Source organism: Somniosus microcephalus, chromosome 12 (genome assembly GCF_052327205.1).
Source record: "Somniosus microcephalus isolate GS21.2 chromosome 12, FLI_Smic_1.0, whole genome shotgun sequence".
In the NCBI taxonomy this organism is placed as follows: domain Eukaryota; kingdom Metazoa; phylum Chordata; class Chondrichthyes; order Squaliformes; family Somniosidae; genus Somniosus; species Somniosus microcephalus.
Genome location: NC_140998.1, coordinates 160,599,414 through 160,671,502, shown reverse-complemented (window position 1 = coordinate 160,671,502; position 72,089 = coordinate 160,599,414). Strand labels below are relative to the sequence as shown.

Below are 72,089 nucleotides of genomic sequence, written 5' to 3'. Positions count from 1 at the left end.
TTTCTGCGTTTACCATTTGGTCTTATCTCAGCTCAGGATGAATTCCAGCGGAAGATCGAGCATTTACTTTAAATCTACGTCCCTGGTTTTTGACCCCTCTGCCAAGGGAAACAGTTACTTCCTATCCACACTACCTAGGCCCCGCATAATTATATACACCTCAATTAGGTCTCCCCTCAGCCTCCTCTTTTCCAAAGATAACCACCCCAGCCTATCCAATCTTTACTCATAGCTAAAATTCCCCAGGCCAGGCAACATCCTAGTAAATCTCCTCTGTATCCTCTCGAGCGCAATCACATCCTTCCTGTTATGCGGTGACCAGATCTGCATGCAGTACTCTAGCTGCGGCCTAAGTAGTGTTTTATACCGTTCAAGCATAATCTCCCTGCTCTTCTATTCTATGCCTCAGCTAATAAAGGCAAGTATCCCGACTGCTTTCTTAACTGCCTTATCTACCTGTCCTGCTACCTTCAGGGTTCTGTGGGCATGCACGTCAAGGTCCTCTGTTCCCCTGTACTTCTCAGTGTCCTACCATTTATTGTGTATTCCCTTGCCTTGTTAGCCTGTAAGGGAATAGGCCATATTTCAGAAAGATACATCATAATATGTATGGTGGCATAGTGGTTAGCACTGTTGCCTCACAGCGCCAGGGACCCGGGTTCGAATCCGGCCTCGGGTGACTGTCTGTGTGGAGTTTGCACATTCTCCCCGTGTTTGCGTGGGTTTTCTCCGGGTGCTCCGGTTTCCTCCCACAGTCCAAAGATGTGCGGGTTAGGTTGATTGGCTATGATAAATTGACCCTTAGTGTTAGGGGGATTAAATACGTGGGGTTACGGGGATCGGGTGGGATATGTGTTGATGTAGGGGTTACGGGGATCGGGTGGGATATGTGTCGGTGCAGGCTTGATGGGCCGAAATGGCCTTTATCTGCACTGTGTGATTTCTGTGATTCTGTGAATATGAAGAGACTACTGATATTATTAATACATGATATACTGGGTTTAAAAATCTAAAGCCTCAGAGACACAGGCCTAGAAATTAAGTTGGTTGCGCCAGCCGTTAGCGCCTTAGGAGGAGTAGATGTCGGGCGCTAGGCGGCTAGCGGCCGGGCGCAGCGTGATCTGTGCCTCGCCCCAACTTCACTAGAGATTTAGCGGCGGCGCAAAGTCTTTGCGCGCGCTCAGCTGCGCGCGCAGATCATGACGTCATTTCCTCGTGCAACGCCCTTTGTGCGCCCCCAACCGGAAATTCAGTTGCGACGCCCCATTGTGCGCCTGGCGCCCCTAGCGACTGTTAGAGTGGAGCGGTGCTCAGTTGATGTGGGGCACGGGGGGCGCAAATTAAAGGGCACTCCTCCTGCACTATAAAAGGCTGCCATTTTGCAGCACTCCTTCTTGAGAAACGGATCTTTGGAGAGAGACCAAGGTAGAGAGCTTTCTGCTTTGGCCCAACACTCGGACAGGTACTTGTGGCTTCAGGCCACAGCTTTCCACTTGTCTTTGCCTTCATTGACATCTCATTGTTTGCCAGCATATTATGGGGGTTGCAATGGGTGTAAACGCTGGCTTTCTCAATTACATCCAAAGGGCTCTCAGACGCCGTGAGAGAGTGGCAGCCTGGCTAGACGGAGAGGGGGCAACAGGCGTCGGGAAAGGAGGCCTTACCCACCCAGGGTATACCGCCAGCAGTTCTCCTATCTCAACATGTCTGACGAGCAGTGTGTTCGGAGGCTGCGATTCAGAAGGGAGGTGGCCACAGAGATCTGCCATCTGCTTGGCGGTGATCTGATGCCACAGCTGAGGAGCAGGACGTCTCTGTCAGTGGCAGTGAAGGTGACAGTGGCTCTCAACTTCTATGCCACCGGCTCCTTCCAATCCACTACTGGGGACATTGCCAACATCTCCGAATTCGCCGTGCATTGCTGCATCCGCCAGGTGACCAATGCCCTTTTCAAAAGGAGACATCAGTTCATCTCCTTCTCCATGGCCCTTGCCAAGCAGCAACAGTGTGCAATGGGCTTTGCAGCATTCGCGGGCTTCCCCATGGTGCAGGGCGCCATTGACTGCACGCATGTGGCTTTGCGGGCACCTCTGGAGAATGCCGAGGATTGCCGCAACCGGAAGGGCTACCATTCGCTCAACGTCCAGCTGGTGTGTGACCACAGGCAGCTCACCCTAGCTGTCAATGCCCGCTTTCCAGGCAGCAGCCACGATGCCTTCATCCTGCGACAGACTGTGGCAGGCATGTTCCAGGCCCAGCCTCACCCACGAGGATGGCTTATCGGGGACAGAGGCTATCCTTTGTGTACCTGGCTGATGACCCCGCTCCGTGCGCCCAGCACCCCTGCTGAGGAGGGATACAACGATAGCCAGCAAGCGACCAGGAACATCATCGAACAAACAATCGGCATCCTGAAGCACCGGTTCCGCTCTCTGGATCGTTCCGGTGGAGCCCTACAATATTCGCCGGAGCGAGTCTCCCATTTCGTGGTCGTTTGCTGCATGCTGCACAACCTGGCTATCCGCAGGACTCAGCCACTGCCACCAGGCATTGGAGGACCACCTGAGGAGGAGGAGGAGGAGGAGGAGGAGGAGGACCAGCACAGGAGGGAGGCAGAAAGTGCAAGGGCCGCCCGTCGCCGGCTTATTGAACGTCGGTTCTTGGACCCTCTCAGGGAATGGCTTGTGCCAATGTCAGCAGATGAATGTAGCCGCTCCACAAGCCCTCAGCCGAGCAGGGCAACCCGGACTTTACAAAAAAACCATGCACAGTGCAATTTAAGAACAATAATTTATTGCAAACCTCTGCCCTTCCCACATTACATCCTCATGTGCAGAAGTCCCCTCCAAAAACACAAAACTACCAGTCTCGGCCTTACAAAAAGAAAGAAAGACACCAGTCTCGGCTTTACAAAAACACACCTACACCAATCTCGGCCATACAAAAAGCACCAGGCATTTGTGCATACCTTCTACTTTTTGCCCTGCGAGGGCGATGCCTTTCACATCCTTGCCTGGCCCCTGCCCGCCCTGCAGCTCCTCCTCAATGGGAGCCCAGTGGCTGCAGCAAGGCTGGGGGAAGGCTGCTGAGGGGCAGATGGCGAGACGGCAGATGCCCTTGGGGGTCGGCCTGCACCAGCTCTGGCCTTGGAGTGGCCGGCTGCTGACTGCTCCAACTCTGGCTGGGCGGCAGCAGTCTGTCCAGCAGCTCGTGGCAGCTGCAATGGCAGAGTGGCAGTGTCGGCTGCAGGAATGGTGCCAACCTGGCAGATCGCAGGTGCTCGCTGGTCGCCTGAGACATTGGCACTCGCACGGGCCAGCACTGCAGCATGCGCAGCAAACAGCTGAAGAACAGACTGCTGGGCTGCTGCTGCGCGGCGGGTGCCCTGGCAATGCCTGGCTGATCCAGCGAGGGTGGCAGCAGTTAGTGCCCGTGTGGCCCTGGTCTGTGTCCGCATGACAACAGCCAGTGAATGGACGGCACGACTGGGCACTTGACTCGAAGCCGCCTGTGCTGCCGCGAAGTCCTGTAGACTCCTGGCCTGTGCTGCACTGAATTGATCCAGACTCCTGGCCTGTGCTGCTCCAAATTGCTGCACACTCCTTGACAAAGACTCAATGGAGTCAGGCATCCTTGCCACTGCAGCCATGACCTCATTGTGCCTGCGCTCAGCCTGGACGGCCATTTCCTCCAGGAGCCGCACCTCCTCTGCGCTGACCGTCGCAGGACTGGAGGCCGCACTCACCCTCTGGGGAGAAGTCCGCCGAGCTTCCCCACCCCTCCTGCGTTGCTGCAGGCCGCTGGGCCCCAGAGCTTCACTCTCTTCCGACCCTTCCCCCCGGCTCCCCTCCAGGGAAGACGTGTCCCCTACATCGCCATGGGCTGGTGCGGCTGAGGGTGGCACTGATGGGCCGGCTTCCTCTTCCTCCTCCTCGTATTCTGAAGCGCTGACAGTGGCAGCTTGAGGTCCCGCCTCCTCACTTGGCGATTCACCATCTGAAAGCAGGAAGGCACAAGAGTAGCTTTAGAGTGAGGACAGGGCGGCAGCGAGGGAGGCATGAGTGGTGCCATTCACTGCATTGGTCGGACAGTGGCAAAGGATGCTGATCTGAGGCGCAAGTGGAACGAGCGAGGTCAAAAAGGTGATGCCCTTACCATTGGTGCCCAGAACAGGGTCGGCATCTCCACTGGCGACGGGGCCAATCAGCCGGCCTGCCATAATGTGCTCCACACGCTGGTCGAGGTCGGAGAGCTCTTTTACGTCAGGACGGCCTCCCCCGGTGTCAGTTCGTTTCCGCCGGTTGTGCGCCACCTTGGCCTGCAAGAGAAAGGACGGCCTGTAAGTACAGTGTGAAGCCTGATCTTGTCTGCACTGCCTCCCATGGTCGAATAGCTTGTACAGTGCGAAGCCCTGATCTTGTCTGCACTGCCTCCCATGGTCGAATAGCTTGTACAGTGCGAAGCCCTGATCTTGTCTGCACTGCCTCCCATGGTCAAATAGCTTGTACAGTGTGTAAAGTGCTGAATGTGCAAGTGATTTTCATGCCAGTCCCATAGCTGCTGGATGAGGGCTGGCCATTAGGGCTTTCAGGTCCCTTTGCCCATAAAGTGAGGTGCACATGCAGGGATGAGGAGGACACTGGAAAGTGTACTCACCCTGACAACCCGAGTGAGGTCGTTGAACTTCTTCCGGCATTGCACAGGAGTCCTGGCAACCACGCTGTTGGAAGACACCCTGTTTGAGACCTCCCTCCAGGCTTTCCGGTAGGCGCTGGGCAGCGGCCTCTTGCCACCTTCTGGGAACAGAACATGGTGCCTGCGCTCCACTCCGCCAACCAGCAGCCTCAGGTCACCGTCGCTGAAGCGCTGCGCTCTCTCCCTGGCCTTCTTCATAGCCCTTGGCGTTGTGCAGATGAAGCTGAAGTGGTCAGGCCTAGGTTGAGGGCTGCAGTGTGCAGGGCGTGGCAGGCAAACAAATCCACCCTCCCCCTTTAAGAGCTGACCGGCGCCAGAGTGTCTGCCGTCAATCAACAACTCGCCGCACCGGCGCTGCGCCCGGCCTCGGGGGTATCGCTCAGCACCGCCGGCTTAGCACCTAAAGTTAGTCGTGCATCACCTGTTTTAGCGCAGCAGCAACCTCTTGGGGCGATGTGACTGAATATCGCCGAAGGGGGCGCGACTTTGCGCCGGGCGCAAACTTTAGCGGCCGCCCGACTTTACCGCCCCAAAAGTGGCTATACTGAATTTCTAGGCCACAAGCTGTAAAACCTCAGAGACACAGGCTGTAAACAGAGAACAGGCTTCTGAGATAAAGATCAGTTGATAACAAAGTTGTAAACAAGCTTTGAAATGGGAATTAGTTAAATATACTAAAACAATGAAAGATTGAAGCAAACCATTGATGCTTCCAAAAGGTCTACGGTTTGCAACAAACACAATGAGAATGCTCAGTTTAAAGTGTTAAGAACTAACATGTAAAACAGAAACACAAACATTAAAAGAACCATGTGCCTTTGAAAAGATGACATCAAGTAAAGAAACACCTGCTGGTCAAATAGTTTTATGTTAAACTTGGATGACAGGAACCATAAGATAGCTAGAAAACAAGTAAACACACAGTTAAAGTGGTTTTGATTTACATATTGTAAATATAATACCAATGAGAAGGCTTTGAAAATATGACTTCAATAGAGACACAAAGCAATTACATTGTGTTTGTATTAAACTTGGAGCAGTAAGGAGAGTCACAATGTCTGCTAAAAACCAGTAAAGCCAATATTAAGAATTGAATGAAAGCATTTTGTAGGAATGGCATCAAACAGAAACCATAGCTGTCATTGTTGTTATGATGGTTTTTGGAACACCTAAATGTAGAGAAATAATTATGCATGCAATAGTTGAATTGACAGTAAGATAGAAAGCATTCAAAAGTGAGAATCAATAAAGACAATTAGCTAACATCAGCAGAGAACTTCAATGAAGAAACCACTGCCAAAAGAGTATAAAACATAGAGCCTTTTCAACAGAAAGGCAGAAATCGCTGAACGGGCAAAGCGTTTCTCAACTCTTCATAGGCATCTCTGTAAGTCTTTAACTATGAGCCTCAGGAAGTCAAAGTAATTGATATTGGTGGATGTTCTGGATTTAGAATTAAGTAAGAAATAAGAAATGTAACGAAGTAAAGATTTGAGAATAAGGATCTCTGAGAAATAAGAAATGTAAGCTATTTGTATTTTGAATTGTTAATGTTGCGACTGATTCAACAGCTGTTTACTGATTGTCGGCTCTTAAATAAAACTATATATTTTTACAATTGTCTCAAAGAGTAATTCTGCATGAACTCGCGAACCCAAATTCTGTACACTCTTTTGTAAGGAGTTGCAGAATTCTGGGGGAGTATTCCGGACCCTCATAATATCCGGAAGGTTACAGTCTAGTTCAACTTATTAAAAGTACTATCTGGAGGATGGTAACCTCTTCAGTCATTCCTTTCCTTCAGGGAGAGATAGCCTGAACCTTTAGACCCATTTAAGCATCTTATGGAATTCGGCTATCTCTAACTTAAGTTGAGGGTGAACGTCTGGGGAATACGCCAGATCTGGGATAGCCCAAAAGGGCTAGGACTTGTAATTATCCCTTCAAGCCCTCCCCAAATGCATTACCTCGCACTTGTCCGGATTGAATTGCATTTGGCCCTGATCCGCCCACCTGACCAGTCCATTAATATCTTCCTGCAGTCTGCAGCTTTCTTCTTCATTATCCACCACACGGCCAATTTTTGTATTGTCTGCAAACTTCTTAACCATACCCCCTACATTCAGGTCTAATTCATTGATATATACCACAAAAAGCAAGAGTCCTGGAACTGAACCCTGCGGAACCCCACTGGAAACATCCTTCCAGTCACAAAGACATCCATCGACCATAACCTTTTGCTTCCTCCTTCTGAGCCAATTATGGATCCAACTTGCCACTTTGCCTTGGATCCGATGATCTTTTACTTTCGTGTCCAGTGTGCCATGTCTTGCTAAAATCCATATATACTACATCAAACAAACAATCTCCATCGACCTGCCTTGTTACCACCTCAAAAAATTCAATCAAGTCAGTCAGACACAATTTCCTCTTAACAAATCCATGCTGACTGACCTTGATTAATCCAGAGGAGCGGTACGTTGTGACATCAGAACAGCCCGTTGTGACATCAGAGTGGTCCATTGTGACATCAGAGCGACTCGTTGTGACATTTGTTCCACTCTTCTCTCCTTTAAAATCCTTGCCTACCACCCCAGGTTTCTCACCCACATATCCTCCCTGCTTTCCTCCTTCAGCCTTTGCACTCAGTGCCTCCTCATTCTTGGTCATTTCAATCTGCACCTCAACTCCCCTCATCCTTTCTCCTCCGATTTTACTGTCAGCAAGCAGAGGGGTTCTGGGTGAATGGGACTTGGTGCGAGTTTGGACACTGGCAGCTGAGTTTTGGATGACCTCAAGCTTACGTTGGGTAGAAGGTGGGAGGTAAGCCATGAGTGTGATTGAATAGTCAATTCTAGAGGCAACAAAGGCATGGATGAGGGTTTCAACAACAGATGAGCTGAGGCAGGGGTGGAGTTGGGCAATGTCACGGAGGTGGAAATAGGCTGTCTTAGTTATGGCATAGATATATGGCTGAAAGCTCATTTCCAGGTCAAATATGACACCAAGGTTGCGACGAGTCTGGTTCAGCCTCAGACAGATGCTATAGAGAGGGATGGAGTCAATGGCTAAAGAATGGAGTTCATGGTGTGGACCGAAGACAATGGCTTCAGTCTGCCCAATATTTAGTTGGTGGAAATTTCTGCTCATCGAGTACTCGACGTCAGACAAGCCATCTGACAATTTAGAGCCAGTTGAGGGTGGAGAGAAGTGGTGGTGAGGTAGAGCTGGGTGTCATCAGCGTACATGTGGAAACTGAAGCTGTGGTTTCAGATGATGTTGCTGAGCGGCAGCATGTAGATGACATAGATCCTTGGGTGACATCAGAGGTAATGATCCGAGACTGGGAAGAGAAGCCATTGCAGGTGAATCTCTGGCTACGATTAGATAGATAAGAATAGAACCAGGTGGGTGCAGTCCCACCCAGCTGGACGATGGTGGAGAGGCGTTGGAGGAGGATGGAGTGGTCAATTGTCTCAAAGGCTGCAGACAGGTCGAAAAGAACGAGGAGGGATCGTTTACCTTTGTCACAGTAACATATGATGTCATTTGTGGCTTTGATAAGATGTGTTTCAGTACTGTGGCAGGGGTGGAAACCTGATTGGAGCGATTGAAACATGGAGTTCTGGTAAAGATGGGCACAGATTTGGGATATGACAACACGTTTAAGGACTTTGGCGAGGAAAGGGAGCTTGGAGATGGCATGGCACTATGCAAGGACGGGGGGGTCAAGGGTTGTTTTTTGAGGAAAGGGGTGATGATGGCAGATTTGAAGGAGAGAGAACCATTAACAATATCAGCTAACATGGGAGCCAGAAGAGTAAAGTTGTGCAGTCTGCAGTTTAGTGGGAATAGGGTTGAGGGAGTAGGAAGTGGGACACATGGACACGATGAGCTCAGAGAGGGCATGAGGGGAGATCAGAGATAAACTGGAGGAAGATGTGAGTTCAGGGCTAGGGCTGTGGCGAACCTTAGAGGAAGTTTGGCCTGGTGAGCTAGGAGAAGGAAGGGAAGTCGCAGAGGCAGATGATCGGATGGTCTCAATCTTAGAGATAAATAAGTCCATGAGCTCCTCGCACTTGTTGTTGGGGGTGAGGGTGGAGGCGACAGGGGAGAGGAGTTTAAGAAGATGGTTAGCAATAGAGGAAAGAATCTGGAGGTTATCTTTGCATTCCAGAATGATCCTGGAATAGTGAGTAGTTTTGTCAGTGGAGAGCAGGACCCGATACTGCTTTATGTGGTCCAGCCAGATCTGGCAGTGATTGGGTAAGCCAATTGTCCACCATATGGGTTCAAGAATGTGGCCCTTTGACTTAAGGGAGTGGCGATGAAGGCCGCACCAGGGGTCACTGCTGGGGTGAGAGAGAGTAATGGTTTTAATAGGGACTAGGGCATCATAGGTGGTGGTGAGGTTGTTGTGGAGCAGATCGGTAGCTGCAGAACTGCCGCCCATGCTGAGGTGGTGCAATCTACAGCCAGGCCTTCCAGGCCCAGAGCTGGTCATGGGCATCCTGCAAGGCCATCTGAAGTCTCCCGCACGGACACTCAGCAGCCTTCCACCCACCGTGCTGCAGCCACTGGGCCAACACTTCGTAGGAGCACTAGATTAGGCAAAGGCACAGTAATGGGAGGCCCTAAGGGATTGCACAAGGGTGAATAGGTAATAATATTGCTGTAAATATGTGTTCACTGATTATTGATAAATGTATTAATTCAGTTTGGATTATTTTGTGGTGTCTCTCTTTTCAGCTTTGCGCTGTGATATGGCCTGCGGCAGGGATGGAATGATGGGGATGTGGTGAGCAACAGGGATCTGAGGTTTAATTTTTTGGAACCACAATCTGATGAGGTGGTCATGAACCGCCCTTCTGGAAGGCCGCTTGAGTGGCTGCCTCCTCCCTCACTCCTGTCCCTGCTCCTACTCCTCCTCCTCCTCATCTTCATCTTCCTCCTCCTCCTCCTCCTCCTACTCTTCTCCCTCTTCCTCATCCTCATCCTGAGGTGGTCCCGCAATCCCAGGTGTCAAGGGCTGGGCCCTCATGATGACCAAGTTGTGGTGCATGCAGCAGGCAACCACAAAATGGGATGCCTCCTCAGCTGGTTACCGGAGGGCTCCTCCTGAGTGGTCAAGGCAGTGGAACCGTTGCTTGAGCACCCCGATGGCCTGCTCAATGATGTTCCTTGTGGCAACATGGCTTTCATTATATGAGCGCTGGGCAGGAGTGTTGGGTTGCGGAGGGGAGTCATGAGCCAGGTGGAGAGTAGCTAGTCCTTTTCCCTGACCAGCAATCCGCGAGCTTGACGTGGTGGCTGGAAGAGTGCTCGCACACCGGTCCGGCACAGGATGAAGGCATCGTGGCTGCTGCCCATTGAGGAGTCTCTGTCTCTGGTCACACACCAACTGCACATTAAGTGAGTGGTAGCCTTTGCGGTTACGGAAGGTCTTAGCATTGTTATGTGGTGCCTGCAAAGCTACGTGGGCGCAGTCAATGGGGAAGCCCGCTACCCTGGCAAAGCCACATGCATGTTCGTCTTGCTTCTCTCTGGTGATGGGGAAAGAAATGTAATCCCTTCTCCTACTGTAGAGAGCCTCTGTGACCTCCCGGACATAGCGATGGACAGCGAACTGTGAGATGTTAGCTATGTCTCCTGTTGGAGACTGGAAGGATCCACTTGCGAAGAAATTGGGGGTGACGGTGACCTTTACTGCCACTGAGAGAGCCGTGGTCACCCTAACCTGAGGCTCGAGGTCTGGTTGCAGGAGGTGGCAAAGTTCTGTGACCACCTCCTTGCTGAGGCAGAGCCTTCTAATACACTGCTCCTCACTTAATTGGAGATAGGAGAAGTGCTCTCGGAATACCCTTGGAGAGCAAGGCCTGCTGTTGAGAGCCCTCATGGCCCTTCTCCTCCCTCTGGCCACATGTTCCAATCCTTCTCACTGCCTCTGCTCCCTCCGCCGTAGATCCTGGAGGGTGAGGTCGACTGCCAGTACAGTCCCCATTAATGCAACTAAATGTAGCACTTTGATATGTTGTTAGAATAACAGTAACTAATTATTAGTAGCCACAACAGTCCTGATACTAAACAGCCTTTAAATTTCTGAATTAAACTGTAGCACAATGTCAAATTGACAAGGAAGCAGTGAAACAGCACTAACATGACAGCTGCGATTCATTCCTCATGATCCCTTTAAGTAGCGCCCCTGGAGCCGGCATCCACCTGCTTGACATCTCCTCTCACTGTCAGTGTTGGGGCGAGGTGCTAAGTAAGGGGGCGACAATGAATTGTGCAGATTGGGCACCCAGTGAGCATTGCACACTCACTGACATCACGACCTGCCTGGTGCTGAGGTCCACAGAGGTAACGCGTAGTGGCGGCGCTACGGGGAAAGGTGCATTTGGTGTCCATCGCTGGAGCCGTCTCGCCCCGGTGCGATGGCATCAGTGCCCAATAACGCCCCCACCAGGCTCTAACTGAAGGCGCTAACCAACTGAATTTTTCTCCCTTGGGAATTTGTAAGTGCAGATGTAAGTGAGTTGGGAGGGAGCTTTTTCCAGGTGCAGTCACAAAAGAAAGTAGGGTTGGGGCAGTGAGTGGGATGTGGGTGGAGAGGACAAGCAAAGGTCAGAGATGGCTTTATCTGTGATTGACACAATGGGTGTAGCGAGGCCACGAGAGATGGGAAGGTCAAGGGGATGGGTGTGAATATGTGTTGGAGTGTTTACATGGAGGGAGAGGTTAACGGAGGATAGGAGCGCAGTGAACTCAGTGAAGAGAGAACATGATGAATTGAGACAGCGGCAGGAGAGAAGGAATGTTGAGAAGTGTTGGGGTAGGGATTTGGGAGGGCAGATTACCCGAGAGAGGAGAAATGAAAGGAGGCATGATGACAGGAGAGAGCAGTCAAGGAGGGGTAGGGAGAAAAGAAAAGGGTGAGGAAAAAAGTGGAAAAAGAAGTGATCTGCTCGGGTCCGGAGCGGCAGCCAAAAGGTGCACAGTCCGAGACCTGCTATTGTGACTCACTCCTACCCCACCCCCAAAGGTTTCAACAAGTAAGAAGTGATTTGGAATAAAAAAGGATTAACCTCTGTGGAAGGTAAGATTTTGCCTTTGGCAGGGCTGATCCAGTGGGTTCTGGCAGAGGCTGAGAGGAGGCAACAGCCCTTGAGGTGTTTAAAGTCCAAACCCATTCTAAAATCATCCCCAGGGCCAGTGAGAATGGCAAGGCAAATCAGCTAGCCAAGAAGTTTGAGATTGCCCTCGAAGTGTGAGGGTCAAATGAGTAATGCTCAAAATGAAACAGCCCTTTCCATCTTGCAGGGATGCTGGGTGAGGACCCTTGGATTAGATCAGTCCAGGCGGCCATCAAAGGGGAGGACTCATGGCCCAAAATAAAGGACAATATTTCAGTACAGGATAACTTGTTATTTGATCAGGGTAAATAGGTGGTGCATTGAGCCCACACCTAGTGGGCACCAGAAGGGTGAGAGCTGGGCCCAAAGGGGAGTGCAGCAGATCTGGAGACATTCTCTTCCCTGGATCAGACCATGGATGCCATTATTAATGACTGCCTCACATGTGCCCAGTATGATCCTGGGCCCAGAGTTAAAACGCCCTCTGGCCATGTCCCAGTATCCAGGGACTGTGGAAAGATTTTCAGATTGGTTACATTGCGCATTTCACAGGGCTCAGAAAGGTAACCAATGCGTCTCGGTTATCATTGATTGTTATTTCAAATAAGGTTAAGTCGCAAACATCAGAAAATGAAAAACTGGTTGGAGAGAAAAAGGATAAATGAGTCTGTGATATAATAAAGGAGAAAGAAAAAGATTCTGTCCCTTTTCTGCTGTTAAAGGCTGCGAGATTTCAGTCAGGTGTCTCTTTGAAAAGCCTATGTGACTGTTTTGGTGCTGCTGGCTGTGGCACAGCCCTCTCTTCCATTTTGTGTAAGAATGTTACAAAGGATTTCTTTCACTGTGAAAGCTAACTTTCTCTTCAATTATATTACAGTCATTTGGAACATAAGTACATAAGAAATAGGAGCAGGAGCAGGCCATTCGGCCCCTTGAGCCTGCTCTGCCATTAATGAGATCATGGCTGATCCGATTTTGGCCTCAACTCCACTTTCCTGCCCGTTCCCCATAACCCTTGACTCCCCTGTTGCTCAAAAATCTGTCTCTCTCAGCCTTGAATATATTCAATGACTCAGCTTCCACAGCTCTCTGGGGTAAAGAATTCCAAAGATTCACGACCCTCTGAGAGAAGAAATTCCTCCTCATCTCCATCTTAAATGGACAACCCTTTATTCTGAGACTATGCCCCCTCATTCTAGAGGGGAAACATCCTCTCAGCATCTACCCTGTCCAACTCCCTCAGAATCTTATATGTTCCAATAAGATCACCTCTAATTCTTCTAAACTCCAATGGTTATAGGCCCAACCTGCTCAACCTTTCCTCTTAAGACAACCCTTCCATCCCAGGAATCAACCTCGTGAACCTTCTCTCAAATGCCTCCAATGTAAGCATATCCCTCCTTAAATAAGGGGACCAAAACTGTATGCAGTACTCTAGGTGTGGTCTCACCAGCGCCCTATACAGTTGTAGCAAGACTTCCCTTCTTTTACACTCTTTCCCCCTTGAATTAAAGGCCAACATTCCATTTACCTTCCTAATTACTTGCTGCAACTTTTTGTGTTTCATGTACAAGGTCACCCAAATCCCTCTGTACCATTGCATTCTGTAGTCTTTCTCCAGTTAAATAATATTTTTCTTTTCTATTCTTCCTACCAAACTGGATAACTTCACATTTTCCCACATTATACTCCATCTGCCAAATTCTTGCCCAAAATGTTTGTTCAATGCCTCTGCCATTTCCTTGTTTCCCATTATTATTTACCCAGTCTCGCTCTCCAAGGGACCAATGTTTATTTTAGCTACTCTCTTCCTCTTTATATACTTGTAGAAGCTCTTACTGTCAGTTTTTATATTTCTTGCTAGTTTCCTCTCATAAGCTATTTTCTCCCTCTTTATTAATTTTTCAGTCATCCTTTGCAGGTTTCTAAAATTTTCCCAATCTTCTGGCCTACCACTAATCTTTGCGACATCGTATGCCTTTTCTTTCAATTTGATACCATGCTTAACTTCCTTGGTTAGCCATGATTGGTTCATACTTCTCTTCCAGTCTTTCTTTCTCACTGAAATATATATTTGTGAGTCATGAATGATCTCTTTAAATGCCTGGAACTGCTTTTCTATCGTCATACCTTCTAATCTATTTTCCCAGTCCACTTTAGCCAACTCTCTCCTCATACCTTTGTAATTGACTTTATTTAAGTTTAATACTACATCTGGAACTTCCAAGACAAGCTCATTTCTCACTATTGTACTGATCTCATCCTTTATTAACAGAGCTACCCCACCTCCTTTTCCTTTCTGTCTATCCTTCTGAAATGTCAAATACCCCTGAAGATTCAGTTCCCAGCCCTGGTCATGTTGCAACAACGTCTCTGTGATGGCTATTTGATCATATCCATTTAGTTCTATTTGTGTTGTCAATTCATCTATCTTGTTACGAATGTTGCGTGCATTCAGATAAAGAGCCTTTAATTTTGTCTTTTTATCATTTTTCCCTACTCTGACCTTATTTGCTGGTGCACTCCTATGTTTGTACGCTCTGTCCCTTCCTGTCACACTCTGGTTTTCATTGCCCATATCGCTACCCTGTACTATTGCCCTGTCCTTTCTCTTTAACTTTCTAAATTTCCCCTTGTTTGAACCCTCCCCCCCACTATTTAGTTTAAAGTCCTTTCTACAGCCCTAGTTATTCGATTCGCTAGGACACTGGTCCCAGCATGGTTCAACTGAAGGCCGTCCCAATGGAACAGCTCCCTCACCCCAGTACTGGTGCCAGTGCCCCATGGATCAAAACCCATTTCTCCCACACCAATCTTTGAGCCACGCAATCAACTCTCTGAAAGACACCTGAAGAAAGAAAAGATGATGTCATTGTTTGTAAGCAGGTGCTATTTGGATTATTTTATCTGTTCTGTAGTGTTTAGTTAACAAAATATTGGCTTGAATTAAATTGGAACCATTGAGGTCAATGGACCTATTAAATTGTGAAAAGCCGACTTTCATTGTGGCCACAGTGAAATTCTGGTTATTATTTTAAATTGTCTGAAAGTTTCTAATTCCGGACGGGAGACTTTCTCATTTCAAAATTGGCAGTTTTTAGTTTCATAAATGTTTAATGATTTGAATTGAAATTTTGGGACATTGGAGGTGATTCTGCTTGTTTAATCATCTTGGTTTTACAGGAAACTCATGGAGTTGGAAAACTCTTTTAAACAATCTGGTATCAATATACATTCTAGTGAAAGTCAGGAAAGTGCCAGTGAGATTAGTAAATTGAGAGCTTTCCCTTGGAGATGTTTGTGTCCTTGCCTATGAACAATAAGAAAACTGCATTTGATATTCTGACCACTACCCAAGACATCGGGACCATACAGGGGGAGTTGAGCAAAGATCTCCAGACAGCCAACGATGTGTAGCACAGAGTGGGCTGGTGAACACCTAGGAGGGAAGTGAACATGGAGGAGAGCTGAGAGAGCACAATTATCACCAGAAGAGGATCTGGTGGAACAGTCCTGTGACTGCTCCTTCGAACAGAGGAGGATCTGGTGAAACTGACCTATGACAAACTTCTGGAAATGAAGAGGAGCTGGTGGAACGTTCCAGTGATCGCTGGAACAGAAGAGGAGTTAGTGGAATGGTGCTGTGAATGCTCACTCGATCAGAAGAGGGGCTGGTGGAACGGCCCTTTGACCACTCACTCAAACAATACAGGAGTTGGCGGAACTGTCCTGTCAACGTTCACTCGATCAGAAGCAGAGCTGGTGGAACAGTCCTGTGATCACTCGCTCGATCAGAAGCAGAGCTGGTGGAACAGTCCTGTGATCACTCGCTCGATCAGAAGCAGAGCTGGTGGAACAGTCCTGTGAATACTCACTTGATCAGAAGCAGAGCTGGTGGAACAGTCCTGTGATCACTCACTCGATCAGAAGAGCAGCTGGTGGAACAGTCCTGTGAACGCTCACTCGATCAGAAGCAGAGCTGGTGGAACAGTCCTGTGATCACTCACTCGATCAGAAGAGCAGCTGGTGGAACAGTCCTGTGAATGCTCACTCGATCAGAAGCAGAGCTAGTGGAACGGTCCTGTGAATGCTCACTCGATCAGAAGCAGAGCTGGTGGAACGGTCCTGTGAATGCTCACTCGATCAGAAGAGCAGCTGGTGGAACAGTCCTGTGAATGCTCACTCGATCAGAAGAGGGGCTGGTGGAACTGTCCTGCCATTGCTCGATCAGAAGAGGAGCTGGTGGAACGGCCCTGTGACCGCTCGCTCAAACATTACAGGAGTTGGCGGAACTGTACTGTCAACGTTCACTCGATCAGAAGAGGAGTTGGTGGGACTGTCCTATCATTTCTCGAACAGAAGACAAGCAATGGCTAGTGTCATGAATCTTACCATTCATGTAGAAATGACTCATGAGATAACACCGGGCAGCCAGCTGGTGGCGCAATCCAAGGAAAGTATAAATACTCGGGCGTGGGCCCAGCTTGCTCAGGACATTTTTGTAACCAGGAGCTAGTGATCTAACTAGAAACTCATGGTTGTGAAACAGTTGATTAAAGCCTTGTTTTATACTCAAACCAAGTGCTTAGTAGTTTTCATCAGCCCATGTGTTTTACCTGCTTGTATTGTGTGTACCGCCCCCTTTTGTTCCTATTGTGTGTATTGGCTACGCCCCTGTCTTTTGCCATATAAAGGTCTCAAAAGCTGTATGAGTCATTCCTACCAGACGAACCCGATGTGGGAAGACCTGTAATGCTGCAATGTTCTTAGTGATTAAAAGCCTTCAGTTGAATCCTTGTCTTTGAGTCATTGATGGCATATCAATTTTAATCACTAAAACACCAAGATGGATTGACTCCTGAAACCAGAGCGCTTGGATCTGGACCCCCATGCCTCAGACGCAGCCACACAGTTCAGACACTGGTTCCAATGCTTCGAATTTTTCATTGCAAACTCATCCACCACCATAGCAGCCGCAACCGCTACCGGAGACATGAAACTGGGAATCCTGCGAAACTGGGTGAGCCATCGGGTCTCCCCTCTCATCCAAGATGCCACCAGCTACGGGGATGCCTGCACCATTCTGAAGGCCCACTACGTGCGGCCAGTAAATGAGGTGTACGCCAGGCATCTTCTGACTACTCGCACGCAGCGGCATGGTGAGTCACTAGAGGACTTTATACTAAGCCTAAAAGTACTGGGCAGAGACTGTAACTGTAAGGCCGTGTCTGCCATCGTGTACACGGAGGAGCTGATTCGAGACTCCCTTATTGCGGGCCTCAGTTCAAATTACATTCGGCAGAAACTGTTTGAAAAGGAGGGACTGGACTTAAAACAGGCTATAGATATAGCGCGATTGCTGGATATGGCCCAGAAGAACTCTGAATCCTGTTCCCCAGGCCACGCAGCCCACTCCGCCTCGTGCGCGCCGTGGGGGCCGCCATCTTGGAAGCCATCTTCACCTCCCAGGTCTCAGGCCAGCCCAGCACCATCGGAGCCCCAGCCTCCACCCAGGAGCCCCACTACTGCCGCGATGCATCGGGGCCCAAAATGCTACTTCTGCGGCCAGGACAAACACTCCAGGCATCTGTGCCCAGCGAAGGGCACCACCTGTTCTAAATGCGGGAAGAAAGGACATTTCAGCAAAGTCTGCAGAGGGAACCCCGCCTCCAACTCCACCACCGCCGCGTGCGCGCCGTGGGAGCGGCCATCTTGGAAGCCATCTTGTCCACCCTCATGGAGTCCACCATCTTGCCCCGACTACACAGACCTCCAGGACCCACTGGTGGCCTCGATCACAGTGGATCAATCCAGGCCGCATCCGTTGTCTAAATCAATGATGGACATAGAGGTAAACGGGAACAAGGTTAAATGCTTGATTGACTGCGGGAGCACCGAGAGCTTTATTCATCCTAGCCTGGTAAAACGACTTTCACTAACGATAGTCCCCACACAGGGCAAAATCGCCATGGCCGATAAGACTCATACCTCAAAAATTACAGGTTTCTGCGCGGTTATGTTGTCGGTAAAAGGCAATGATTACAGAGTTTTTAAACTATTGATAATGCCAGATCTCTGTGTGAGCGTGATCTTGGGTCTGGACTTCCAGTGCCACCACCAAAGTATCACGCTTACCTATGGTGGGTCCCAGCCGCCCCTCACAGTGTGCGGTCTGGCTACCCTGAAGGTCAAGCCGCCCTCTCTGTTCGCCAACCTCGCACCCAACTGTCGACCCATAGCGACCAAGAGTAGGTGGTACAGCTGGGAGGACAGACGGTTCATTGCGTCGGAAGTAGAAAGACTCAAGCGGGAGGGTATCATCGAATGCAGTACCAGCCCATGGCGCGCCCAGGTAGTAGTAGTTAAGTGTAGCGAAAAGAAGCGGATGGTGATAGATTATAGCCAGACGGTTAATCTATACACCCAGCTAGACGCCTACCCTCTGCCCCGCATAGCGGATATGGTTAACCAAATCGCGCAATACCGGGTGTTTTCCACCATCGACCTAAAATCGGCATACCACCAGCTCCCCATTAGGCCGGAGGACTGTCCATACACCGCCTTCGAGGCAAACGGACGTCTCTACCACTTCCTCAGAGTCCCCTTTGGGGTAACGAATGGGGTCTCGGTCTTCCAGCGGGAGATGGACCGCATGGTCGATGAGAACCAGTTAACAGCCACCTACCCATACCTAGACAACGTCACCATCTGCGGCCACGACCAGCAAGACCACGACTCGAACCTCGCGAGATTTCTGAAAACCGCCCTCAGACTCAATCTCACCTACAACGAGGATAAGTGTGTCTTTAGCACCACGCGCCTCTGTATCCTGGGCTGCATGGTGGAAAACGGGTAAATTGGTCCGGACCCTGACCGATTGCGCCCCCTACGGGAGCTACCCCTACCAAACACTCCCAAGGCCCTGAAAAGGTGCCTGGGGTTCTTCTCCTATTACGCCCAATGGGTCCCCAATTATTCCAACAAGGCCCGTCCCCTCCTGAAATCAACGTCCTTCCCGCTCACGGCCGAGGCCCACGCCACCTTCAACAGCATTAAACACGACATTGAGAAGGCCGCGCTGCGGGCAGTGGATGAAAACATCCCTTTCCAGGTCGAAAGCGATGCGTCCGACTTCGCTTTAGCAGCCACCCTCAACCAGGATGGGCGGCCCGTAGCCTTTTTCTCAAGAACACTCCAAGGGCCCGAGATCAGGCACACCTCGGTAGAGAAGGAGGCCCAGGCCATAGTGGAGGCAGTGCGGCACTGGAGGCACTACCTAGCCGGCAAACGCTTCACCCTGCTTACCGACCAGCGGTCGGTAGCCTTCATGTTTAACAACAAATAGAGGGGGAAGATCAAGAACGACAAAATTCTCAGGTGGCGGATCGAACTCTCCACGTTTGAGTACGACATAATATATAGGCCGGGGGCCCTCAACGAATCCCCCGACGCCCTATCACGAGGGATGTGTGCCAGCATCCAGGGGGACAGGCTACAGGGCCTCCACAATGGCCTCTGCCACCCGGGGGTCACCCGGCTATTCCACTTTATAAAATCCCGTAACCTGCCCTATTCCATCGAGGAGGTCCGGTCTATGACCAGGGACTGCTGCACTTGTGCGGAATGCAAGCCCTGTTTTTTCAGGCCCGACCGAGCCCACCTGATCAAAGCTACACGGCCATTCGAGCGCCTGAGCTTAGATTTCAAGGGACCACTCCCCTCCACCGACCGCAGTGTACTTTCTCAACATTGTGGATGAGTACTCCTGCTTCCCATTCGCCTACCCCTGCCCAGATATGACCAGTGCCACGGTCATCAAGTGCCTCGGCAACCTGTTTTGCACGTTCGGCATGCCTAACTACATCCACACTGACAGGGGGGCGTCGTTCATGAGCGATGAACTGCGCCAATACCTGCTGTCAAAGGGGATAGCCATGAGTCGGACCACTAGTTATAACCCCCGGGGTAATGGGCAAGTGGAGAGGGAGAACGCGACAGTGTGGAAGGCGGTCACCTTAGCACTAAGGTCTAAAGGCCTCCCCACCTCCCGCTGGCAGGAGGTCCTCCCAGACGTACTCCACTCGATAAGGTCGCTACTGTGTACTGCTACTAACGCAACTCCCCATGAGAAGATGTTTGTTTTTCCCCGCAAATCAACCTCGGGAGTATCCCTACCCTCGTGGCTCTCCACCCCAGGGACAGTCCTGTTACGGAAGCATGTGAGGGGCCACAAAACGGATCCCCTCGTGGAAGCAGTACACCTACTCCACGCAAACCCACAGTACACGTACGTCAAGCACACCGACGGGCGTGAAGACACCATGTCCATAAAGGATCTCGCCTCGGCAGGAAGCGACGACGACGACCCATCACCACCACCCCCAGAAGAACCTCCACCATCCCCAGAGGTATCCTCACCGCCCCCAGAAGTACCTGCAAAACCGCCAGCACATGGGTATGCCCAGGAGGGCACCACGGACTCCCGGTCGGAACCCGAGGTACTGTTGCGACGTTCAGGAAGGACTATCACACCCCCGGACAGACTAAATCTGTAGAAGGGGTGAATGTGATGAAATATATGCCTTCATCAGCCCATGTGTTTTACCTGCTTGTATTGTGTGAACCGCCCCCTTTTGTTCCTATTGTGTGTATTGGCTGCGCCCCTGTCTTTTGCCATATAAAGGTCTCAAAAGCTGTATGAGTCATTCCTACCAGATGAGCCCGATGTGGGAAGACCTGTAATGCTGCAATGTTCTTAGTGATTAAAAGCTTTCAGTTGAATCCTTGTCTTTGAGTCATTGATGGCATATCATGTCCTATCATTTCTCGAACAGAAGACAAGCAATGGCTAGTGTCATGAATCTTACCATTCATGTAGAAATGACTCATGAGATAACACCGGGCAGCCAGCTGGTGGCGCAATCCAAGGAAAGTATAAATACTCGGGCGTGGGCCCAGCTTGTTCAGGACATTTTTGTAACCAGGAGCTAGTGATCTAACTAGAAACTCATGGTTGTGAAACAGTTGATTAAAGCCTTGTTTTATACTCAAACCAAGTGCTTAGTAATTTTCTTACATCAATTTAATCAACTGTGTATCGGCTCCACGCTCTGAGTGATTTCGGGAACAGCCAGCTACGACTTCAACTGTAGAAGGGAACTCCGACGTAGTAATCAATCCATCATGGACAAACTACAGAGACCCGCCCGTCTTGACCTGGACACGAATTCACCTACAACTGCTAAAGTATGGAAACACTGGTATCGTACCTTCAGCAACTTCCTCAGGGTGTGTGGTGAAAATGTTCCTGATAAATTAGAGATACTTGCCAGTTATGTATCTCCTCATGTGTTTGACTATATGGAAGACTGTGTAGACTATGACTCCGCTATCCTAATATTACAGCGACTATTTGTTAAGGCCCCAAATGAAATTTTTGCTCAGCATCTACTTGACAACAACCCGGGGAATCACTTGACGAATTCCTTCAAAAGCTTCGCAGGCTCAGCAAGGATTGTAATCTTAAAGCTGTCACAGCTGAGCAGTACCAGGAGGAGGTAATTTGTGGTTCCTTTATTAAAGCGATTGCATCTCCCTTCATACACCAGCGTCTGTTGGAGAATAAAACCCTCGAGTTACAGGTTGCCTCTGATCAGGCATGTTCTCTGGACTTAGACAAGAGGAATGCAGATACCTATCTTTTACCACATGCATGGGCTGCTGCTATCACTTTTAGTGACTCCTTTGATAGGCCTCGGACGGAAGCCCTCACTGATGATGACTCTAACCTAGCTGATGACAACCTTACCCTAGAAGCCTTCACTGATGATGACCCTGCCCTAGCGGCATCTTGGCAATCTGGAAGGAAGTGTTTTTTCTGTGGAGGTGCATTCCACTATAGGAAATTTTGTCCTGCTCGTAACACAACCTGCAATCATTGCAGTAAGAAAGGTCATTTTTTTAAGGTATGCCAGTCAAGAGCCTCTGTTTGTAAGAAAGGCCACTTTTCTAAGGTATACCGGTCGAGAGCCCCTGTTAGTTTTGCAGCTACTATTTTTAAAACTGCTCCTCCCCCAAGAGCCACCACTAAGGTTACAGTTGCTATCTATAAAAGTGCTCCTCCCCCAAGAACCACTACTAAGGTTACAGTTGTCAAGGATAAAACTGCTCCTCCTCTCATCACAGCTGTTTTTCCTTAAAGTCTGTCCCATGCAGCCACGAAGGTTTTGGTAAATGGACACATTTTGAGTGCACTAATCGACTCATGCAGCTCTGACAGCTTCATTAGTGAGCGGGCTGTCAGTAAGTTAAAACTGTGTATTTACCCCTTGGACAGGGAAATTGCAATGGCTCTGACATCACTGACCACCAACTCTTCCGGCTTTTGTCTTGTCGACCTTATTCTCAATGGCCGCACTTATTTCTCCACCTGGTTCGGGGTGCTCAAAAACCTATGCAGTGATGTGCTCCTGGGACAGGATTTCCAGAAACAACACAAAAGACTCACTTTCGAGTTTGGAGGATCAAAGACGGAGCTTACTATTTCCAAAGTACCATTTTGTGCGCTTTTGGTGGCTTCGCTCGATGAGCCCTCCTTGTTTGCCAATCTTTCCCCCCGATGTAAGCCCATAGTCACTAAATCACGACGTTTCAGCCAAGATGACCTATCCTTTATCGAGGCAGTGATCTCTCGACTTCCAGCTGACGGTATCATTGAGCCATGTTCATCTCCCTGGCGGGCTCAAGTCGTCGTTGTTAAAAATCCTCTAAAGCAACACAAGAAACATCTTTGCATTGATTACTCGTAAATTATTAACCAGTATACCGACCTGGATGCCTACCCACTAGCATGCATCGATGACATGGTCAATAACCTTGCCAACTACAAGGTATTTTCAACTTTTGGCTTAAGGAGCGCGTACCATCAAGTACCTTTAAAGGACTCTGACAAAAAGTATACGGCCTTTGAGGCCAATGGTCGGATTTACCAGTTTTGTCACCTTCCATTTGGGGTCACCAATGGGGTGGCCATCTTTCAACGGGCAGTGCGTAAATGGAGTCATTTTCTCGCTCGTCGCCATTTCACGCTTACAACCGATCAGCGCTCTGTAGCCTTTATGCTGGATAACCGGAAACGCACTAAGATCAAGAATAACAAAATACAGCTCTGGAGGATGGATTTGGCCGCCTTTGGCTACACCATACATTATCGACCCGGCAAAGAGAATGTGGCCCCAGATACCCTCCTGCATGCATTCTGCTCTTCTATGTCAACTTCGACTCTTGCGGATCTTCATACTGACTTATGCCATCCTGGCGTTACCCGTATGTTGCACTTTGTGTGATCTAAAAATCTCCCGTTTTCTATGGAAGATGTGAAAAGAACGTGCTCCTCTTGTAGAATTTGTGCGGAATTAAAACTGCAATTCTTCCGTCCGTCGGATGGCTCACTCATACACGCTATACAGCCTATGCAGCGACTCAGCATTGACTTTAAAGGTCCATTGCCTTCCTCAACGTGAAACACCTACTTGCTTACTATGGCGGATGAATATTCACGCTTTCCCTTTGCTTTCCCCTGTCCCAATCTGCTTACTTCCACAGTGATCAAATGCCTTGATCAGGTCTTTTCCCTTTCTGGTATGGCCAATTTCATCCACACTGATCGGGGTGCCTCCTTCATGTCAAGCGAAATCAAAAGTGTAGTGTCCGTGTGTAGATAAAGACACTGAAGACAGGAGTTGGTTCATAGGTATTTACTAAGCAAGTCTGGGGGTGGGGTTCTAAAGGATATACACAATACACAGGCTTATATAGCCCAAGTGGCAATTACCGGCATTACGCACACCTGGGGCTCTTAAAGGCACATACACCACAATTGCTCTTAAAGGCACATACACCACAATTCCTCCCCTTCTAGCTAACTAGTACATCATATTTTAAGTAATTATTAATTACATGTTATATACAAAATAATATACATTGCTGTATTAATTAATTATAAATTAGTCTCTCAGGAGGCTTCCTGACTCGGTCTGGATAACGCTTCGGGGGTGTAGTAGTTTCTGGTGGTGTAGTAGGTTCTTCTAGCAAGGCTGATTCGGCTTGAAGGCCAGTGTCGGGTTCATCGGGTTCCAGTATCACCGGATCGGAGGTAGATATGGGTATCTCTACTTCATTGTTAGATGTATAGCGTGGTGGTGTAGGTTGTCCCTTTTTGGATGACTTGATGATTTGGTCAGCATGGCGCCTTATTATGCTGTCTCCGATGTCCACGGTATACATCAGTGGTCCTAGACGTGTGCAGATAGTTCCAGGCTGCCATTTCTCGGTACGGTAGTCCCGGGCCAAAACCGGTTGGCTTATCTGGAAGGCCCTAGTTGGCCTTTCATTCATGCCCTGAAACTGCCGGTTCTCCACGTCCCTTCGGATGTTGGGCTTGACCAAATCCAGCCGGCATCTTAGGTTTCTATTGTAGAACATCATGGCGGGAGTTTGGTTTGTAACCATATGTGTTGCATTCCTATATGCAAATAAGAAGTTATCCACCTTGTGCTGAAGTTTTATGTCTTCATTACCCATGGCCTTTATGGCCTTCTTAAAGGTCTGGACAAACCTTTCAGCCAATCCATTGGTGGCGGGATGGTATGGGGCGGACGTGTAGTGCTTTACCCCAATGTTCTTTAAGAACTTTCTGAATTCTTCGGACACAAATTGCGGTCCATTATCAGAACATATCTGTTCCGGCAGCCCATTCCTGGCAAATATGGTCCTTAATACTGTGATGGTTTTTTCCGTGGTGGTGGAGGACATCTTTATTACCTCCGGCCACTTGGAGTGTGCATCAACTGCGATTAAGAACATTGAGTCCATAAATGGACCAGCAAAGTCGATGTGCACCCTTTGCCAGGGAGATGAGGGCCACTCCCATGGATGTAGAGGGGCCTGTGGCGGAGCATTTTGGACCTTCTGGCATCCTAGGCAGCTCTTGGTCATGTCTTCGATGTCTCCATCGATACCTGGGCACCATACAAACGCCCTAGCTAGGTTCTTCATTTTCACTCCACCCAGATGCCCCTCGTGAAGCTCCTTTAGCACTTTATCCTGGAGTTTGGGTGGAATCACCACTCTGGATCCACACATCAAGGTTCCTCGGCACACTGACAGCTGTTCTCTTCTTTGCGAGAATGCTGGCAACAGTGGTTCGCCATGTGCTGGCCATCCCTTCATTGTTAAATCGTAGACCAATGAGAGAGTAGGGTCATATCTGGTCTCCCTTTCAATGGCAGAATTTGTCACCGGTAGACATTCCACTATGGTAGAGTGGAATATCTCTACTGGGTCTACTGTAGGTGCCTCTTCTATCGTTGGCAACGGCAGGCACGATAAACCGTCAGCATTCCCATGCTGTTTTGACCCTTTGTATTCAATGTTGTATTGGTGTGCCCCTAGAAAAAGGGACCACCTCTGTAGTCTTTGTGCCGTCATAATGGGGACACCTTTCTTAGGGTTGAATATGGAGATGAGGGGTTGATGGTCAGTCAGCAAGGTAAATTTTTGTCCGTGTAGGTAATGGTTGAATTTCTTCACTCCCCATACCAGGCTGAGTGCTTCCCTGTCTATCTGGGAATAGTTACGCTCAGCTGAGTTCAATGAGCGTGACGCAAAAGCTATCGGCCGTTCCGAGCCATCAGGGAATCTATGGGACAATACCGCTCCTATGCCGTAAGGGGATGCATCGCACGCCAGTCTGATTGGTAGTGATGGGTTGTAATGGGCCAAAACTTTCTCGGATGTGATTAAGTCTTTACATTTATGGAAGGCACGTTTACAGTCTTCGTTCCATTTCCAAATCACTCCTGTGTGTAGAAGATCATTAAGAGGGTGTAGAATAGTTGATAAGTTCGGTAAAAATTTATGATAGTAATTTATTAATCCCAGGAATGACCTCAATTGTGAAACATTTTCAGGTGCTGGGGCTTTTATAACTGCTTCAGTTTTTTCAGGTGACTTATGCAACCCTTCCTTATTAATTATGTGGCCACAATATGATATCTGATTTTGGAAAAATTCGCACTTGGGGCGATTTGCTCGTAGGCCCCGTTCTTTCAGCCTAGTGAGCACCTGCTCCAAATTGGCAAGGTGCTCGTTGTCGTTTTCTCCTGTTATAAGGATGTCGTCTAGGTAACACTGAGTCCCCGGAATCCCTTGCAGGACTTGCTCCATAGCTCTTTGCCAGATAGCTGGAGCTGATGCTACTCCAAAAACCAGTCGATTGTACTGGTACAGGCCTTTGTGTGTGTTTATTGTGAGATACTTTTTAGAGGTCTCCTCAACCTCCATCTGTAGATATGCCTGTGCCAAGTCAATTTTTGTGAAACGTTTTCCTCCGGATAGTGAGGCGAAAATATCTTCTATCCTCGGAAGAGGATACTGTACCGTGTGAAGGACCGGGTTTACAGTCACCTTAAAGTCCCCACAGATGCGAATTTTTCTCTGTTCCTCAGAGTTATTTTTCAACGCTTTTTTCATGACTGGAACGATGGGTGTTGCCCATTCGCTCCAATCTATTTTGGATAATACGCCTGCCTTTTCCAAATTCTCCAGCTCTGCCTCGACTGCTGGACGTATTGTGTATGGCACCGGTCTTGCCTTAAAAAAATTTGGAATTGCTGCATCTTCCACTTTTATTGAGGCGGTGATGCCTTTCAAGTTTCCTAGTTTCTCTTGAAACACTTCTTTGGCGTTGGCCAAGATGTCTTTTAATCGTTCAGGTATGATGTCATCCTTGTTTTTTTTCTTACTGGTCACCGTCAGTGCCTGAATGGAGTGCCAGTCTAAACATATCTTCCTTATCCATTCACGTCCCAACAACGGTGGACCACCATCTTGTAGAATGTATAAATACAACTTTTGTATTTCTTTGCTGTTGTATACCACAGGCACCTTTATTTTTCCTTTGGGGTATACTTTCTGCCCCGTATATGTTTTTAAGATAATGGATGTGTCTTTTAGAGGTATATGCGAAAATAGCCTCTCGTAATCTCGTCGATTTATTACGGTTAAAGCTGATCCTGTATCTAGCTCCATTTTAACTGGGGACCCTGCTATTATGAGGGTACCCCAAATGGTCTGGTAATCTTCATTGGCAATTACATTATGTAATTTGAGAGAGCTTAGTCTCTTGTTCCCGGAGTCGCTATCGCTCTTCTGGTCTTTGGAGCTACTGTCCGTCATCATTTGTACCTTTCTGTGCTTTTCCTTATTGATTCTTTTCCCGTTAGTGGATTTTTTATTTTCAGATCGGCATACACGTGGAATGTGTCCCATCTTTCTGCATCGCCTGCATGCTTTTTCTTTGAACCAGCAATCCCTCTGGTCATGGTTGGATCTGCCGCAGCGAAAACATCTCTTGAAACCCCGTGTCATTTCATGGGTGCCGAAGTCCCGTGGCCTCTGCTGTATCTTTGCCGCTCCTATTGCACTGAAAGCCTTGTCCAGTGTTAAATCTTTTCCAGAAGATACCTTTTTTTGTGTTTCTACACTTAGGGGATCGCAGATGAATTTGTCTTGCAGAGAATCTGCCTCGAATTGGCAGTGTAGGGTATCAACAATCTCCTCAAAATTCTTGTCCATCGGTTCGGCTGGAGTGATTAAGTTGCGTAACAGCTTGTATGTTTCTGCGCCCATTAGATCCAGAAGCACTGAAGCTTTTTTTTCATCTTCTATTCCATTTGCGGTGCAAAACACCTCCACTCTTTCTACATATGTGGTCCAATTCTCTATCTTGTTATCAAAAACATCAATATTGCCAAAGTTAGGCTCTGTTTCGTTATCAAAAGCATCCATATTGCCAGACTTAGGCATTTCAAAAAAAAGATATGGCGCTTCCTGCGCTTTTTTTTCTTCTCTGTAGCAACGATATGGCGCTTCCTGCGCTTTCCCGCCGCTGCTACCGATAACAACGCTGTTTTACTGTGGTTTCCGTTTATTCACTGTTGGAAACTCGTTCCCGACGGAGGTCTAAAGGCTGACCTGCTTGCCGCGCCGGCCGTCTCCCGAGTGCATCCTCCCAGTCCGTTATTGCTTGCCTCCGATTTCGCTGCCTGTCTCAGCTGTAGAGCCCGACGCTGGAGCCCCAGCCTGACGCCCAGGAAGGATTAGCGCAGTACCTGCCACCAGCTTGGACAGCTGGTGAAACCACAGTTTCTATAACTTCCTTGAGTCTTCTGGACGCTGGAGGAATCGATGTCCTTGAGGTGCTGCCGAATTGCAGGTAAGTCCGTTTCCACTTCGTCGCCACTGTAGTGTCCGTGTGTAGATAAAGACACTGAAGACAGGAGTTGGTTCATAGGTATTTACTAAGCAAGTCTGGGGGGGGGGTTCTAAAGGATATACGCAATACACAGGCTTATATAGCCCAAGTGGCAATTACCGGCATTACGCACACCTGGGGCTCTTAAAGGCACATACACCACAATTGCTCTTAAAGGCACATACACCTCAAAAAGTTATCTTTCCCAACGGGGAATCACCACAAGTAAAGCAGCACCGTATCATCCCATTGGTAACGGACAGGTTGAGAGATAAAACGCTATCATTTGGAACGCTGTTCATCTTGCACTGAGGTCACGCAACCTACCAGACAAGCAGTGGGAAACTGTGCTCCCTGACGCGTTGCATTCCATCAGGCCTCTTCTTTCTATGTCCACCAACGTTACTCCTCATGAACGACTCTTCGGGTTCCAGCGTCGCTCCACTCATGGGACGTCCCTACCATCATGGTTGGCAGCTCCCAGCCCTGTGCTGCTCCGAAGATTCGTTCGATCTTCCAAGAATGATCCCTTCGTCGACGAGGCAGAACTAACAGACGTTAATCCCACATACGTGCATGTGTGGTACCATGATGGCCGGGAGTCCACCATTTCACTCCGAGATCTGGCTCCCTGTCCAACCGGTCCCACGGACCCCACTGATAGAGGGATCCATATTAATGAGGCCGATACTCTGTGCTCCTTTGAGGATGACGCCCTACCCGTGACATCAAGGGATCAGCCAGCTCCTCTGCAGAATCAACTCAGGGAGCAGAGCGCTCCCCACGGGATAGCCACCCGAAGCCAGGACGCCGGACAATCACCAGCTACCAAGCAAGATGAAGCCAGCTCTCCGCCTGTGGGGACGCACACCCGGAGTCACGATCTCCCCAGTCCCCCTCAGATCGATCAAGGCGACACAGGCCCTGTCAACCTACCTGTACGAACCAAGCGACCCGGGGACCAAGACATGGTCCGAGGAGGCGTGCCTTCCGGCCACAAATAGAAATCGAAACGACTGCGGCACTTTGTGGTCCGTTATATCCGCTAGAAGGAAGTCGTCGGACTTCCAACTTCCAAATCTTTCAGGTGGGAAGAATGTCATGAATCTTACTATTCATGTAGAAATGACTCATGAGATAACAATGGGCAGCCAGCTGGTGGCGCCGTCCAAGGAAAGTATAAATACTCGGGCGTGGGCCCAGCTTGCTCAGGACGTTTTTGTAACCAGGAGCTAGTGATGTAACTAGAAACTCATGGTTGTGAAACAGTTGATTAAAGCCTTGTTTTATACTCAAACCAAGTGCTTAGTAGTTTTCTTACGTCAGGTAACATTTAAAGAATTAACACATAATTGACAAGAAATATACATTCTTTTTTTACCATTATTCCCTGTTTTGACCTTATTCTCTGCTGCACTGCTACCATAAAACTCTTTGACCCTTCCTGTCACACTCTGCTTACTTTTACCCAAATCACTACACTGCTCTATTGCCTTGACCTTTCTTCTTAGATTTCTAAATTTCCCCTCACCTGACCCATGCCCCCCTTTTTTAGTTTAAAGCCCTATCTACAGCCCTATCTACACCATGTGCAGCTTGTATATCAGAAGAGATTGTGGAATGAGGGGGAATTGGGATGTGAGAAGGAGGACAAAGCATGAGTATACCAGCATCTTGTATTCTGTCAGCCCCACCACTGGCCAAGGGCTCAGCCATGTCCCTGCCATGAATGGCCAGCACCGTCTCCTCCAAAGGGGCTGAGGTGAAGCTAGGACTGTGAGGTGTGCCTCGTGTTTGATAGAGGTTGTTGGTAGGTGAGTGATAGGTGGGGTCATGCATTGAGCAATGTGTGAGGCTAGTGGTGCAGTTAGTAGGAGGCTTTTAAAGATGCATTCAATTACCTTGACCACTGATCTGAGGTCATTAAACTTCTTTGGGCACTGGAGCCAGATCCTGGGGGTGACACTGCTGGCAGTGATGGCCTCAGCGATCTGGTCCCACATCCTTCTTTCTGGAGGGCCTCCTGGTCCCCTGTGGGTAGATGACCTCTCTTCCAATGTTGGCCCCTACACAAACCATGAGTGCTGCGTCCGAGATGCTGGGTGCCCTTTCCCAGGCCTGTTGAACCATTTATGTTAGAGCAGAAGCACTTTTACCATATTTTAAGCGCAGAAGGCAGTTAAGCTTTACCAGCTGCAGAGTGCCTAGTTTGGAGTGATTTTTAATTTTTTTGCAGAATGTAGTTCAACATTAAGGCCTTGAGACTGCCTAGTTTAGAATGAAAGTCAGCAGCTTTCCACCAGTTATGCTGCAGCCACTGGGCTAGCACTGCGTAACATCACTAGGATAGGCAAAGGCACACACAAGACTATCACTTCGGGAATGTACAAGGTTGATTATTTGATTTTTTGATACAATAATGAATTCATATATGGATAAAGTGGGATTGGAAAGTTTGCTTTGTGGTGGCTTTTATTTCAGCATTGTGGCCAAGAGGACGCTGTGATGGTCAGTAACAGAGGGAAGGTGAGGTGTGGGAGAAAGGTTGAAGGGGAATTGGGGTTATGGTCACTGGCACCGCAGGCAGATGATTTGATCCCGGATATCCCGGCCAGAAAGGGGCTGTCTGGGTTGCCTCCTTCATTCTGATTCTTCATCTTCTGCTTCTTCATCTTCTGCTTCCGCCTCATCCTCTTCCTCTCAGGGGAATTGCAACTAGAGCCCCCAGGACTGGGAGCCAGTGGTGTTCTCAGAGGCTTTCCTTTAACATCCAAAGCCAGGCAGGCATCCAGCAGCACTCCCTGCACACTTTAACAACTTTTTAAATGGATTGCACCAAGTGAAATAAAGAGTAGATTGCCTTTCAAAAGCTAGGCTTTATTAACCTTAAAAAACCAGCAAGTACATGTTGAGCACCCAGTCTCAACCAAACTGTAGAAAACTGAATTTAAGATGGCCACCACAGGTCACATGGAATCAACTAACCAATAAGTTTACAGCATATATCTCAAGGCAGGAAAACAGGCAACCAATTACAATGCTTCTTATAAAACAAGAATAATCACCACATTCACCCTTCCTTTTAAAATATACTTCAACCTAGGTAGCCTTTACAGTTTAGAATTAGTTATTTATGACTAGAGCAATACATGTATAATGCCCTCAACAATTTTAAAATTTTACTATTAAATTATTAATTATTTTAAAAGTCCATTTTTAATCGGTCGACCGGATATCTTGTTCGTGTCGACCTTCTTAGCCTTGGTGGAGTTCCTTGCCCTCCCACACCAGGAGACACAGAAATATCTTCTGCAGGGAGGCTATCAATATCCCGATTATCAATGGTTTCCGGATTGGAAGTCCCATTAGAAGGTAGACTGGAAGGGTCATGAACATCCATCAGGGGCAGACTAAGAGAATTGTAAGTGTCTGCAATAGGATTGGAAATGTTCATAGTATCTGTGATGACATCAACATTATCTGAATTATGGCTATTGTTAATGTCCTCAGGAGAGGGCTGGCCACCACAAGGAGCTAAGTCTTTAACTGAAACCGTACTTTCTTTCCCATCTTGGAATTGAATGTGAGCATATTGGGAATTTGCGTCCAATAGCTCCACCTCCTCCACTAAAGGATCATACTTTGACAGTCTAACATGGCATCGGAGCAGCACAGGTCCCTGCATAGTAAGCCATGAAGGTACCGAATATCCCGTAGTGGATCTCCACGGATAGTTGAAGAGCCTTTCATGGGGGGTCACATTAGTAGCCGTTGAAAGCAATGATCTAATGGAATGCAGGGCATCAGGCAGTACCATTTTCCACTGTGTATTCTTAAGGTTCCGGGGTGTCAAAGCCAACATAACTGCCTTCCAGATCACCCCATTGTATCGTTCGCACTGTCCATTGCCCTGGGGATTATACGGGGTAGTTCTGCTAGTAGAAATTCCCCGACTCTGGAGGTATTCCTTCAACTGGGAAGACATAAAAGAACTTCCCTGATCCGAATGGATATACGCAGGCATCCCAAAGATGACAAAAAGTTGAGTCAGACATTTAATAACTGTAGCAGCTGATACATCTGCACAAGGAAAAGCAAAAGGGAACCTTGAAAACCCATCCACAACAGTAAATATATATCGATTCTGAGTCGTTGAAGGAAGAGGCCCCTTAAAATCAACACTCAGGCGTTCAAAGGGAGAAGTAGCCTTTATAAGATGAGCTCGTTGAGGCTTAAAGAAATTCGGTTTACACCGGGCGCAGACAGAGCATGACGAAGTCATCCGCTTGACGTCTTCAACTGAAAATGGCAAATTCTTACTGCGTACGAAGTGTATCATCCTCATAACACCAGGATGGCACAAAGCATTATGAAGATTAATAAGCGTATCTCCGTGAAGCACAGAACAATAAGCCCTCGACAGCGCATCAGCGGCAACATTATCCTTCCCTGGACGATAGACTATATCGAAATGGTAGCATGCCAACTCGATCCTCCACCTCATTATTTTATCATTCTTAATCTTTCCGAAATGTTTGACATCAAACATGAAGGACACAGATTTTTGGTCAGTTACTAACGTAAAATGTCGCCCAGATAAATAATGTCTCCATTTACGCAGTGCTTCTACTATTGCGTACGCCTCTTTCTCTATTGATGAATGTCTCTGCTCACTATTGCTCAGAGTACGTGAGAAAAAGGCCACAGGTCTTCCATTTTGGTTCAGGGTAGCCCCAATTGCAAAATCGGAAGTGTCCGTCTCAATCACAAAGGGAACCTGCTCATCAATAGAATGCACAACTGCTCCAAGGATATCCTTTTTAAGATTATCAAAACACATCCTGGCCTCCCATGATAGAGGATATGTCGTAACCCGAATAAGGGGCCAGATCTTCTGCAAGCAGTTTGCAATCCAATTAGAATAATAAGAAAACAGTCCAACAACTCGTTGCAAGGCCTTAGAATTAGTAGGGCAAGGTAAATCAATCAGTGGTTGCAGCCGTTCTGGATCTGGTTTAATCTTGTTTCCCGAGATAATATACCCCAGTAAATTTACCTCGGTAGTCGAAAAGATACACTTCTCTTTATTGAAAGTTAAGCCAACTTTTTCCGCAACTTGAAGGAATCTTTCTACATTAAAATCGTGCTCCACCCTTGATTTGCCACACACCGTGATGTCATCTAAATATGAGAAGGTGTCAGAGAGAGAGTTATCACTTATAAAAGCATCCATTGCCCGTTGAAAACAGGCGACACCGTTAGTAACACCGAATGGTACTCTGCAAAACTGGTACAGCTTTCCGCCAGCTTCAAAGGCCGTATATGGTTTGTCCCTCTTAGCGATAGGAATCTGATGATAAGCACTCTTTAGGTCAATAGTGCTAAAAACCTTATATTGAGATACTTTATTGATAAGCTCATCAATCTTAGGCAGGGGGTACGCATCTAATTGAGTATACCTGTTAATAGTTTGAGAGTAGTCTATCACCATTCACTTCTTATGTCTCTCATTAGTGGTGACAACTACCTGTGCCCGCCAGGGCAAAAAACTAGGTTCAATGATTCCTTCCGATAAAAGACGTTGAACTTCAGAATTAATAAATTCTTTATCCTGACTGCTATACCTTCTTGACTTGGTAGCAATTGGCTTACAGTCCGGCATCAAATTGGAAAAAAGTGATAATGGAGAAATGAATAAAGAAGTTAATCCACAAATAGACAAAGGTGGCTTGGTTCCTCCGAAAGAAAGACTGAGGGACTCATGTAATTGAAGCACATCATGACCAATCAAAATGTCCACACAGAGATTAGGCAGAATGGATAGGCGTCTATCAGTATACGTATTACCTAGGAGAATTAATTTCACAAGGCAACAACCAGCTACTTGTGAGGTGAGAGTCGTTTGAGCCATACACACCTGATAGGAAACAGGCGAAATTTTCAAACGCTTCTCCCTCACAAACTGAAGACTTATAAAGCTCTCAGTACTGCCCGTATCTATAAGGGCCTTCACTTCTAACCCATTAACTTGGACCATAACTATAGCTTTGTTTAGGCCATGGGAAAAGGCGGCAGAAACTGATGCAATAAACGCCCTATCTAAAGGCTGAATGGTCGCAGAGGAGGCAACTGATTTGCAAACACGTGCGTAATGACCTCCCTTGCCACATTTACTACACACAGCCTCCCGGGCAGGGCACTTCAGACGGGGGTGCCGGGCGTTCCCGCAAAAATAACACTTCTGAATCCTAGAGGCAACAGCTGCCGAAGTAGAAACTGTTTCGGAATCTGGTAAGCCACTCCTATTAGATCCCCGTAACTCCCTTTCATCCGGAACTGCCGAAACCACGGTCGCAGGCTGATCAAAAAGAGCATAAGAATCCGAACTTCTCTGAGCCAAATCCAATGTAGAGGCTTGCTCAAAAGCACTCTTAAGATCCAAGATCTTATTTTCTAATAACCGCTGACGAATTGATCTAGACAGTAATCCATTAATAAATGCATCCCGTACCGACTCTTCCCTATGTTCTTCTGCAGACACAGCCTTATAATTACAGTTAGCACCAAGGCGCCGGAGTGCTTGTAAATAAGCATCCAAGGATTCTCCCGCCTGCTGCCTACGGGCAGATAAAAGGTGACGTGCAAATACCTCGTTTTCGGGTTTAACAAAATTTTTTTCCAACGTAGCAATAGCCAATTCATAAGTTTCACAGTCCAAAATATACTTATACACATCCGGAGCAATGTAGTTGATTAGTATATCCAACTTATTTAGAGATTGCTGATCCAACACACCCAAAAAGTTTTTAAATGTATGATACCAATGTTTCCATTGATCATCCACTCCTGCAGAATTAGGGTCAGCATTAAATCGTTCCGGTCGAAGATATCGTTCCATTATAGCAAAAGGTTAATAAATTGAAATAAAGAGTAGATTGCCTTTCAAAAGCTAGGCTTTATTAACCTTAAAAAACCAGCAAGTACATGTTGAGCACCCAGTCTCAACCAAACTGTAGAAAACTGAATTTAAGATGGCCACCACAGGTCACATGGAATCAACTAACCAATAAGTTTACAGCATATAGCTCAAGGCAGGAAAACAGGCAACCAATTACAATGCTTCTTATAAAACAAGAATAATCAACACACCAAGTCACTACTCCAATAAAATGTAACAAAAAGTCCAAAATCTGAAATTGAAATGACCTGAAAGATAAGTATGTCCCTTTAAGAAGCGCTGGCAGCATCTCTGTAGTACTGCTTTACGCACGTTCTTCCATGTGTGTGGTTTGGAGAGCATGGAATGCAGATCGACGGTTTCCAAAATCGCAGTCGTGCATCAATTGAAGCGACGCACGCCGATTGAGGTCATGATCTGGATATTTACATGTGAGAGGTGGGCGGAGACAATGGCAGCGCTAACGACCTCTCCAAAATGGTGGCCGCCTTACTGGCCAGCGCTACGCTCCCACATTTCGCGGCCATGGTCTAAGTTCCTGGAGCTAATGATGACACAGGCCTGGAAATCCCCAGGGGAAATCTCCAGCTTTTGTGCTGTAACTTCGGAGGGAGACCAGTGGAACCACCCAAAAAATGGGGTAGCTGACCACGTTGAGCCATGTGGAACAGATCTCTAACTGTCTGCCCACCTCCCACCGATGTTACAGTGGGAGAACTGCTGCACAATTTCAGGCTCACAATATTTTTGTCCATTCGGTCTTTCAAAGCAAGACCATGAGCAATAACAGGATAATCATGTGACAGGAGTTTTAGAGTCTTTATTATAATATGTAAACATATGTATTAATCACGATTGTCGCAAAGGTTTCAGTATAAGAATTGTACTTGAGACCATTTAGCCGGGCAATACGGATGTAACTCATGCAATAACTGTGGTCAAATATTGTTCAATTCAGACTGAGTTGGAATGATAGAAATCTGAAGCTAGGAGCCATTGGGAGCAGCAGCGGGAGTGGACCAACTTGTTAGAGAGCAGGCTACAGAGGAGCGAGGAAATAAAGCCCAAGGCTCGAGGCCCAGACCGAGCTATTGGGAGCAGCAGTGGAAGCGGACCGACCTGTGAGGGAGCAGGCTAAAGAGGAGCGAGTAAATAAAGCCCGAGGCTCGAAACCGAGACCAAGCTATTGGGAGCAGCAGTGGGAGTGGACCGACCTGTGAGGGAGCAGGCTAAAGAGGAGCGAGTAAATAAAGCCTGAGGCTCGAGGCCCAGACCAAGCTATTGGTAGCAGCAGTGGGAGCGAACTGACCTGTGAGGGAGCAGGCTAAAGGGGAGTGAGTAAATAAAGCCCGAGTCTCGAGGGCCAGACCGAGCTATTGGGAGCAGCAGTGGGAGCGGACTGACCTGTGAGGGAGCAGGCTAAAGAGGAGCGAGTAAATAAAGCCCGAGGCTCGAGGCCCAGACTGAGCTATTGGGAGCAGCAGTGGGAGCGGACCGACCTGTGAGGGAGCAGGCGATTTAAAGAACAACAAAAAGAGGAGTGACTTCACAGGAAAGCATGGAAGTGATTGGTTGGTCAGTATTTCTCTGTTTTCTTGGGCATTGGTTTAAATTAAGAGGCGGGATTAAAAGCTAAATGTTCAAAACTTAAACATGTAATTAATTAAATACATTAGAGATGGCAGGGCAGGCGCTGTGTTACTGCTGCAACATGTGGAAGCTGGTGGACACCTTTGAGGTCCATGGCGACCACATTTGCAGTAAGTGTTGGTTGCTCGAGGAACTTCGGCTCCGTGTTGATGAGCTAGAGTCCGAGCTTCAAATACTGCGACACATCAGGGAGGGGGAGATCTACCTGGATGCTGTGTTCCAGGAGGCAGTCACACCCCTTAGATTAATTAATTCAAATTTGGTCCGTGGTCAGGGACAGATGGGTGTGACTACAAGTGAGGCAGGTATGGGGAACTGGGGGTAGTGGTGGAGGAGCCTCAGCCCTTGCTCTTGTGCAATAGGTACGAGGTTTTTACTCCCTGTGTGGATGAGAGCAGGGACTGCAGGGAGGATGAGCAAACTGACCACAACACAACCTACAGGGAGCCAATCAAGAGGGTGGAGCAAAAAGAAATGTGGTAGTGGTAGGGGACAGTAGAGTTTGGGGGATTGACACTGTTCTCTGCAGCCAAGAGCGCGAGTCCCGAAGGCTATGTTGCCTACCCGGTGCCAGGTTAAATGACATCTCCTCCAGGCAACAGAAGAACTTGGAGTGGAAGGGGGAGGATCCAGTTGTCGTGGTCCACGTAGGTACCGACGACATAGGTAGGACAAAGAAAGAGGTTCTGCTGAGAGAGTTTGAGCTGCTAGGGACTAAATTAAAAAGCAGAACCACATGGGTAATAATCTCTGGATTATTACCTGAACCACGAGCAAATTGGCAAAGGGTCAATAGAATCAGAGAGATGAATATGTGGCTCAAAGATTTGTGTGGGAGAAGTGGGTTTCGATTCGTGGGGCACTGGCACCAGTACTGGGGAAAGAGAGAGCTGTTCTGTTGGGACGGACTACACCTAAACCATGTCGGGACCAGAGTTCTAGCGAATCGAATAGCTAGGGAGGTAGATAGGGCTTTAAACTAAATATGCGGTGAGAGGGGGGGCGGCGGGAGGGGGTTGGGGTGGAGGGTCCCGGTGGAGAGAAATTTAGAATGCTAAAGAGAAAAGACAAGGAAGCAGTGCAGGAAAGTGATTGGGGAAAGGATAACCTGACTGTGTCAGGAAGGGACAGAGCGTACAAACAAAAGAGTGCACTAACAAATAGGGTCCCGGTAAGAAAAAATGATAATAAGGCAAATAGGGCCATAGTACAAAAAGATTTTAAGATGTCTAAAAATGTTAAAAAGACAAATCTAAAGGCACTGTATCTGAATGCACGAAGCATTCGAAATAAGGTAGACGAATTAACAGCGCAAATAGATGTAAATGGATACGATATAATTGCAATTACGGAGACATGGCTGCAGGTTGATCAAGGCTGGGAGCTGAATATCCAAGGATATTCGATATTTAGGAAGGACAGGCAAAAAGGAAAAGGAAGTGGGGTGGCATTGTTAGTAAAGGATGAAATCAGAGCAATAGTGAGAAAGGCTTCTGTCTCAGAAAATCAAGATGTAGAATTAGTCTGGGCAGAGCTAAGAAGCACCAAGGGGCAGAAAACATTGGTGGGAGTTGTCTATAGGCCTCCAAACAGCAGTGATAATGTAGGGGACAGCATTAAACAGGAAATTAGAGATGCATGTAACAAGAGTACTGCAGTAATCATGGGAGACTTTAATCTACATATAGACTGGCCAAACCAAATGAGCAATAATACTGTCCAAAAATGTGCGGGTTAGGTTGATTGGCCATGATAAAAATTGACCCTTAGTGTTAGGGGGGATTAAATACGTGGGGTTACGGGGTTACGGGGATAGGGCTTGGGTGGGATGGCTGTCGGTGTAGGGACCGGGTGCTAGGGTTTGGATGATCAGCCATGATCTCGTTGAATGGCGGAGCAGGCTCGAAGGGCCGAATGGCCTACTCCTGCTCCTATCTTCTATGTTTCTATGTTTCTATGTTATTACTATGATAGGACATTTAGGACTGAGATGAGGAGAAATTTCTTCACTCAGAGGGTGGTGAACCTGTGAACAGAAGGCTGTGGAGGCCAAGTCACTGAATATATTTAAGAAGGAGATAGATAGATTTCTAGGCACAAACGGCATCAACGGGTATGGGGAGAGAGTGGGAATGTGGTATTGAGATAGAGGATCAGCCATGGTCATATTAAATGGTGGAGCAGGGTCAAAGGGCCAAATGGCCTACTCCTGCTCCTATTTTTCTATGTTTCTTTGTTTATAAAAAGGAAGCTCTGGGTCAAGGTGAGCTGCTTTAATCATTTAACTAATTTAACAATTGCACTGAATGGATATTTCACTGCATTCTTCAATTGCTCTCTGAATTTAGTCTGGGTCATTGCATAAATACAGGTGTTGGTGCACGTGCTCAAAAGCTGCAGCATGTAGCCAGATTGTTCAGTGATATATGCAGGATCATGGGGACCTGTGTATTCATAAATGTTAATAATTCGCCAATACAAGAAATATAGAACAGTTGTCATCCATAACATTATAAAACTGCCAGATATAGTGAAGAGTAAAATGATGGATTTCCTTCGGTTCTCCATCTCTGGGTCATTGTGATTCTCACTACTGCTGTGGTCCAGTAGTCTCCTGCGGACTCTGCTGGCCACTAAAATGTGTCTGACAGTCAGAGCATTGAGCAGTAAAATCAGAACGAATGGAAGGAAAGGGTTTAAAATAATACTGAGGCAGTCAAATGTGACCCAGGCAGCTTCGGTGTAATAGCTCAGTGATAAGGTGTAGCCCCAGGGTACGTTATCAATGATATACTCAGGCTCAAATACAAAGTACCAAGGAATGTCCTTTAAGCAGAACAGCACACTCACTGTCACTATAACCACATTCGCAGTTTTCTCTGTGCAATATTTTGTTTTCAGCTTCTGGCAACAAATTGCAACAAATCGATCAAAGGTGAAAGTGACGGTGAACCAGACAGAAATGTCTGTGGCTGCAGAAAGCAGGAAATGTACGAGAGAAGATGCAGGAGTGGTGTCCAGGTAAGTACCTGGGAAATGAAAAGGAATAACTGTAAACAGTATCACGTCAGTGAAAACGACCAGCAGATCTGCCACCGCCATGGCCACCAGGTAGTGGGTGATACATTTAGAGAGACCGCACTTTCCTCGGGACAGGATCAGAATGGACACTGAGTTAACTGGAATGAATAGAAAAAAGAAGGGGATTATAAATTAACATCACATAAAGCAATGCAATTACTGGTTAACATCCCAGAGAGCAAGGGCACTGGCGGAGTGGCAGTGGTGGGAGGACGAATGCTGTCATCCTGAGAGAGGATAGCAGGTTCGTGCTGCAAGGAGCCACTGCCACTTCCCTGGGCGGCGCCTCAGTAATCCAAGTAATCCGTTGGAGGACAAATTGCTGGACTGTTGTGACACCCTGCAAACCCCTTTCCACACTGGTAAACCCAGCCACAATGGCAGCAGTCTGAGCTGGCATGGCTGCAAGGTGAACCTGCATGAGAGCAGTCTGAGCCTGAATGAGTGCAGTCTGAGCCTGCATAAGAGCCGTCTGAGCCTGCATGAGTGCAGTCTGAGCCTGCATAAGAGCCGTCTGAGCCTGCATGAGTGCAGTCTGAACCTGCAAAAGAGCAGTCTGAGCCTGTACGAGTGCAGTCTGAACCTGCATGAGTGCAGTCTGAGCCTGCATGAGAGCAGTCTGAGCCTGTACGAGTGCAGTCTGAACCTGCATGAGAGCAGTCTGAGCTTCCACTGCAGCACCCAGATGTTGGTTGGCTTCTGCTTGTGTTGCAATGGAAGCTGAGACATCGGCCATCTGATGCTGCATCATAGTTGTGTCCACAGGTGCGCTAATGGAGTTGCCCATCACTTCCATGCTGAAAACCATGGGCTCCAAACTCTGCACAAAGCCCTGTGCAAGGTTGGTGCCACATTCCTCTATGCTCCTTGACATTGCACTAAGACTTTCTGGCAGGCCAGCCAATGCACCAAGTATTTCATTGTGCATATCCATCAGCGTTGTTCTGTCGGCTGACCCATTGAAGCCCTCATCTGAGTCCTCGCCAGCAGAACTCATGTGCGGCCTCGCCCTCTGAGTAGCTGCCACCTGCGCTGCCCTTTCCCTCTGCCCTGGCTACAGGCCGCTCCTGCCCAGTGTCTCTCCACATGCAGGTACCGCCTCTAACCTATCCTCTAAATTACATGGAGTGTCAGTATCTGAGCTGGCGACTGCGAGTGTGAAATCGAGCGATGGTGCTGTATCTTCATCATCAGTGCCCTGGTGCTCTTCTGTTTCATGCTCCTCCACCAGTGACTGGGCATGTGTCAGTTCTTGGCTATCTGAAAGGAGAAAGGCACAGGTTGTGGTGAGGGGAGGGGGTGAAAGCAAGAGGTGCTGGCTTAGACCATGTGCAGCTTGTAAATCAGAAGAGATTGTGGGATGAGGGGGAAGTGGGATGTGAGGATTCCATCATCTTGTATTATTTCAGCCCTGCCGCTGGCCACGGTCTCAGCGATGTTCCTTCCAATAATGGCCAGCACCGTCTCCACCATTGGGTTCAGGTTATGCAGCTGCACTTCTCCCCCGCCAGTTCGGTCCTGCTGGCACCGGTTATGAGCCCCCTAGTCCTGTAAGAGAAAGGGATGTGTGTCAGTGAGTGTGATGCAATGTGTTTGGGTGAAATGCCTGTCATGGTTGAATAGCTGACAGTGTGTGTAAGCTATGAAATGTGGGTGTGAGTCTTGCAGCAGCGGTAAGTGTGTGAGGGTGAGGTGAAGCCATGAATGTGTGGTATGAGTCATGTTTGGTAGAGATTGTTGGTAGGTGAGTGAGGTGGGGGTGTTGCATTGAGCAGAGTGTGAGACTAGTGGCGCAGATGGTGGGACATGACATTTGAAGAAGTGCAGTCTCAATTTAATTGTTGCCAGCCTCGCACGAGCTTGTGCCCCCTGCTGAGCGTTCAGTCACTCAGCAATGCATTCAGCATTGGGCTAAATGCCAGAATCATGTTAATTAACATGCAGCACAAAGTTAGCGTGCTGCCTGCAATACATTTAACGGGCATGGGTCGATCGCACATCATGATCCAAGCGCCCCTTTTCAGTGGAAAATATATTTTTAGCCCTTTCAAACTAACTGGAGATTGAATTTTGTTTGAAGATTGTTCATTAAGATCAGATTTCTTTCTCTTCAATGTAACGGTTGAAAATTCAGTTTAAAATGTTTCTGAGGATGTTTTTAATTTAAAACTGAGAAACTGTATAAACAATTAAAACACAAGCGAAGTACCAGGGCACTGATTGCTTTAAGGCAGAAAGTACAGACAGCAACCAGCTCACAGCAGGGAAAGTTGTGGTGAAGGGTGGTGACTGAGGGCTCAAAGGGGACTGCGGATAGATCAGAGGAGGATGTTGAGAGGCAGGATCATGGTAGGGGTGTTCAGGCTCGATGGTCTGAAATTTGTGATGTGACCTCCCACAATTCTCCCAGAACCTGGGATCTCTTCCTAGATTTTCCCAGATCCCAGAACCCCTCTCCCATGGATCATAGATCGCAGGAACTGCTGCGGTGTTTCCAGTTTCAGCGGTGGCACTGTTGCCTCACAGCGCCAGGGACCCGGGTTTGAATCCGGCCTCGGGTGATTGTCTGTGTGGAGTTTGCACATTCTCCCCGTGTTTGCGTGGGTTTCCTCCGGGTGCTCCGGTTTCCTCCCACAGTCCAAAGATGTGCGGGTTAGGTTGATTGGCTATGATAAATTGACCCTTAGTGTTAGGGGGATTAAATACGTGGGGTTACGGGGAATGGGTGGGATGTGTTGGTGTAGGGGTTACGGGGATCGGGTGGGATATGTGTCGGTGCAGGCTCGATGGGCCAAAATGGCCTCTATCTGCATTGTGGGGTTTCTGTGATTCTGTGATTCTGTGACAACCCCCACAGCCTTCCCACTGCTCCCTCAAAGTACTGCTGGACCCTGAGACCCTGTCCCATTGCTGCATCTCCCCAGCCATCATTGTCAGTGTTGCCAGGACTGCCCCAAAGCTGCTCAATGAGTGCCTTCGATAACACAACTTTTTGTAACAATCTTGTTCTTCTAAAGTGACCGGCTCTGTGCTAGCAATACCACAAGGGACCTGCCACTGACCTTATTAATAGTAACTGTAACTGTAAATAATGTTAGAATATGACTGGTAATAAATACAGCAATCTATGGTTCTAGAATATATGTAAATAGTTAGAATAATTCAAACAGCAGGAGAGGAGGAATGTCATACCGTTTCCTCAACGGAGGTCTGATCCCTGGAGCTGAACAAATATGTACAGTAATACACATTGGGGTAAATATTAACCCCCCATGACAGAATGTGACCCCAACCCGCCGTGGACACGCCAAGTGTGCTGTGCCTGTGTCCCGCTCTCGTCTCAGTGTCCTTGGGAGCCTGATTTAAATTTAACATTGGCTGGCTCGGTAAACCCGGCAGCTCAATGGAGACGGGAGCTGCCGGATCAAGCAGTTAAGTGCTTTTTGTAGCACTGCTTGTGAGCCAGGAGGAGCAGGAGTGCTTCCCCCGCTCCCCAAGAGAAAAGCTTCTGCCGATTGTGGCCGCTCCTCATTGTTGTGATCAGCGGATGCCCACAACCTCCAACCCTGTGATCCCCAGCCTTCTGTCCTGCGATCCTTCCCTCCCCCATGGATTGCCAATCTGTCCCTCCACCCCGCCTCTGCCCCGTGATCTTCCCCTCCCTCCTGATTGCTGGTTTGACCTCCTCCATCTGCCCTGTGATCCTACCCTCACTCCCGATATCCGGTCTGACCCCACCTCCTTCCTCCCAGTGATCCTACCCTCCCTCCCGATTGGCGGTCCGGCTCCCTCCGTCTGCCCCGTGATCTGTCCCTCCCACCCAATTGCCATTCTGGCCCTCCCTTCTCCGCTCCTGCCGCATAATCTGTCCCGAATTTCCTGGCTGTGGTCTTCCACCGCTGGATTTCCCACCTTGCAGTCGGCGAGAGATATGCCATGTCTCGAATCGCCATAATTTCCTCGTTGGTTTACACCGCTCCACTATTTGCTTCACACAAACGGTCTCTCGCCCTCAACCTCCCCATTATTTTTAAGAACTTGCTGGATTTGCGCATTAATTGCCCATTAAACTCACTGGAGAAAGTCAGGGCTCATACGTTACAGCGTAAGTACCCTTTCAACGATGTGATAATTGTTCATAAAATGTCAATCAACATCCCCGGCCCAGAATGAGAACTATTTTAACTGATGAGTCTCATTCCTGCTGGTCGTACATAAAAAAATTCAATTTTACAATTTTAAATATTTTTCTTATCTTTCCTCTCTTTTTTCTCTCTCTATTCATCCAGTCTTTCATTTCCTCTCTTTCTTTCTCTTTCTATACATTATTTGACTCTAAGTCACCATCCTTCTCCATCATTCCTCTGGTTTTTCAGAATCCATTAATCTCATTCTTTAAGGAGATACACTGTTGGTCGCGTCATTCACTGAGGTCCCAGATACCCCGTTATCAGCTCGTACTTCCAGCAATTTACAGTGAAAATTATATTCGAGCTGAAGGGTGTGAGAAAAAATCTAATTCAAGGCACACTCTGTGAGATGTGGCACTCCAGATAGATTTGGCTCAATAGTATTTTTTATTGTGTCACACTCTGTCGATGCATTTCCCTGTTCATCCAGAATTAACAGTGACACTGAGCAAAGGGAGCAAAAGACACAACACACCATGTAACATGGGAACAAGTCATGAGCTCAGTCACAAGAGGACATTATCAAACATTTCAAGTTGCTATTGTGACATATGTCAAAAGTCCCTTGCTTACATTAAATAGTTATGTGACTTACCAGGAACTCCAACAACTGCAAGAACAGGGTAGTAAATGTCTTCGATCTGATGGAGTATTGTTGGTTCACGCATTCTCTGTGAGACGTGATGGTTTCTAAATATGAACTTAAGAACCTAAGAACATAAGAAATAGGAGCAGGAGTAGATCATTTGGCCCATCAAATCTGTTCCAACATTCAATAAGAACTTGGCTAATTTTCTACCTCAATCCACATTCCAGCACTTCCCCATATTGCTTGATTCCCTTAGTATCCAACTATCTATCGACCTCCCTTGAATATACTCAATGACTGAGCATCCACAGCCCTCTGGGGTAGAGAATTCCAAAGATTCACAACCTTTTAAGTGAAGAAATTTCACCTCATGTCAATCCTAAATGGCCGACCCCTTATTCTGGGACTATGACGCCTAGTTCTAGATTCCCCAGCCAGGTGAAACATCCACCCAGCATCTATTCTGTCAAGCCCTTAAGAACTTTATATATTTCAATGTGATCACCTCTCATTCTTCTAAATTCTAGGGAATATAGGCCTAGTCTGCTCAATCTCTCCTCATAGGACAATCCCCTTCTCTCAGGAATCAATCTAGTGAAACTTCATTGCACTCCCTCTATGGCAAGTATATCCTCCCTTAGGTAAGGAGACCAAAACTGTACACAGTACTCCAGGTGTGGTCTCACCAAGGCCCAAGATAATTACAGTAAGACTTATTTACTCTTATGATTCAATCCTTTTGTATAAAGGCTGACTTACCATTTACTTTCCTAATTGCTTGCTTTACCTTTGAGTTAACTTTCCGTGTTTTGTGTACAAGGACACCCAGGTCCCTCTGAATGACAACATTTCCCAGTCTTTCAGCCTTTAAAAAATATTCTGCCCTTCTATTTTTCCTACCAAAGTGGCTAACTTCACACATCACCACATAATATTCCATCTGTCACTTGCCCGCTCACTTAACCTGTCTATATCCCTTTACGGCCTCTTTGCATCCCCCTTACAGCTTCCTTTTTCAGCTAGCTTTGTATCATCAGCAAACTTGAATACATTACACTCAGTCCCCTCTTCTAAGTCATTGATATAGATTGTAAATAGCTGAGGCCCAAGCACTGGTCCTTGTGACACCCCACTAATTATAGCCTGCCAACACAAAAATGACACCTTTATCCCTACTCTCTGTTTTCTGTCCATTAACCAATCCTAAATCCATGCTAATATGTTAACCCCAATCACATGAGCACTAATTTTTTGTAAAGCCTCTTGTGTGGCACCTTATCGAAAGCTTTTAGAAAATCGAAATACACCACATCCACTGGTTGCCCTCCTATCTACCCTGCTAGTTACACCCTCAAAATAACAGATTTGTGCTAAACAATTTGCCTTTCATAAGTCTGTGTCATCTCTGCCCAATCATATTACAATTTTCGAAGTGTCCTGTTCCACCGTCCCTAATAATAGATTCTGGCATTTTCCCTACTACTGATGTCAGGCTAAATGGCCTATAGTTCCCTGTTTCCTCTCTCCCTCCTTTCTTGAATAATGGGGTTACATTTGCTACCTTCCAATCAGCGGGGACCATTCTAAAATCTAGGGAATGCTGGAAGATCAAAACCAATGCATCCACTATCTCTGTAGCCACCTCTTTTAAAACGCTAGGATGTAGGCCATCAGGTCCTGGGGATTTGTTGGCTTTTTGTCCCAATAACTCCTCCAGTACTATTTCTTTGCTAATACTAATTTGTTTAAAATCCTCATTCACCCTAGACCCTTGGTTCCCCACTATTTCCAGAATGTTTTCTGTGCCTTCTACCGTGAAGACAGGTAAAAAATATTCCATTTCCTTATTCCCCATTATAATTTCTCCTGTCTCTGTCTGTAAGGGAAACACGTTTACTTTCACTAATCTATTCCTTTCTACGTACCTATAGAAGCTTTTACAATCTGCTTTTCAGTCTCTTGCTAGTTTTCTCTTGGTGCCGGAAGGAACAGCTCTGCCGGATTACACGATACATCGAGAGGGGCCTTGTATTTATACAGGAGGGAAATCTCCAGTGAGATCATTCAGTTACATCATTATTAATATTAATTACAGTTCATTGAACAAACAAGTGGAGACAATCATGTGAAAACTCACCTGCTTATCATGGAATAAAATATAATTAACTGGAGCTTACACTGTCTCAAAGGATACATTCCATCGAAAATATAGTTGAATGTGACCCTGTTAGAGGAGTATTATTGATCCATCAAAAATAGATAGTTTCATCTATGGTATTGAAGTTTCTATGGGCCGTGTCCTTTCAATTCAATATTAAATGTCAGTAATTTTTAGACAGTTTTTAGTGTATTTGCCTCGTGTATTTGACACAGAAATAGTTTTTTTAAAAACTCCTTATATTCTGTACTTCGCAAATCGAGGAGCTTACGTATTAAAAATATAAACTTCTCGTAACCTCATTGTGTATTGAGCTCAGTAATCATAAAGGCCCTATACATTGTAGATGGTGATACCTGTGGACACCCGTGTGTTGGAACAACAGCTTGCATTTATACACCACCTATAGCAGAACACTGCCCCAAGGTGTCGCACACAGACATAAAGAAGATGGCCAAAGAGATGCACTTTAAAGAGGGTCCATGCCTTTGTCACTTCCAGACTCAGTTATTCCAATGCCTCCCCCCACCCCCCCAGCCAGCCGGTCCTCTGTCCTTCACGTTCTACAAACATCAGCTTATCCAAAACTCTGCAGCCCATCTCCTAACCCACACCAAGCCCGAGGCACCTATCACCCCTGTCCCTGTTGACCTACATTGACCTCTGGCCCCCTGATGGCTCAAATTGAAAATGACCATCCCCCATGTTTAAATCCCTTTGCAGATTCACCAGTCCCTAGCTCTGTAATCTCATAGAACCCTCCCAGCTGACCCCAGAATTGTCCTTTTCTCTGACTCTGGTCTTTTGTGCAGCCTTCTCCCTTTGAACCACCATTGGTGGCCGAGCCTTCAGTCACCATTCCCCACACTCTGGAATTCCTTCCCTTAACCCCTCCGCCTCTCTACCTCCCTCTCCTCTCTTAGACCTTCCTGAAAATCCACCTCTTTGACCAAGCTTTTAATCACTCCTCTGAATTTCTCCTTCTTTAACTGAGGTTCAGTTTTTTCCAGATTACTCCTCTGTAATGCAACTTGGGATGTTTTTCTACGTTAAGGTGCTATATAAATGCAGTTGTTGTTGTGATTGTTGTTATATGAGGTGTCTGCCTTGGCTCAGTTGTAGCACTCTCATCTCTCAGTCAGAAGGTTGTTGTTTCAAACCCTACTTTAGAACTTGAGCACAAATGCAGGCTTGTATTGCTGTGCAGTACTGAGGGAGTGCTGCAGTGCCGGAGGGGCCGTCTTTCAGATGAGATGAGAAACCGAGCCCCCGCCTGCCCTCTGAGGTGCATGTAAAAGAACCCATGGCATTAAGAGGAGCACGGGAGTTAAAGGAAAGCACTTGGCTAACTGTCCAACAGGGCTCTGCAGCAGCTCGGGTGGCTCGGCCTCAATAAGATCCTGCATGTATGTGAGCAGCACTCTGTTTCTAATAAAGTTGGTGGGAAGTCTCCAACGATTTATATATAGGGATCTGGCTATCTGAGTCACGGAGAGTTCCAGCACCCCACTCCTGGTACCATGTTATGTTCATAAATAAATAGACGTTTTCATTATGAACAGCTAGCTTGAGCTAGTCACTTTATTCAGCCATGTGGACTAGTGTACAGGCAGCCATCTTGACTACTGCCTTGTGGGTAGCCTGGTGCATCGTGGGTAGCCCCACTCTTATATACATACAGCTCTACCTAGTGTACCATTCTTGAATGACATGTTACTGATCATTACACCCACTTGTAATTAAATGATGAACAGCTGGCAGAATGTGGCACTCGATTGTGAACAGCAGTTCATCAGGTGCACACACTGCCATGTTCCCATAGCACAGACCCAGTGTGCTCTTGACTTTATCCGATTCCTTATCAGCCTTGACCCTACACCTGTGGGAGTTAGCAAACTCCTCCAGTCTACTGAGCATATCATCAAAATGTGCCATGGCACAGAAACCAATGGCGAGGGCTGCTCCCTCTCACTCCGCACTCTCACTGTGCTGCACACTCAGTAGCATTTGGTGAAGCTCCTCCCTTACGTTCTTAGTGCGGGTCTGGCGGAGCACTGACATAAGAGATTTATATAGAAAGCCCTTCTCTTGTGGAGAATGATGGTTGGCGTTGAGTTGTTTTGCCATTTCATCAGCAAGCTGACATGTCCACTCCTTGTCATCAATCATATTTAGAGCTAGGCACAAGACCGCCAATAATTTATTCTCCCATTCCGATTGGGACAGAGACTCCTCGGAATTTTCCAGTAAATGTCAACTAATGTTGTCAGCTCGTCTTCCCACCACCTCACTGATTGTGAGTTGACATTGAGACTCAGGACTTTCAGTAGACTCAGTGCCATAGCTCCTCGGCCTCCTCCCTGATATGGGCAACAAGACACAGCGAGGAGCCGGGTCAGCAGTGCCTGGGCTTTAGGGAGATTGGCATCTTTGTTGTAAGTCAGGGAAAAGCTTTCACTGCCTGCTCGCAGTTTCTTTTTCCCAATGTGTGCGGAACAACTGCAGATTATTGTTAAAGCCTTGGTGTACTGGGTCATGGTGACAAACTCCAGTAAGGATGGCCAAAGGACATCCCCCATCTTCGGTGCAATTGTGATCAAACACATCACTCGTTCACATACTGTAACTAATTCTTCATCAGCTACTGGGTCTGGCTGATGATTGGGTGGTACCAGGGTCCCTGAATCAACAGGCGCAGCACACTGTTGGATGAGGAATTGCACCATTGCCTTTCCTCCCTCGGGCTCAAGGTAACCTTGCTCGGCCATGACACATATTACCTGGGCAATGAGCTTCTTCTCCTGATTGCTGCTCTTGTCTAGAAGTACTGGTTTTATTGCAGCCACAATCTGAGCCTTCTTCTTCTCCAAGTGTGATGAGACCGATATGATGAGGTGCTTTAGTGCAGTCAGTGTTCCGATTCTCATTTGTTTTTCAGTGTTCTCTAACTGAGATAAGAGAAATTCGACCATTTTGCCTGCATAAGCTGGGGCCAGAACTCTGAAACAGTGAAGGATCTCAGTCTAGTTCTTCACGGCAAGATCATCAGTAGACCCCAGCAAAACACAAATCTGCTGGTGGAGCTTGTTAAGAAGGATGTCCATTTGTGTATTTTGCCCGAGACACTTTATCTCTGTCACAACATCCATCGCATGCAGAAATGCACAGTTTGGACCACTTTGCTGTATTTTGCCCAGCCCTGGGTTTCTGTGTTGTCATGGTTTTCATTGTGTGGCCAGGTTACATAAGCCCTCAGTTGTGATGTGGGCCTTGGTCATGTGCCCATATAAGCCCTGCCAGCTTTTTGTGGCACTTTAATGTGGGTGGTGGGGGGTTAAGGCCCAGACCTGAGATACAGACCATACGGACAAGGCAACATTTGCAACCCTTGGCAGCCATATTGGATTGAGCAGCTGTTTGTTCCCAATAAAGAACCCACCGCACCACAGACACTCAAAGTACTTGTGACAGAAGATGTAGAAATGGGAGTGTAGGACAGACATTTCTAGCAGAATTGCCCCAAATTGGGATCTTGATGTATCAGGGATTGAAGCTGCTTAATGATGTCATCAGGAAATTATTGTGACATCATAGAAATTTACAGCACGGGAGGAGACCATTCGGCCCATCGTGTCCGCGCCGGTCGACAAAGAGCTATCCAGTCTAATCCCACTTGCCGGCTCAAGTGCACATCCAAGTTCCTTTTGAATGTGGTGAGAGTTTCTGCCTCTACCACCCTTTCAGGCAGTGAATTCCAGACCCCCATCACCCATTGGGTGAAAAAATTTCCCCTCAAATCCCCTCTAAACCTCCGACCATTTACTTTAAATCTATGTCCCTGGTTGTTGAACCCTCTGCCAAGGGAAACTGTTCTTTCCTATCCACTCTATCTAGGCCCCTCATAATTATATACACCTCAATTAGGTCTCCCCTCAGCCTCCTCTGTTCCAAAGAAAACCACCCCAGCCTAGCCAATCTTTCCTCATAGCTAAAATTCAGCAGTCCAGGCAACATCCTCGTAAATCTCCTCTGTACCCTCTCGAACGCAATCACATCCTTCCTGTAATGTGGTGACCAGATCTGCACGCAGTACTCTAGCTGCGGCCTAAACAGTGCTTGATACCATTCAAGCATAACCTCCCTGCTCTTCTATTCTATGCCTCGGCTAATAAAGGCAAGTATCCTGTATGCTTCCTTAACCACCTTATCTACCTGTCCTGCTACCTTCAGGGTTCTGTGGGCATGCACTTCAAGGTCCTCTGTTCCTCTGTGCTTCTCAGTGTCCTGCCATTTATTGTGTATTCCCTTGCCTTCTTCGCCTGTGAGGGAATAAGTCATATTTCAGAAAGATACACCATAATATGAACAGAATACTGATATTAATACATGATATACTGGGTTTAAAATACTAAAGCCTCAGAGACACAAGCTGTAAAACCTCAGAGACATAGGCCTAGAAATTCAGTGGCCTGCGCCACCAGTTTGCGCCCAAAGAGGGCTTTTGCGCCACTGTGCAAACCTACCGCGATATTTAGCGGGGCGCTAATGGCGGCGTTAGCCAGTAGCGCTGCGCCACCACCGATGATGTCATCGGTGTGCGCAGCGCCCCGCTATCACCCCGCTGGCCATATTTGGTCGCTGCCGCCTCCCCCGCGCCGGCCGCAAACAGCGACCGGTACACGGGGCCTACCTGTGCCGGTAGTGGGGCGAGTTAAGGTGGAGGTGCGGCCGGCCGCTTTTTCGGCGGCCGCCTGCCCGCACGTCCGTCCCCGGCCTCCTACACCGCCCCCCCCGCGGCATTGCCGGCTGTTTCCAGAGAGCCCGGCACTTCTCCTTGGTGCCGGGCTCATTTGCCGGCACTCGCGAGCGGGGATCGCGCTGTTGCAGGCACCTCCCCCTTAAGAGTGAGAGGAAGGCCTGCAGTACCGCGGGCTGCCGTGCCGCAGTGGGTGGCGCTGCGGCACTTTGCACGCCGATATTCAGTTTCAGCGCCCCAAGCGGGGCGCCGAAACCCTTGTTTAGCGGCCGGCTTCCACTTGGGGCGCTGAAACTGAATATCCCGCTGGCGCAAGTGGCTCCGCGCGCAGCGGTAATTCCGGCGCCCAGGCGAGCTGGGCGCCCCTAACTGAATTTCTAGGCCATAGGCTGTAAACAGAGAACAGGCTTCTGAGATAAAGATCAATTGATAACAAAGTTGTAAACAAGCTTTGAAATGGGAATTAGTTAAATATACTAAAACAATGAAAGATTGAAGCAAACCATTGGTGCTTCTGCAAGGTCTACAGTTTGCAACGAACACAATGAGAATGCCCAGTTTAAAGTGTTAAGAACTAACACGTAAAACAGAAACACAAACATTAAAAGAACCATGTGCCTTTGAAAAGATGACATCAAGTAAAGAAACACCTGCTGGTCAAATAGTTTTATGTTAAACTTGGGAGACAGGAACCATAAGATTAAATATGCAACCAATTGAGATAGCTAGAAAACAAGTAAACACACAGTTAAAGTGGTTTTGATTTACATATTGTAAATATACCAACAAGAAGGCTTTGAATATATGACTTCAATAGAGACACCAAGCAATTACATTGTGTTTGTATTAATCTTGGAGCAGTAAGGAGTCACAATGTCTGCTAAAAACCAGTAAAGCCAATATTAAGAATTGAATGAAAGCATTTTGTAGGAATGGCATCAAACAGAAACCATAGCTGTCATTGTTTTTATGATGGCTTTTGGAATACCTGAAGGTAGAGAAATAATTCTGCATGCAATAGTTGAATTGACAGTAAGATAGAAAGCATTCAAAAGAGAGAATCAATAAAGACAATTAGTTAACATCAGCAGAGAACTTCAATGAAGAAACCAATGCCAAAAGATTATAAAGCATAGGCCTTTTCAACAGAAAGGCAGAACTCGCTGAGTGGGCAAAGCGTTTCTCAACTCTTCATAGGCATCTCTGTAAGTCTTTAAATATGAGTCTCGGAAAGTCAAAGTAATTGATTTCAGTGGATGTTCTGGATTTAGAAATAAGTAAGAAATAAGAAATGTAACGAAGTAAAGATTTGAGAATAAGGATCTCTGAGAAATAAGAAATGTAAGCTAATTGTATTTTGAATTGTTGATGTTGTGACTGATTCAACAGCTGTTAACTGAATGTCGGCTCTTAAATAAACCTATATATTTTTAGAATTGTCTCAAAGAGTAATTCTGTATGAACTCGCGAACCCAAATTCTGTACACTCTTTTGTAAGGAGTTGCAGAATTCTGGGGGAGTATTCCGGACCCTCATAATATCCGGAAGGTTACTGTCTAGTTCAACTTATTAAAAGTGCTATCTGGAGGACGGTAACATCTTCAGTTGTTCCTTTCCTTTCGGGAGAGATAGCCTGAACCTTTAGACCCATTTAAGCATCTTATGGAATTCGGCTATCTCTAACTTAAGTTGAGGGTGAACGTTTGGGGAATACGCAAAAGGGCTAGGACTTGTAATTATCCCTTCAAGTCCTCCCCAAATGCATTACCTCGCACTTGTCCGGATTGAATTCCATTTGCCACTGTTCTGACTACCTGACCAGTTAATTAATATCTTCCTGCAGTCTGCAGCTTTCATTTTCATTATCCACCACACGGCCAATTTTTGTAGCATCTGCAAACTTCTTAATCATACCCCCTACATTCAAGTCTAATTCATTGATATATATCACAAAAAGCAAGTGTCCTGGAACTGAGCCCTGCGGAACCCCACTGGAAACATCCTTCCAGTCACAAAGACATCCATTGACCATAACCTTTTGCTTCCTCCTTCTGAGCCAATTATGGATCCAACTTGCCACTTCGCCTTAGATCTGTTGATCTTTTACTTTCGTGTCCAGTGTGCCATGTGGGACCTTATCAAAAGCCTTGCTAAAATCCATATATACTACATCAAACACACAACCCCCATCGACCCTCCTTGTTGCCACCTCAAAAAATTCAATCAAGTTAGTCAGACACAATTTCCCCTTAACAAATCCATGCTGACTGACCTTGATTAATCCAGAGGAGCGGTACGTTGTGACATCAGAGCAGCCCGTTGTAACATCAGAGCAACCCCGTTGTGACATCAGAGTGGCCCACTGTGACATCAGAACGACGCATTGTGACATCAGAGCGGTCCATTGTGACATCAGAGTGACTCATTGTGACATTTATTCCACTCTTCTCTCCTTTAAAATCCTTGCCTACCACCCCAGATTTCTCACCCACATATCCTTCCTGCTTTCCTCCTTCAGCTTCTGCACTCAGTGCCTCCTCATTCTTGGTAATTTCAATCTGCACCTCAACTCCCCTCATCCTTTCTCCTCCAATTTTACTGTCAGCAAGCAGAGGGGTTCTGGGTGAATGGGACTTGGTGCGAGTTTGGACACGGGCAGCTGGGTCTTGGATGACCTCAAGTTTAGGTTGCGTAGAAGGTGGGAGGTAAGCCATGAGTGTGATTGAATAGTCAAGTCTAGAGGCAACAAAGGCATGGATGGGGATTTCAACAACAGATGAGCTGAGGCAGGGGTGGAGTTGGGCAATGTCACGGTGGTGGAAATAGGCTGTCTTAGTTATGGCATAGATATGTGGCCGAAAGTTCATTTCCAGGTCAAATATGACACCAAGGTTGCAATGAGTCTTGTTCAGCCACGGACAGATGCTATAGAGAGGGATGGAGTCAATGGCTAAAGAACGGAGTTTGTGGTGGGGACCGAAGACTATGGCTTCAGTCTGCCCAATATTTAGTTGGTGGAAATTTCTGCTCATTGAGTACTCGATGTCAGACAAGCCGTTTGACAATTTAGAGCCAGTCGAGGGTGGAGAGAAGTGGTGGTGAGGTCGAGCTGGGTGTCATCAGCGTACATGTGGAAATTGAAGCTGTGGTTTCAGATGATGTTGTCGAGGGGCAGCATTTAGATGAGATAGATACTTGGGGGACACCAGAGGTAATGATCTGGGACTGGGAAGAGAAGCCATTGCAGGTGAATCTCTGGCTACGATTAGATAGATAAGAATGGAACCAGGCAGGTGCAGTCCCACCCAGCTGGACGATGGTGGAGAGGCGTTGGAGAAGGATGGAGTGGTCAATCGTCTCAAAGGCTGCAGACTGGTCGAGAAGGACGAGGAGGGATCGTTTACCTTTGTCACAGTCACATAGGATGTCATTTGTGACTTTGACAAGATTTGTTTCAGTACTGTGGCAGGGGTGGAAACCTGATTGGAGGGATTCAAACATGGAGTTCTGGTAAAGATGGGCACAGATTTGGGATACGACAACACATTCAAGGACTTTGGAGAGGAAAGGGAGTTTGGAGATGGCATGGTACTATGCAAGGACGGCGGGGGTCAAGGGTTGGTTTTTTGAGGAAAGGGGTGATGATGGCAGATTTGAAGGAGAGAGAACCGTTAACAATATCAGCTAACATGGGAGCCAGAAGAGGAAAGTTGTGCAGTCTGCAGTTTAGTGGGAATAGGGTCGAGGGAGTAGGAAGTGGCACACATGGACAAGATGAGCTCAGAGAGGGCATGAGGGGAGATCGGAGATAAACTGGAGGAAGATGTGAGTTCAGGGCTAGGGCAGTGGCGAACCTTAGGGGAAGTTTGGCCTGGTGAGCTAGGGGAAGCAAGGGAAGTCGCAGAGGCAGATGATCGGATGGTCTCAATCTTAGAGATAAATAAGTCCATGAGCTCCTCGCACTTGTTGGAGGTGAGGGTGGAGGAGACAGGGGAGAGGAGTTTAAGAAGACGGTTAGCAGTAGAGAAAAGAATGTGGATGATATCTTTGCATTCCAGAATGATCCTGGAATAGTGAGCAGTTTTGTCAGTGGAGAGCAGGACCCGATACTGCTTTATGTGGTCCAGCCAGATTTGGCAGTGATTGGCTAAACCAGTTGTCCGCCATATGCTTTCAAGAATGTGTCCCTTGGACTTAAGGGAGTGGAGATGAATGCCACACCAGGTGGAACGTCCGGGGTGAGAGAGAGTAATGGTTTTAATAGGGACTAGGGCATCATAGGTGGTGGTGAGGTTGTTGTGGAGCAGATAGGTAGCTGCAGAACTGCCGCCCATGGTGAGGTGCTGCAGTCTACAGCCGGGCCTTCCAGGCCCAGAGCTGGTCGAGGGCGTCCTGCAAGGCCATCTGAAGTCTCCCGCATGGTCACGCAGCAGCTTTCCACCAGCCGTGCTGCAGCCACTGGGCCAGCACTTCGTAGGAGCACTAGAGTAGGCAAAGGCACAGTAACGGGAGGCCCTAAGGGATTGCACAAGGGTGAATAGGTAATAATGTTGCTGTAAATATGTGTTCACTGATTATTGTTAAATTTATTAATTCAGTTTGAATTATTTAGTGGTGTCTCTCATTTCAGCTTTGCGCTGTGATATGGTCTGTGGCACGGATGGAATGATGGGGATGTGGTGAGCAACGGGGATCTGAGGTTTAATTTGTTGGAACTGCAGTCTGATGAGGCGGCCACGGACCACCCTTCTGGAAGGCCGATTGAGTGGCTGCCTCCTCCCTCACTCCCGTTCCTCCTCCTCCTGCTCCTCATCGTCTTCATCTTCCTCATCCTACTCCTCTCCCTCTTCCTCATCCTCCTCCTGAGGTGGTCCCACAATCCCAGGTGTCAAGCGCTGGGCCCTCATGATGGCCAAGTTGTGGTGCATGCAACAGACAACCACAAAATGGGACATCTCCTCAGCCGAGTACTGGAAGGCTCCTCCCGAGCGGTCAAGGCAGCGGAACTGTTGCTTGAGCACCCCGATGGTCTGCTCGATGATGTTCCTGGTGGCAACATGGCTCTCATTATATGAGTGCTGGGCAGGAGTGTTGGGTTGCGGAGGGGTGTCATGAGCCAGGTGGAGAGCAGATAGCCCTTGTCTCTGACCAGCAATCCGCGAGCTTGACGTGGTGGCTGGAAGAGTGCTGGCACACCGGTCTGGCACAGGATGAAGGCATCGTGGCTGCTGCCCATTGAGGATTCGCTGTCTCTGGTCACACACCAACCGCACATTAAGTGAGTGGTAGCATTTGCGGTTATGGAAGATCTTGGGATTGTTATGTGGTGCCCGCAAAGCTACGTGGGCGCAATCAATGGCGCTCTGCACCATGGGGAAGCCCGTTATCCTGGCAAAGCCATATGCATGTTCGTTTTGCTTCTCTCTGGTGATGGGGAAGGAAATGTATTCCCTTCTCCTACTGTAGAGAGCCTCTGTGAACACCTGGATGCAGCGATGGTCAGTGAACTGCAAAATGTTAGCTATGTCTCCTGTTGGAGACTGGAAGGATCCACTGGTGAAGAAATTGGGGGTGACGGTGACCTTTACTGCCACTGAGAGAGCTGTGGTCACCCTAACCTGAGGCTTGAGGTCTGGTTGCAGGAGGTGGCAAAGTTCTGTGACCACCTCCTTGCTGAGGCGGAGCCTTCTAATACACTGCTCCTCACTTAATTGGAGATAGGAGAAGTGCTCTCGGAATACCCTTGGAGAGCATGCCCTCCTGTTGAGAGCCCTCATGGCCCTTCTCCTCACTCTGGCCACATGTTCCAATCTTTCTCGCTGCCTCTGCTCCCTCTGCCGTAGATCCTGGAGGGTGAGGTCGACTGCCAGTACAGCCCCCATTAATGCAACTAAATGTAGCACTTTGATATGTTGTGAGAATAACAGTAACTAATTATTAGTAGCCACAACAGTCCTGATACTAAACAACCTTTAAATTTCTGAATTAAACTGTAGCACAATGTCAAACTGACAAGGAAGCAGTGAAACAGCACTATCATGACAGCTGCGATTCATTGCTCATGATCCCTTTAAGTTGCACCCCTGGAGCTGGCATCCACCTGCTTGAAGTCTCCTCTCCCTGTCAGTGTCGGGCCGAGGCACTAAGGCAGGGGGTGACAATGAATTGTGCAGATTGGGCACTCAGTGAATGTTGCAGACTCACTGACATCACGATCTGCCTGGCGCTGAGGTCCCCGGAGGTAACTCGTAGTGGCGGCGCTACAGGGGATGTGCATTTGGCGTCCATCGCTGGAGTCGCCTCGCCCCAGTGCTACTGCATCGGCATCCCGTTAGCGCCCCCAGCTGGCTCTAACTGGAGGCGCTAACCAACTGAATTTTTCTCCCTTGGGATTTTGTAAGTGCAGATCTAAGAGAGTTGGGAGAGAGTTTTTTCCAGGGCTGGTCACAAAAGAAAGTAGGGTTCGGGCGGGGAGTGGGATGTGGGTGGAGAGAGATACAAGCAAAGGTCAGAGATGATTTTATCTGTGATTGACACGATGGGTGTAGCGAGGCCACGAGAGATGGGAAGGTCAAGGGGATGGCCGTGAATATGTGTTGGAGATTTTTCATGGAGGGAGGGATTAAGGGATGATAGGAGCACAGTGAACTCAGTGAAGAGAGAACATGATGAATTGAGACAGCGTCAGGAGAGAAGGAATGTTGAGAAGGGTTGGGGTTGGGATTTGAGAGGGCAGACTACTCAAGAGCGGAGAAATTAAAGGAGGCATGATGACAGGAGAGAGCAGTCAAGGAGGGGTGGGGAGAAAAGAAAAAGGGGGAGAACAAAGTGGAGTGTCCAGAGCGGCAGCCAAAAGGTGCACAGTCTGAGACCTGCTATCGTGGCTCACTCCTACCCCACCCGCTAAGGTTTCAACAAGTAAGAAGTGATTTGGAATTAAAAAGGATTAACCTCTGTGGAAGGTAAGTCGTTGCCTTTGGCAGGGCTGATCCAGTGGGTTCTGGCAAAGGCTGAGAGGAGGCAACAGCCCTTGGGGTGGTTAAAGTCCAAACCCATTCTAAAATCGCCCCCAGGGCCTGTGCGATTGGCAAGGCAAATTAGCTAGCCAAGAAGCTTGAGATTGCCGTGGAAGTGTAAGGGTCAGGTGAGTAATGCTCGAAGTGAAACGCAATTTGGCCCCTCGAGCCTGCTCCACCATTAATGAGATCATGCCGGATCCGATTTTGGCCTCAACTCCACTTTCCTGCCCGTTCCCCATAACCCTTGACTCCCCTGTTGCTCAAAAATCTGTCTCTCTCAGCCTTGAATATATTCAATGACTCAGCTTCAACAGCTCTCTGGGGTAAAGAATTCCAAAGATTCACGACCCTCTGAGAGAAGAAATTCCTCCTCATCTCCGTCTTAAATGGGCGACTCCTTATTCTGAGACTATGCCCCCTTGTTCTAGATTCCCTGACGAGGGGAAACATCCTCTCAGCATCTACCCTGTTCAACCCCTTCAGAATCTTATATGTTTCAATAAGATCACCTCTCATTCTTCTAAATTCCAATGAGTATAGGCCCAGCCTGCTCAACCTTTCCTCATAAGACCACCCTTCCATCCCAGGATTCAACATAATGAACCTTCTCTGAACTGCCTCCAATTCAAGTATATCCCTCCTTAAATAAGGGGACCAAAACTGTACACAGTACTCTAGGTGTGGTCTCACCAGCGCCCTATACAGTTGTAGCAAGGCTTCCCTTCTTTTACACTCTATCCCCCTTGAATTAAAGGCCAACATTCCATTTGCTTTCCTAATTACTTGCTGCAACTATTTGTGTTTCATTTATGAGGTCACCCAAATCCCTCTGTACCATCGCATTCTGTAGTCTTTCTCCATTTAAATAATGTTTTTCTTTTCTATTCTTCCTACCAAACTGGATAACTTCACATTTTCCCACATTATACTCCATCTGCCAAATTCTTGCCCAATCACTTAATCTATCTGTATCCCTTTGCAGACTCTTTGGGCTGGATTTTCTCAATGGGGGTGCATTGGGGGCTGGGCTGCTGGTTGTCGGGTTTCAGTCCCGTCCTCAATGACGTCCGGCCAACCTACACTATTTTCCCTTGATTGATCTCGTTATGCCCACCCTGCGGGCTTAGCCAGCCAATTAAGGGAATGCCGATGACAGAGGACGTCAGCACATGACGTTTCAGCTGTTGAAAATTTTTGAGAGATGAATTGTCAGCGTTTGACAGCTTTGAGAAACATCTGGGAATGCAGCAGCTATTCTGTCATCTCTGCCGTTGAGATGAGGCACCTCCGGATCCCCAAGGGTGGAAGCCTGCAGGAAGAAGCAAAGGTAAGGAAACTTTTTCTAACACTTTACGCTTACCTCTCATACTTACCTCTCCACACTTGCACCCATCACTCACCTCCACAGCGGACTTCTCGATCCCTCCCACCACCGCAGACCCACTGCTCGCCTCGCTGACCCTGGCTACATTCTCAGCCGTCGGGAAGCCCGCACTTGCAGGGGTAAAATGGGGATAAGCCTCTTAACTGCCTGTTAACTACCTGTGGACAGGCAGTTAATTGGCTGTAATCCCCTTTCCGCTTCGAGGTGACAGGTCCCTGCGCGAGTCGGGTACCCGCCTCCCGGGAAGATGGCACAGAGGCAGGTTGGGAGCGGGTTCGGTACGCGCTCCCAGTTTCTGCCATTTACCTGACAGTCCCGCATCCATATCCACCTCCCCAGGGCTGGGACAATTCACCCCTTTATGTCCTCCTCACAACTTGATTTCCCACCTATCTTTGTAACGTCCACAAGTTTGGCTACAATACACTTGCTTCCTTCATCCAAGTCATTAATATAGATTGAAAATAGTTGAGGCACCAACACTGATCCCTGTGGTACCCCACTAGTTACAGATTGCCATCCTGAAAATGACCCATTTATCCTGACTCTCTGTTTTCTGTTAGTTAGCCAATCTATCCAATTTAATATATTACCCCCAACACCATGAACTCATAGTATGCAGTAACCCTTTAAGTGGCATCTTGTTGAATGCCTTATGGAAATCCAAATACGCTACATCTACTGGTTCCCCTTTATCCACCCTGCTCATTACCTCCTCAAAGAACTCTAATAGATTTGTCAAACACAATTTCTCTTTCAGAAAACCATGCTGATTCTGTCTGATTGTATTATGCTTTTCTAAATGCCCTGCTACTACTTCCTTAATAATGGATTCGAGCATTTTGCCAATGACAGATGTTAGGATAACTGGCCTATAGTTTCCTGCTTTCTGTCTCCCTCCTTATTTGAATAAGGGTGTTACATTTGCAGTTTTACAATCTGCAGGGACTTTTCCAGAGTCAAGGGAATTTTGGAAGATTACAACCAATGCATCCACTATCTCTGTAACGACTTATTTTAATACCCTAGGATGCAGGCCATCAGATCCAGGGGACTTGTCAGCCTTTAGACGCATAAGTTTGCCTAACACTTTTTCTCTAGTGATAGTGATTGTTTTGCGTTCCTCCCTCCCTTTTACCCCTTGGTTTTCTACTATTACTGGGATGTTTCTAGTGTCCTCTACTGTGAAGACAGATACACAATATTTGTTCAATGCCTCTGCCATCTCCTTGTTTCCCATTATTATTTACCCAGTCTCGCTCTCCAAGGGACCAATGTTTATTTTAGCTACTCTCTTCCTCTTTATATACTTGTAGAAGCTCTTTCTGTCAGTTTTTATATTTCTTGCTAGTTTACTCTCATAAGCTATTTTCTCCCTCCTAATTAATTTTTTAGTCATCCTTTGCAGGTTTCTACAATTTTCCCAATCTTCTGGCCTACCGCTAATCTTTGCAACATCGTATGCCTTTTCTTTCAATTTGATACCATCCTTAACTTGCTTGGTTAGCCATGTTTGGTTCATCCTTCTCTTCCAGTCTTTCTTTCGCACTGAAATATATCTTTGTTGAGTCATGAATTATCTCTTTAAATGCCTGGAACTGCTTTTCTATCGTCTCACCTTCTAATCTATTTTCCCAGTCCACTTTAGCCAATGCTCTCCTCATATCTTTGTAATTGATTTTATTTAAGTTTAATACTACATCTGGAACTTCCAAGATAAGATCATTTCTCACTATTGTACTGACCTCATCCTTTATTAACAGAGCTACCCACCTCCTTTTCCTTTCTGTCTATCCTTCCGAAATGTCAAATACCCCTGAATATTCAGTTCCCAGCCCTGGTCATGTTGCAACCAGTCTCTGTGATGGCTATTAGATCATATCCATTTAGTTCTATTTGTGTCGTCAATTCATCTATCTTGTTACGAATGCTGCATGCATTCAGATAAAGAGCCTTTAATTTTGTCTTTTTATAATTTTTCCCTACTCTGACCTTATTTGCTGGTGCATTCTTATGTTTGTACGCTCTGTCCCTTCCTGTCACACTCTGGTTTTCATTGCCCATATTGCTATCCTGCACTATTGCCCTGTCCTTTCTCTTTAACTTTCTAAATTTCCCCTTGTTTGAACCCTCCCCCCCACTATTTAGTTTAAAGGCCTTTCTACAGCCCTAGTTATTCGATTCACCAGGACACTGGTCCCAGCATGGTTCAACTGAAGGCCGTCCCAACGGAACAGCTCCCTCTTTCCCCAGTACTGGTGCCAGTGCCCCATGAATCAAAACCCATTTCGACCACACCAATCCTTGAGCCACACATTCAACTCTCTGAAAGACACCTGAAGGAAGAAAAGATGATGTCAATGGCCCAGTAATTCCGTTCCAAACGCGTGAGTACGGTCGGGGTACTCACGCGTCTGGCCGGAGGAAATGCTGGTTTTCAGCATGCACAGCGCATGCGGAGAAAACCGGCATTTCCTGTCCTCTGAACGAAGGGGTTCAGAGGCACAGCACGTGCGACTGCACAGGCAGCGCATGCGCAGTGAACTTCGTCGATTTCATTCATGGATTCAGTGAGGTTAAGTTCTTACAACTTACACATGAAAAAAGCATGTGTAAAGTTGCTCCAGAGGCTGCGGAGGAAGATATATTTTATCGTGGAACTTCTGAAAGGCAATATTTTTGTTTGGGAAAGGGAGGAAAGTTATTTTAAGAAATGCTGAGAAAGTTTATTTTTGTTTTTTAAAACGGGTTTTCAGTACTGTAGGTAGAAGGAGCAATTGTGGCTATGTGAATTGAATTTGCTGTGTTTATTAAATGTGAAAATGACTCCAACATTTTTAAGAAAGAAACTGTTCATCAGTAATATATTCTTTTAAGTAATTATGTATGTATGTCCGTATATATTCCTTTACGTATATGTATATATTCCTTTACTTATGTGTATGAATGTATGTATTTAATTATGATTTTCCAATAAGTTACTTTCTCTGAAAGTCATAATTAAATACATACATTCATACACATAAGTAAAGGAATATATACATACATATACGCAAAGGAATATATACAGACATACATACATAATTACTTAAAAGAATATATTACTGATGAAAAGTTTCTTTCTGAAAAATGTTGGCGTCATTTTCACATTTAATAAACACAGCAAATTCAATTCACATAGCCACAATTGCTCCTTCTACCTACAGTACTGAAAACCCATTTTAAAAAACAAAAATAAACTTTAAAACTTATCTCAGCATTTCTTAAAATAACTTTCCTCCCTTTCCCAAACAATAATATTGCCTTTCAGAAGCTCCACGATAAAATATATCTTCCTCTGCAGCCTCTGGAGCAACTGTACTCATGCTTATTTCATGTGTAAGTTGTAAGGACTTAACCTCACTGAAAGCATGAATGAAACCGACGAATTTTACTGCGCACGCGCTGCCTGTGCAGTTGCATGCATTCTGCCTCTGAACCCCTTTGTTCAGAGGACAGGAAATGCCGGTTTTCCCCGCATGCGCTGTGCATGCTGAAAACCGGCATTTCCTCTGGCCAGACGCGTGAGTACCCCAACCATACTCACGCGTTTGGAACGGAATTACTGGGCCAACATTTTACATGTCAATAAAATGAAAAATATAACAATTGCACAATTTGCCCACTCGCATCTGCGACTGAGGGTCCAAGGAGGTGCATTGCGCAAGAGGTCATCATCGTACGTATCCTCACACTGTTCCCTTTCGGGAACTGTATGAAGTGGTGGAAGGATTTCTGGCCACGTTAACGCTCCTTCCGTGACCATAACCATCTTCATACCAGCCATTAGGGTGGTTAGTCCTATGGCGTGAGGGTTTTACGGGCTCCCACAACCCATCTGAGGGGGGGGGGCACCCACACCTGCGGACGCAAGTATCCCGCTGGATGTCCACCCAGAATTTATAGTTGGAGCTCCGACTCCACTTGCCGGGACTGTCTGGAGCGGGGCTCGAAACCCTACTCCTTCTGGCCCAGCGGCGGGGATGCGTACCGCTACGCAAAAGGCCCACTCCGCGCAAAAGATTACACCCATACATTTCCTGCACCTTTTCCCTCCCCGTGACTGGAGCCCTATGCTGCCACTTGAAAGACCAAGCTATCATCTGTCCTTTTTGCGGTGCCTTGGACTTCTCATTACCAATGATGAGCAGGCGCTGCGCCTCCACCTCGTTGAGGAGATTGCTGAGGTCATCATCAGTTCAATTGTGAGTTCTTTTAATGCCGTGAATTGTGCTCATTCCAGCCATTTCACATTGCTAATCTGAGTGGGCCTTTGGCGTAGCGGTAGCATCCCCGCCGCTGGGCCACACGGCGTAGGGTTTCTAACTCCGCTCCAGACAGTCCCGGCAAGTGGAGTCGGAGCTCCGGCTCTAAATTCTGGGTAGGCATCCAGTGGGATATTTGCGTCCGTGGGTGTGGGTGGCCCCCCCCCTCGTATAGGTTGTGGGAGCCCGTAAAACCCTCCCACCATAGGACTAACCACCCTAATGGCTGGTACAAAGATGGTTACGGTCACGGAAGGAGCGTTAATCACGGCCAGAAATCCTTCCACCATTTCATTCAGTTCCCCAAAGGGAACAGTGTGAAGACACGTACGACGACGACATTGCTAATTAAATAAATGGAATGAAAAAAATGCTTTCAGGGCTTTTAAAAGTCTTTAAATTGCTTTAATTCTGTTTAAAACTACTTCAGATTCTTCAAAATAATGTAAACGTTTTAAAAAGTTTATAAAAGTTACCAAAAGCTTCTTAAAAATACCAAAAACCTATTTAAAATGCTGCTCTACATGTAAAAATGCTTTGCAGCTTGTGAGAAACATTGGGGGCGTGTCCTTTTAAACTGAGACCTCAAGGGGCGTGTCTCACTTGCACTGCGCGCTCCAGGCTTCGCGCTGGCTGCACTCCTGGGCGGCGTAACGTCAGACGCTGCCCGGGAGTCAACATTTTAAAACAGGAATTCCAGGCGTCCCTGAAGCTCAACGGCCGGCACGTCGGGTAAGGGCAGATAGGGGGCTGGCACGCGCGGCAAGCCCCCGACCTGAATTTCTGCCCCAATATTTGTAAGCAGGTGCTATTTGGATTATTTTATCTGTTCTGTAGTGTTTAGTTAATAAAATATTGGTTTGAATTAAATTGGAACCATTGAGGTTAACGAACCTATTAAATTGTGAAAAGCCGACTTTCATTGTGGCCACAGTGAAATTCTGGTTATTATTTTAAGTTGTCTCAAAGTTTCTAATTCCGGACGGGAGACTTTCTCATTTCAAAATTGGCAGTTTTTAGTTTCATAAATGTTTAATGATTTGAATTGAAATTTTGGGACATTGGAGGTGATTCTGCTTGTTTAATCATCTTGGTTGTGCAGGAATCTCATGGAGTTGGAAAACTCTTTTAAACAATCTGGTATCAATATACATTCTAGTGAAAGTCAGGAAAGTGCCAGTGAGATTAGTAAATTGAGAGCTTTCCCTTGGAGATGTTTGTGTCCTTGCCTATGAACAATAAGAAAACTGCATTTGATATTCTGACCACTACCCGAGACATCGAGACCTGGGTGTCCTTGTGCACCAGTCGCTGAAGGTAAGCATGCAGGTGCAGCAGGCGGTTAAGAAGGCAAATGGCATGTTGGCCTTTGTAGCGAGAGGGTTTGAGTACAGGAACAAGGATGTCGTGCTGCAGTTATACTGGGCCTTGGTGAGACCACATCTTGAGTATTGTGTGCAGTTTTGGTCACCTTATCTGAGGAAGGATGTTCTTGCTATGGAAGGAGTTCAGCGAAGATTCACCAGGCTGATACCTGGGATGGCAGGAATGACGTATGAGGAGAGATTGGGTCAATTGGGCTTGTACTCGCTGGAGCTTAGAAGAATGAGAGGGGATCTCATTGAAACTTATAAAATTCTGACAGGACTGGACAGACTAGATGCAGGAAGGATGTTCCCAATGGTGGGGGAGTCCAGAACCAGGGGTCACAGTCTAAGGATAAGGGGTAAGCCATTTAGGACAGAAATGAGGAGGAATTTCTTCACCCAGAGAGTGGTGAACCTGTGGAATTCTCTACCACAGAAGGCAGTAGAGGCCAATACATTGAATATATTCAAGAAGGAGTTGGATATATTTCTTAAGGCTAAAGGGATCAAGAGGTATGGGGAGAAAGCAGGCACAGGGTACTGAATTTCGATGACCAGCCATGATCGCATTGAATGGCGGAGCAGGCTCGAGGGGCCGAATGGCCTACTCCTGCTCCTATCTCCTATGTTTCTATGTTATGGTTCTATGCAGGGGGAGATGAGCAAAGATTTCCAGACACCCCGTGATGTGTAGCACAGAGTGGCCTGGCAAACACCGAGGAGGGAAGTGAACATGGAGGAGAGCTGAGAGAGCACAATTATCGGCAGAAGAGGATCTGGTGGAACTGTCCTGTGAACGCTCACTCGATCAGAAGAGGAGCTGGTGGAACTGTCCTACCATTGCTCTATCAAAAGAGGGGTTGATGGAATGGTCGTATCATTGCTCGATCAGAACAGGAGCTGGTGGAACGGTCCTATCATTGCTCGAACAGAAGAGGAGCTGGTGGAACAGTCCTGTGAACGCTCACTCGATCAGAAGCAGAGCTGGTGGAACGGTCCTGTGAATGCTCACTCGATCAGAAGCAGAGCTGGTGGAACAGTCCTGTGAATGCTCACTCGATCAGAAGCAGAGCTGGTGGAACGGTCCTGTGAATGCTCACTCGATCAGAAGCAGAGCTGGTGGAACGGTCCTGTGAATACTCACTCGATCAGAAGCAGAGCTGGTGGAATAGTCCTGTGATCGCTCACTCCATCTGAAGCAGAGCTGGTGGAACGGTCCTGTGATCACTCGCTCGATCAGAAGCAGAGCTGGTGGAACAGTCCTGTGATCGCTCACTCGATCAGAAGCAGAGCTGGTGGAACAGTCCTGTGATCACTCACTCGATCAGAAGCAGAGCTGGTGGAACAATCCTGTGAACGCTCACTCGATCAGAAGCAGAGCTGGTGGAACGGTCCTGTGAACGCTCACTCGATCAGAAGCAGAGCTGGTGGAACAATCCTGTGAATGCTCACTCGATCAGAAGCAGAGCTGGTGGAACTGTCCTGTGAATGCTCAGTCGATCAGAAGCAGAGCTGGTGGAACAGTTCTGTGAATGCTCACTCGATCAGAAGCAGAGCTGGTGGAACTGTCCTGCAATTGCTCGATCAGAAGAGGAGCTGGTGGGACTGTCCTGTGATAGCTCGCTCAAACATTACAGGAGCTGGTGGAACTGTACTGTCAATGTTCACTCGATCAGTAGAGGAGTTGGTGGGACTTTCCTATCATTGCTCAAACAGAAGACAAGCAATGGCTAGTTACATGAATCTTACCATTCATGTAGAAATGACTCATGAGCTAACACTGGGCGGCCAGCTGGTGGCGCCGTCCAAGGAAAGTATAAATACTCGGGCGTGGGCCCAGCTTGCTCAGGACGTTTTTGTAACAAGGAGCTAGTGATGTAGCTAGAAACTCATGGTTGTGAAACAATTGATTAAAGCCTTGTTTTATACTCAAACCAAGTGCTTAGTAGTTTTCTTACATCAATGTAATCAACTGTGTATCGGCTCCACGCTCTGAGTGATTTCAGGAACAGCCAGCTATGACGTCAACTGTAGAAGGGAACTCTGACGTAGTAATCAATTCATCATGGACAAACTACTCTGACCCGCCCGTCTTGACCTGGACCCGAATTCCACTACAACTGCTAAGGTATGGAAACACTGGTATCGTACCTTCAGCAACTTCCTCGGGGTGTGTGTTGAAAAATGTTCCTGATAAATTAGAGATACTTGCCAGTTATGTATCTCCTTATGTGTTTGATTTTATCGAAGACTGTGTAGACTATGACTCCGCTATCCTAATATTACAGCGACTACATGTTAAGGCCCCAAACAAAATTTTTGCTCGGCATCTACTGGCCACAACTCGACAATAACCCGGGGAATCACTTCACGAATTCCTTCAAAAGCTTCGCAGGCTCAGCAAGGATTGTAATCTTAAAGCTGTCACAGCTGAGTAGTACCAGGAGGAGTTAATTCATGATTCCTTTATTTATGGAATTGCATCTCCCTTCATACGCCAGCGTCTGTTGGAGAATAAAACCCTCGAGTTACAGGCTGCCTATGACCAGGCATGTTCTCTGGACTTAGCCAAGAGGAATGCAGATACCTATCTTTTGGCACGTGCATGGGCTGCTGCTATCACTTTTAGTGACTCCTTCGATAGGCCTCGGGCGGAAGCCCTCACTGATGATGACTCTAATCTGGCTGATGACAACCCTACCCTAGAAGCCTTCACTGACGACGACCCTGCCCTAGCGGCATCTTGGCAATCTGGAAGGAAGTGTTTTTTTCTGTGGAGGTGCATTCCACTATAGGAAATTTTGTCCTGCTTGTAACGCAACCTGCAATCATTGTAGTAAGAAAGGTCACTTTTCTAATGTATGCCAGCCAAGAGCCTCTGTTTGTAAGAAAGGCCACTTTTCTAAGGTATACTGGTCGAGAGCTCCTGTTAGTTTTGCAGCTACTATCTATAAAACTGCTCCTCCCCCAAGAGCCACTACTAAGGTTACAGCTGCTATCTTTAAAACTGCTCCTCCCCCAAGAACCACTACTAAGGTTACAGCTGTCAAGGGTCAAACTACTCCTCCTCCCATCACAGCTGTTTTTCCCAAAGTCTGTCCCATGCAGCCACGGAGGTTTCGGTAAATGGACACATTTTGAGTGCACTAATCGACTCATGCAGCTCTGACAGCTTCATTAGTGAGCGGGCTGTCAGTAAGTTAAAACTGCGTATTTACCCCTTGGACAGGGAAACTGCAGTGGCTCTGATGTCACTGACCACCAACTGTTCCAGCATTTGTCTTGTTGACCTTATTCACAATGGCCGCACTTATTTCTCCACCCGGCTCGTGGTGCTCAAAAACCTATGCAGTGATGTGCTCCTGGGACAGGATTTCCAGAAACAACACAAAAGACTCACTTTCGAGTTTGGAGGTTCAAAGCCGGAGCTTACTATTTCCAAAGTACCATTTTGTGCGCTTTCGGCGGCTTCGCTCGACGAGCCCTCCTTGTTTGCCAATCTTTCCCCCTGATGTAAGCCCACAGTCACTAAATCACTACATTTCAGCCAAGCTGATCTAACCTTTATTGAGGCAGAGATCTCTCGTCTTCCAGCTAATGGTATCATTGAGCCATGTTCATCTCCCTGGCGGGCTCAAATCGTCGTTGTTAAAAATCCTCTGAAGCAACACAAGAATAGTCTTTGCATCGATTACTCATAAACTATTAACCAGTATACTGACCTGGATGCCTACCCACTACCATGCATCGATGACATGGTCAATAACCTTGCCAACTACAAGGTATTTTCAACTTTTGACTTAAGGAGTGCCTACCATCAAGTACCGTTAAAAGACTCTGACAAAAAGTATACGACCTTTGAGGCCAATGGTCGGATTTACCAGTTTTGTCATCTTCCATTTGGGGTCACCAATGGGGTGGCCATCTTTCAACAGGCAATGGATAGCCTAGTCAAACAGGAGAACTTAATGGACACTTTTCCATCTGGATAATATCACCATTGCTGATCATGACCAGATGGAGCATGATGGCATCCTCCAGAAATTTTTTGACGCTCTCTGTCTTCGCAACTTAACCTTAAATGAGTCCAAATCTGTGAAATCAGTACCATCAGTCAACATCCTTGGCTACTGGGTGGGCAATGGTGTCATCAAACCGGATCCGGAGCGACTTCATCCGCTTCAGGAGCTCCCTCCCCCTACGAATCTCAGCTCTGTTCACCGGGCACTCAGCATGTTCGCCTATTATGCATAGTGGATACCCCACTTCTCCGACAAGATCCAGCCCCTGCTTCACGCGAAGTCATTTCTGTTGGAGGCAACGGCTATTTCAGCTTTCAACCACCTCTAGCGACAACTGGAAAAAGCCACGCTTCATTCCATCGATGAAAATCTCCCTTTTGTGGTCGAGTGCGATGCATCGGAGGTGGCGATCTCGGCTACCTTGAATCAAGGTGGTCGACCCGTTGCATTTCTCTCCAGAACTTTGCAGGGTAGCGAGCTCCATTATCCTTCTGTTGAGAAGGAGGCTACGGCCATCATCGAAGCTGTACATAAATGGAGTCATTTTCTCGCTCGTTGCCATTTCACACTTATAACCGATCAGCGCTCCGTGGCCTTTATTCTGGATATCCGGAAATGCACTAAGATCAAGAATAACAAAATACAATTCTGGAGGATGGAATTGGCCGCCTTTGGACACACCATACATTATCGACCCGGCAAAGTGAATGTGGCCCCGGATACCCTCCTGCGCGCATTCTGCTCTTCTATGTCAACTTCGACTCTTGCGGATCTTCATACTGACTTATGCCATCCTGGTGTTACCCGTATGTTGCACTTTGTGTGATCTAAAAATCTCCCATTTTCTACGAAAGATTTGAAAAGAACATGCTCCACTTGTAGAATTTGTGCGGAATTAAAACCACAATTCTTCCATCCATCGGATGGCACGCTCATACATGCTATGCAGCCTATGCAGCGACTCAGCATTGACTTTAAAGCGCCATTGCCTTCCTCAACGCGAAACACCTACTTACTTACTATGGTGGAGGAATATTCACGCTTTCCCTTTGCTTTCCCCTGTCCCAATATGCTTACTTCCACAGTGATCAAATGCCTTGATCAAGTCTTTTCCCTTTATGGTGCGGCCAAATTCATCCATTCTGATCGGGGTCACTCCTTCATGTCAAGCAAACTCAAAAGTTATCTTTCCCACCGGGGAGTCGACACAAGTAAAATGACACCGTACCATCTCATCGGTAACGGACAGGTTCAGAGATACAACGCTATCATTTGGAATGCTGTTCGTCTTGCACTGAGGTCTCACAACCTACCAGACCAGCAGTGGGAAACTATGCTACCTGACGTGTTGCATTCCATCAGGTCTCTTCTTTCTCCATCCACCAATGTCACGCCTCACGAGCGATTCTTCAGCTTCCAGCGTCGCTCCACTCATGGGACGTCCCTACCATCATGGTAGGCAGCTCTCAGCCCCGTGCTGCTCTGAAGGTTTGTCCGATCTTCCAAAAACGATCCCCTCGTCGACGAGGTGGAACTCGCGGATGTTAATCCCATGTACCCTGATGGCCGGGAATCCACCTTTTCGCTCCAAGACCTGGCTCCCTGTCCAACCGGTCCCACGGACCCAACTGATAGAGGGACCCACGGTAATGATGCAGACACTCTGCGCTCCCTTGAAGATGACACCCTACCTGGGACATCAAGAGAACTGCCGGCTACCCCACCGGATCCACTCAGGGAGCCGATCGCTCCCCGTGGGATGGCCACCCGAAGGCAGGACGCCGGTCAATCCCTGGCTATCAAACTAGATGAAGCCAGCTCTGCCCAGTCTCACTCAGGTCGATCAAGGCGACACGAGCCCTGTCGATCTACCAGTATGGATCAAGCGGCCCAGGGACCAAGACATGGTCCGGGGAGATGTGCCTTCCAGCCATAAACAAAGATCTAAAAGGCTGCGGCTATTCGTGGTCCGCCTAATCTGTTAGGAGGAAGTCGTCGGACTTCCAAATCTTTTAGGCAGAAAGAATGTTATAACTCTCATCAGCATGAAGAAACGACTCATGAAATAACACTGGACGGCCAGCTGGTGGCACTGTCCAAAGAGTATAAATGCTCGGGCGTGGGCCCAGCTTGCCCAGGGACATTTTGTAAGACAGGAATTAGTGAAGTACAACTAGAACTACATGTTCTGAAACAAGTTGATTAAAGCCTTGCTTTATACTCGAACCAAGTGCGTAGTGAGTTTTATTACGTCACCAGCTACCAAGCAAGATGAAGCCAGCTCTGCGCCTGTGGGGACCCACACCCGGAGTCACGATCTCCCCAGTCCCCCTCAGATCGATCAAGGCGACACGGGCCCGGTCAACCTACCTGTACGAACCAAGCGACCCAGGAAGCAAGACACGATCCAAGGAGACGTGCCTTCCAGCCACAAACAGAATTCGAAACGACTGCGGCACTTCGTGGTC

The 72,089-nt window shown here is 47.4% G+C and overlaps 1 protein-coding gene across 1 annotated transcript; it reads right to left on the bottom strand.

Moving 5' to 3' along the window:
- Positions 1 to 38,965: 38,965 nt before the first annotated feature.
- LOC147109639 (putative G protein-coupled receptor 139) lies at positions 38,966 to 44,718 on the bottom strand. The gene is made up of 2 exons (XM_086004214.1): positions 44,618 to 44,718; positions 38,966 to 39,930 (listed from the first exon to the last, which is right to left on the bottom strand). The coding sequence occupies exons 1-2, from the start codon at positions 44,688 to 44,690 to the stop codon at positions 39,029 to 39,031; spliced, it is 975 nt and encodes a 324-aa protein (XP_085860340.1). The 5' UTR covers positions 44,691 to 44,718; the 3' UTR covers positions 38,966 to 39,028.
- Between the last annotated feature and the right edge of the window lie 27,371 nt (positions 44,719 to 72,089).

Coding starts and splice junctions, on each gene's coding strand:
- LOC147109639 (XM_086004214.1), bottom strand. CDS start 44,690: ATGCGTGAACCAACAATACTCCATCAGATCGAAGACATTTACTACCCT. Junction 39,931..44,617: donor TGCAGTTGTTGGAGTTCCTG/GTAAGTCACATA, acceptor TATTCATTCCAG/TTAACTCAGTGTCCATTCTG.